Here is a 72,089-nt window from a genome sequence, read left to right as displayed (position 1 = left end):
CGATGTCTAGGTTACTCAAGGATGACCTCGGTATTCTGGAATACCGACACGGAACACTTTCTGACGCAGCGTCTGATGAAACAAAGGAAGCGTAAAAGTGAACGTTTGCCTCAGCAGTATGCGCAAAATCGGCATAGACAGATCTTGTTCACCGATGAGAAGTTGTTCACTATCGATGAGTGTTTCAATTGCCAAAATGATAAGGTGTATGCGTCATCGTCTCAGAAAATCAGACACAAAGTTCCAAAAATCCGAAGAGCCCATCATCCCGCGTCCATCATGGTATGGTGGTGAGTGAGCTATGCTTCCTCACACCACACATCTTCATTTTTGTGAGAAAGGAGTGAAAACTAGTGCCCGGGTCTACCAAAACACTGTGCTGGATCCTATAGTGAAGGACTTGACCACTGCTCTCTTCAGAATACCGACATGGACTTTCCAGCGAGACTCGGTTCCTGCTCATGAGGCAAAATCAATCCAGGGTTGACTGGTGCACAATGTGCCTGACTTCATATCCACTGAAGACTGGCCCTCTAGCAGCCCTGACCTTAATCCCTTAAATTACAGACTGTGGACAGTGCTTGAGAATATTACCTGCAAGAAGCGTTATCCCACAGTTGCCAGTTTGAAAAACTCTTTACTGGCTGAGTGGCATCAATTCCCCTGGAGACAGTGAGTGTTGCCATTGACGAGTAGCCCGTCAGACTCTGAGCCTGTGTGCGTCCTAACGGTAGACATTTTGAAATATGATTGGTGTAAACTGTTGTCAGATCATGCATGCTTCACATACTGTATGCAAATCAAATTCCCTTTTTTCTTATTGCTGATGTTGAGTTTTTTCTTTGTAACAGTATTTATGGCTAGACTAGATAGATACCGCAAGAAGAGACGGCTATCAGCTAGTGGGAAACTAGAGAAGGGTAAAATAGCTGGACAACGAATAATACAATAACCTAAGGTCAGCGGTTCAAATCCTGCCACTATTTTCTTAAGCGAAATCACGGAATAAGAAAAAAAATGAGTTGTCAATATCAACACCCAGCAAATTAAATAATAAAACGTGGACACTGTAACAATAGCTATACCAAGAACGAGAAACACGCTGGGATGAATGAACAAAGTCACGTGATCAAATGTGTGCTGCGCGGTTGAAAACCAGGTAACTCGTCAGAAACAAGCGATTTTAAGAATTATTTCACAATTGGAAAGCGTATTTAATGCAGATGGTGATAAACTAAATTTTATCCCTGTATACGGAAAAGCGAGGGCTACGGGCCCATACTTTGTTTTCTTATTTGAGAAAGCAATCGCAGAAGGTAATCAAACAATTTTTTCCACCGTTGGAAAGCTTATTTATGCAGAAGGTCCCATATTTTGGTGGGTGATCTTGGGTTCCATATTTTTTTTCTTATATTCAAGAAAGCAATGTGAGATATTAGACTAACGCAGTTTAATTTTTGTTAATAATTTAAAGCCATGTGAGCACGTAGAGGGGAGCATGAGTGCAATTACCCTTCCCTGGATTTTCTTAAGAGGTTCGATTCTTCCAAATACATGTCAAGACTCACCCACTACAGTAATGTATTTACTTGAGTAAATAAAGTTGTGCAATGCGCGTCAATATTAACACTTTCAATCCTACTGTAGTTCGGGAACGACAGGCTGTAAACTTATGTTAAATCAGTAGGCTCCGGATTCTTAGGTTCGAACCTATTTTATTCCTGTACAGTGAATGCAAAAAATTCGTGTTTTCTTTGCATTTCAAGTTGCTATAAGTAGAACTATACTAGTTTTATAGGACCTAAAATGTCCTAATCGGGGGGTTAGGACCTAAAAAATCCTAAATTAGCTTTTAGAACCTATAACGTCCTAAATGATTCTTTATAGTTATTTTTAACTTGAAAAATACTTTCAAACACGTAGTCAACCAGTTTTCAACAATGCAATAACAAGGTTTTCTTCACACAGGGAAAAGTTCACAACAGAAAATCTTGCCAAATATTTTGTTATTCAGTGCCATTACAGAGAGTGAAGTGACCACTTTTTGCGCTATAGAAAACATGAAAAGTGCCGGAAAAACAATATTTGAACATTCGTATTTCCTCAGTGTATCGTTAGAAAAGTGAAGTGATATTTGTGGTGGTGTATAAAATTTCAAATATAAGAAAACTGACAAAAAAACTACTACTACTACTACTATAGTACGACAGGCCATACATATGTTAAACTATATTTCAGCTATATATATCAAAAATTTATCAATTAAACTATATATAAAAAAAAAGTCCAAGGTAAGAAGAGTTTTATTATTTTTATTACGCAGAAGACTGGTTAGCACAAAGCTTACTAAATTAAGGTTACCATTTAAGTATGAAATAGCTAACAAAGTGTTTAAAGTGTAGTAATATTCCGTTTTCAATAATATAACGCTAAAAATCCTAAACTTTTTTTTAAAAAACCTATAAAATCCTAAAATGCACTTTTTAAAATCCTAATTTGAATTTTTTGGGACCTAAAAATCCGAAGCTTATAAATCAGAGTGTCGTTCGGGAACGACACGTCCATTTAAAATTTAAAATACTAACCAAAAATGAATTTTGTATGCTTTTTTATTGAGAAAGTAATTTTGAGTGCTTTGTAAATTATCTATTGGCCAACTTGATCCAAGAATATAAAAGAGAACTAAAGAAGGTATATCATTATCATTCATAAACTTTAGTATTATTACTTTGCAATAAACAAAGTTATTGTTTGCAATGATTTTTCAAATAGCTCTTGTTCCGAAACTGGGATATTCTAGTAGATTGGTACTTTATCTTTTATTTCTGAAAGTTTCAACTATTTAGGGCGGGGAGATTTGCTTAGTGGTTATTAAATCCCCCGGGTTTTCTCATTTAGGTTTTTAAAGTTGGAGAGATTTGGCTTGTGTATGTCAAGAAAATCCGAGGTTTTTGCCCCCTTGGTTTTGGTAAAAAACACCAGCAAAACACCAGTGGTTTTTCGTCTGGAAAGTTAAATGTCTCTGGGTTTTTAAAAATGGAGATATTTGGTCTACAGTGAAAAAACTCAAGGTTTAAATACCTAGCACTTTAACGGGAGAAATTTATCCTACTGGTAGGAGTGTTTTTTCAGACGGATTAATTTCCTGTAATCAACCTGGACGAAATAGACCACATCGATTACGTGGGTGATGTTATTGAGAACCAGCCACACCAAAGAAATTATACAATACATGACAGAGTAGATCCTTTAGCAGTCTACAGTAATGAAGAATTTGGAGATCGTTTTGGCTATACCAAAGAAACTTTCCGAGCATTAATGCATTTGATTGAAGAAGATCTACACAAACCAGTACGTAAGCATGACTGCTCCGCAGATTTACAGGTATTGATTACATTACACATTCTCCGCACAGGCACTTTTCAACGAGTTGGTGGTGATTTGGTAAATGTGCATCGCACAACTGCAGGAAAAAATATTTCACAGTGTAGTTGGAATTATAGCTAGAAGAAGACCCCAGTTCATAAAAATGCCTGCAGTGAAACTGAAGTTCTATGAGGGCTCACAATTCCCTGGTGCAATTGGAGCAATTGATTGCACGCATATTCCAGTTCTGTCACCCTCTGGTTCCACTGCAGAGTTGTACAGAAACAGGAAAGGGGTACATTGTATCAATACACAACTAATTTGTGATTCTAATATAAAAATATTAAACATCGTTGCACATTGACCTGGCTCCACCCATGATTCAACAGTTTGGAGGAAATGTTCCCTGAGAGTCATAGCCGAAAAAAGAAACCTTCCTGAATTATTGATAGCTGACGGTGGTTATGCTTGTACAAGCTACATGTTAACGCCTATTCCAAATCCTCAAAACGCTGCAGAAGAAAGATATAACCATGCTCACAGGAAAGCAAGAAATGTTCGCTGGGTTCTATTCGATTAGACAGACAGGGAAAATAATACTTTTCAGTCACATGTACAGCAAGTCGGTGGATTTCAAGAAAAACCCTGGGTATTTCACCCCACGGTTGATAATGAGCAAATCTCTTCACTGAAAAACCCCGGGTTTTCGCAAAAATACCTCGGGGGCAAATACCTAGTGTTTTACTAAAAACCAGAGGTTATTTTCCCCACAGCAAATCTCCCCGCCCTTAGAGTAAAAATTTAAGAAGATATGATTTTTAAAAGTAACCCTTATTTTCTCCAGGATACAGGACTTTGCCAATTTATATAATCCTAGGATTGAAAGTGTTAATTGTTTTACATGAATTGTGAGTATCAAGGTATGTGTCGTGACTTCGCTTGTGTGTCGGACACGCACTAAGTGGACTTACACAAACACTGTGTGTATGTAAGTTTCTCGCAGTTCTGTTTCCTTCACCATTCTTCATACCATTTCATTTTTCTTTCTTTCCATCATTTTTTGCTCTCATCATCGCTGTCTCCCTTAGCCTACACGGTATAGCTGTGGGGTGTAAAACTGAACTATTTCATTTTATTCATTTTTGTGTGTTAGTCTTTTGCCCACAACCTTAGGAAAAATTCTACGGGAATTTATGTTGAAAAGATAATATAATGCATAAAGTGATAGGTTATATTTTAACCAAGAATACTAGGTCGGAAGCGCCCAAGTCGCCATTTTTTCATACATGGAAAAGGTAACCTGAGGAAGTTGTGGATCGATTTTTAAAATTCTTCGGCAGTTAGAGTGCTGATTTAAGGCATGGTGATCGGATGTGTTTTTCCTGGAATGTGGACAGGGAACGTCTGGGGTGCCTATTATTTTAATTTAATGAATAATCTGCTATGCAAGTTTCATGATAATTTTATTGGTCATATATAGACATCGGATATTTATCCAAATGCATATTTAGTTTGCTTATATTCAGCTCTGTTAAACTTGTTAGGGGTTTCTAACAACAATAATACAGCTCGAATTCGAAGTTTTATAGTGCATATGAATGCATATTTCACAGGTTCATGCATATATTAGTACTTAAGAGCATATTCAACATATTCTGTAAGTTTTATTTCAGACATATGCTTATATCATACAATAAATCCAGTTTTGGTTTGTATTTTCAGTGCATTTAAATGTCTATGCAGTAGGATGGCTTTTTACCTGCGAAGATGGAAGAATGCCTAGTCAATGGAGGGCCAATTTTATTAGCAATCGATCAGCAGAGCAAAGACAGTTACAATAACCAAGACGTAACACAAATCTGGTGATAAAGACTCATTTTAATGTCCTTTCGACATTAAATTCAGAAACAAGAGGCGCGAGGAACGCTGCTCAGTGAAAACTTTGCTCTAGTTTATGAAGTTTAGCACAAGCTCCAATCAATTCCAGGCAAATTCGGGCACGCTGTGGAAGAGAAATTGACAAATGTTCTTGCCAGAAACTCCGACTACAAGACCATTGATGCAATGATGCAAGGGTTAGATTTTAACTTGTCAGAAAATATAGATACTACCCTGGCTTCTGTCTATAAATATTGTCCAGTAACACCTGTTGATGTTGAGAGGTCATTTTCTGGCTACAAACGTCACGAACTGACACTTAAAAAATATAGAAAAGCATCTCGTGATATACTGTAAGACTAATTATGGGAAGGAGTTAATCCTTAAAAACTTTTTTGTATAGTGAAAACATAGAAAAGTGAGGTTCGTATTATTTCGTGTAAAGGAAATACTCTAAAATACAATTGTGAAGAAACCCCGGAGACTGTGTTCTCGTGTCGTTGTATTCATTTTAATCTCATAATTTGTGTGTTTTAAAAAAGATAGAAGTATATAATCTGTAAATACTATAAAAAATTCTGAAGAGAAGTCCCTGAAAGGTAAAGTATAATGAAACTATTACCATCGATTCCGCTGAAAAGTGGCAAATTTAGACAGGTGACCAACTTACAGAAAATAAGTGTGATCGGTAATTTTTAGAGTAGGATTTCTAGTATTACTTGATTGTAAAATTTTAATAAGCAATGGGACGATAGCTACTTTTAAATAATGTATATAGAGTAATCATAACAATATACAATAGTAGAAAAGAGAACGCACAAATCCTTTGTTAGCTCATCACGCTAATACGGCTGAACCAATTTCTTTTATTTTTGGGGGGTTATTAGGATTTGGACCCTAGATGGTTTTTATCATATCACTTTAATTTTTAATTACCAGTGTCTTGAGATAATTGACCATTCAAGTGTCCATTCCTTTGTTAGTTCATCATAGGTAAAAATAAACGTATTTATATGCAACCCGCATGACCGTGTCACTCGGCGGGTTAACATAAATGACAGGCGATATAATGTTAACATTTACTGCAATTTGAAAGCGAAAAAGTAAAAATTATCTAAGTAACAAAGTTTATTGCGTTCCGGGGTGACCGCAGCGAAGCGGGGTGAACGCTGCTAGTATACAATAGTAGATAAATTACTACCATATGTTTAGTATATATACACATACTTTTCTCTTCCTGAAAATTAGTCTGATACACTGAATTTTTCGGATTGAAAAACAATAACACAAACAACCATAAAATAGAAACATATGTATTTAAATATAATGATACTGTATAACATTTTGAACTATGTTCTGTTTTGTTTAGTACTAGAGCCTGTTTCCAACAAAAAATATTTATTTTAAATAGTATAGTTACGAGAGATTTTACCGCCTCAAAAAACTTGCCACCCCCTGCAAATGCACGTGTTGCATATATGGTAGAGCCGGTCATGTGTACGGCGATCCTGCAATGAGTCGAGGTGTTTTGAGTAGCATGCGGCGCTTCGAGAGTGGAAATATATCACTGGAAGACGATGAGAGATCAGGACGACCTTCAACGAGCACAACACCCGAAAATTTTGAAACGATTCGGCATCTTGTGCAAGAGGATCGTCGGAGAACAATCTACAACATTGCTACCATTGTCGGTGTGTCATATAGAACAATGCAGGCAATCCTCACGTGTGATTTGAATACGCGCCTTGTTGCTGCCAAGTTCGTTCCCAGGCTGCTAACCTAGGTGCAAAAGAAACCGCGTCGAAGTCTGCAACTACTCTGTCAGAGTGCCGTGGATGTCCCGTCCTTCATGTAGAGGATCATTATCGGCGACGAAACTTAGATGTACGGGTACGACCCTGAGACAAAGCAACAGCCTTCAGAGTGGAAGAGCCCATTATTTCAACTACCGAAAAAGACAAAACAGGTCTGCAACTCTACCAAGTGCATGATCATCGTCGTTTACGACATTCGCGGCATTGTGCATCACGAATTCGTCCTCAGTGGCTAGACTGTCAATAACGAGTTCTATTCCCAGGCTTTAAGACGTCTGAGGAAGGACATTCGGCAAAAGTGAGCGGATCTGTGATGCACGAAAAGTGGCTCTCCATGACGACAATTCAGTCCGTCACCGTGCTCTCTTACAGATGAGTTTCTAACCAGAAACAAGATGATCGCATTTCCGCACCAACCCTTTCACGCCAGATTTGGTTCTTGGACACTTCGCCATCTTCCTGAAGGTGAAGATCCAGCTCAGAGGTCGTCGTTTGGACACCTTTGTAGAGATTCAGTGCTAATCGCAGAAGATGATTGACACGCTTAAAAAAAAAAAAAAAAAAAAGACTTCCAGAACACATTCCAGCAGTGACGGAAATGCTGAGAGCGCTGTAATGCTGTACAAGGTAACTATTTTGAAGGTGATAGTGTATAAACAAACAAAAATAAGGTATTTTCTTATAAATAGAATATCTCGAAACATTTTGATAACACCTGGTATATGTATATATGTATATATATATATATATATATATATATATATATATATATATATATATATATATATATATATATATATATATATACGAGTCAACAACTCATTTCCTACGTTAAAACAGGAAAAAGTACTAAAATACTTGGTTAGTCAGTCACTTTTTATTATTACTGAAGCGCTCTCTGATATTGGTCATTTTTTGATCATATATATATACCCTTCCTTCCACGAAGTTGTGGGGCTGAATTTGGATTTAAACAACATTGGAAATGTTACTGTTCATCTCAGCAACCCTGAAATCTATGGATTCGACATTAATATTGGTCATTATCAATTATTTTTTAAATGTCCCCCTCCCCTAAGTTAAACTGTCAAAGTGATATGATAAAAACCATCCCAGGTTCGAACCTCATTTATGTTGAAAATTTAGTCGAGATCGGTCGGGTGGTTGAAGATCAATTTTACAATATAGATTATATTACATAGCTATGATATGTTTATAAATTTATTGTATTCAATCATAAATGCTCCTTGTCAATAAAACGCAAATTCTTTATTTGCAAAATAATAATAATAATAAATAAAAAATGCGTGGACAAGATTCGAAGCTATGTTAAAATATAGATCGATTTACAAGTTTTTACGTTGTCCACTAGGCCAAAACCCGCGTGTATTAGCACCTTCCGTTTGATCTGTTGACGATTCACTTTCCGCGGGCTTTAATCTCGTACCATGTAGTATGCCGGTTTTTCACTTTGCCGTATTCTATGATTATTTTCTACATGCCATTTGAATATTTACTTGGAGGCAATGCCCAGATATATTATTTTTATTAGAGAATACACATGTCACTCTGAACAGGATGGAGGGAAAATAGATTTCTTTTAAGGAGATCCGAGGGACATAAGGATCTAGATTCAACTTTTTGGAGTTAAATCCTGGAAATCTGTCTAGATTTTTGTGACCTGTATACACATTATTTACCATCTGGAAAAAATTACTGTGGAATAAGACACTCCCAGCACTTTCTGGATAGGGTCGGAAGCAAATGACACTTAAAACGACCTATATTAATGTTGAGTTCATAGTTCGCGGAATTGCTATGATTAATACTGCAATGGTTTTATAGGTTAGAGACTAAATGACGGTCCGGGCTAGTTTTTCCCCTTCACCAATTTAGTATTAAAATTGCTAATTACAAATGTCTTTGATCTGAGTTGTAAAAGCTGACAGCGTATTTTCCTTGCTCTCAGCTGGTAGCTGTGGCTTGTGTGGACGTTTAAAGAAAGAAATTATTTCTTGTTTAAGTCGATGGTAAAATGCGAACGTTGGAGAAAGTCAACTCCTATAATTACTGGCATTGTCCTGTTGATTACTCGAAAGTAATGAGTAAATGTTGTTTGACCAATTTTAAATTTTATCAATGCTATTTGATTTAAATAAATGTTGTTTCCTGAAATTCCTTTTACTATCGTCTGAAATGGAGTTAGACGTGTCCTAGGGGGCAATGAATCGGACGACCAGACAGATATCGTACTGCCCGTACCAATTATTACATTCTGAGGTCCTGATTTAGTTCTAATTGTTAAATGTGACCGTTTGTTTTCGTCTTCTAGAGTGACGTTTTCTCTTTCTGCCAATTATCCCGATTGCTGTTTTATCACAGGAATTTCGTAAGTTATGTCATTGTGCTTGCTAGTTTCTCTTTGGTCTTCATATTTCGAATGCTGATGGCTGTCGTCCCCTTGCCAATGGGCGGCCTTACACGTTTTTTGACGCTTATAACAAACGGACGCACCGTGTCCCCACTTCCGGCATATCGCACATACAAAAATTTGATCCTCCGTGGGTGTGGCCTGCTGATTGTTCTGGACTTGGCCCTGTTTTTTTTTCTTTCCGTTATTATTGTTATTCCTCTTTCTGTATCCCTGATTTCGATTCCTCGGTTGGTTTTTATAACTTGTCTGTGCTATCACGAGTGACAATTCTGCCATTTTATTGGCCAAAGTAGATAGGTCGATGATTTTGATGATTGTGGATGATTTTGTTCGTGGTGGGGAACGGTCTTTGGTTCTTGAGTCGTGTTCTGATGTTCTTGAGGATTAAGTTGAGTAGTCGTTATAGAAGGATTAAATTGTTGTTGAAATGTAGGTAGGCCTACATAACTGTGTATTGGTTGTATGGCAGATTGCGTTTGTACAGGATATGCATGGTAGTATGACTGTTGTATAGGATACATTATCTTTGGTTCAGTTGGCAATCCATAGGATATATTCTGCGGGTTAAGTATAGGATTTTGGCCGTAGAGCATGTGCAGTTTCTGTGATAGCTCTGCATGCTCTCTTTTTCTTAAAAGGTCATTGGCGGCTTCCAATGTGTTTAGTTTAGTCTGTAGGACGTCTACTGTTGCAGACCTTTCTAACGCTATCTCGTTAAGGAAATCCCTTTGCAATCCCAAGGATAAATGATGGATCTTTTGTTCTTCTGTCGCTTCCGGTAGTAACTGCCTGATTGCTCGGAGTTTACGTAAAACTTATTGTAATGCCTTTAGGTAGAGTCAATAATGGACCGAAATGTTATCCTTTCACCAATTTTATTGTAAAATTAAGTCTTTTGTGTTTACAAAAGTTCTAACAACAAAGTGTCTCTATAATGACCAAGGTTTACAGGGTATAACGTTCTGTACGGGTAACCCGTTGGCTTCATAGCAACCTCCAGGGTTCTCAAGGATTCGGTTCTAGGAAACCTCATAGCAGCCCTCACGAGGCATGGTATTTAAGGTGATCCCCTTAGCTTCATAGCAGCCTCCAGAGTTTAAGATAGGTTAGGATCAGTTGGTCGACTGATGAAGGGTCCCTCGGTGGTCGGGCTTTTATCTGTCATTTTCGTGTCCTTCCGTGAGGTCCGTCTTCTTTCGGCGTTCCTCGGTGTCTTTCGTGTCGGCTTTTCGTCTGCTACGCTGTTTAAAATCAATAACACGTGTTGTGTTGACATATGCTTTTGTCGTGATGTGGGGATCCTTAAAATATGAATCTATGGACTCTTCTCTTCCTTGTTGGACTTCAAATAACTACTGTTCCGCTTTATACGATGGACCTTCGGCCTACCTAATGCTACTAATTTAGATTTTAAAGCTTCATACCCTAACAGCACAACCACATAGCAGGCATATGCCTATCATGTTCCCTCAGGTACATGGGTATGTGTGCACTAAGTGCCTTATGTACCTCTGAGAGAGATATCACATGGATGGAAAGTGATAGTCACAGTCTATGTCCGCCCCTAAGTACATGCCTGACATGTACCTGGGGAACGTGCCTAGTATGTTCTAAGTGTTTCCCATGCCGTAAGCGTCAATGAACCACAAATGTGTTTACATTCAGGTGTCTAAAAAACGTAAAAAAACAAGTACCAGGGGTGGGCGCGAACCACCAACCACCAATGGAAGCCATGAAGACAGTGTCGCTCGTAGAGGGATAAATTGTTGAGGTCTTTTGAATTTGGCTAATCATAGTGCTCCTTTAACCGCATATATTCGACGATAACTGCTTGGGATCAGATAAAATCTACTCGCCATATAATTTTATAACAAAATGACGAGTGTCTATTTACTTTATTTCATGGTTCTTCCATATTCACTTTCAAATGATCGGCGACAGTTGCCATCTAATAAATTTGATGCGTTTGTTGCTTCTAGTACACAATTGCTTAGAAAAAGAAGCTCAAATGCATCAAATGTGGGAGATGAATTTAGAACACCTAAATGTAGAATGCCTAGCACATCTTGTGCTGTTAGAATATCTGAAACAGTATATTCCTAAAGGACGTACCTAGAACATGGCACATATATGTCCCAAGTAACGACATAAAAACAAATGACTGTTACAGTGCGAACTATTTGTAGTACATAATTGCAAATACCAATTAAGTGTAACAAGTACCTAAAACTGTAGGTAGCTGAAGTACATACTTAGCACATGAATATCATATGTGCCAAGTATCGGGTACATAAAAAGTAGAGGGACACCTAAACGGCACATGCCTAGAACATTGTGCTGTTAGGGTAGGACGTCGTTTCGAATTGGTTTTGGTTTTTAAGCTGCAACACGAGATCTAGCGCGATGTCCTGTAAATATATCGGTAAAATTTCCTTCTTTTTAGTCAGTGACCATGATTGCATGGTTGCCATTTGATCAAACAGCATGAAGAATCTGTCCGGGTCCTCATGCATATGTCCCGAATACTTCGTCAAATGTAAAATGTTAAAGGATATATTAGATGCACCCTCTGTCATATTTGTATTATTCCCTCCTGACCTATATGTTTGTTTACTTGATCTAGTTTCTGGCATAAATCACACTCGGGAAAGGAAAAAAAGAAAGAAAGTGATCGTGAGACTTAGCTGGGTTTTGATACTGACTTATCAGTGCCTGCTAAAAGTTAATTAAAGAGCGCCCCGTACAAAACTCCGGTGCCTACACCATGCAATGGTTTTATAAGTAGAGACTAAATGATGGTCCGGGGTAGTTTTTCCCCTTCACCAATTTAGTATAAAAATTGCTAATTACAAATGTCTTTGATTACAAAGAGTAAAATAGTGTCTATCTTGTTATTGATCAGATGAGAAGAAATAGGTGTTTTGCACGGTGCCCCTTCTCTCAAAGCAGTCTCCAAGGCAGATTCCCGAGGATCCCTAGTCCAATGCGACCTCGGGTTAAGGAAAGGTGTACCCCTAGTCCAATGCGACCTCAGGGCAGGTGTTGGTTAATTGATCAGTTGGTCGACTGATGCCAGGTCCCTCGGTTGTTGGGCTTTTATTTGTCCTCTTCGGATCCTTTTGTGAAGTTCGTCTTCTTTCGGTGTTTTTCGTGTCGCTTTCTCGTCTGCTTCACTGTTTACAATCAATAACACGTGTTGTATTAACATGTGCTTCTGTTATGATGTAAGGATCCTTACAATACTAACTCCTGATGCGGTTTAATTTCACGTTCAGCTTTCATTGACATCGTCAGCGAGAATAATGTCGAATCCATAGGTTTCGGAATTGAGAAAACGGTTAACCCGCTTGAAATAACTTTTGAAATATCGTATCTACTTCAAAGTAGGTTTTTATAATGTCACTTTAATTAACGTTCGTTTTCTATGGAAGTAGGATGTTTTAAATTTATGTCAAAAGTCGAATATCTTATGGATTAATATCATTACAGTTTCGTTGAAATGCGCATCCTAAGCGGATTCTTGTATTTCCCACACCCTTTAAGCAGAGTTGTCAACTTTACCATTGTTTGTCATATCTCTAGAGCCATTTGAGATATAGAAATGCTGTAAACGGCATTATGATAACGTCTATTGTAAACCATCTATAAAATTGAATGAGGTACTTATCTACTGTGTGTTTCAGATGTAAAACATCACGGGCAGTGGCCAATGGAGCACGATATTCCGCGCGGTGTTGCCGGATTTCGGACTCCCCTTTCCCTTCTCGCTCTTCCTCCAGTTGAGATTATGACACATACATTGGAAACATTATTAACAATGTAAATGTACTATTCCAGCAAACTCAAGAATTTTGACTGTGCATCCTAGAAGTATATATAGCAACTCATTCTTCCTGTGAGAAGAGTAATTACGTCAGCTAGTAAGAAATAAACAAACAATTTTGAGGTGTTCCTAGATGCGTGTCATTGTTTAGAATAAATTTCCCTCTGTTTTAGAAATCGAGCTGGTTCGGAGCGAGAGAGTTTCGCAGCTCCTCAAAGTGATATGTAATTTTAGGGGAAACTATTTTTAAAAGGACCTTTATAACAGTCATTTCCACCTGAAGCAGTGTCACGTCACAGTTTCCAGCCTCACTAAATAAGACAGAGAACAAGGAGCAATTAGGAAACCTAGTGCTGACAAAAATCAATAGCGACGTACAAACAAGGCGAGATACACTAGTTGTCGATTCATAATTAAGCATACACTGCCAACACTTGTTTTATTCGATTCCTCTATCTCGTCCTTACTTCTCGTTTGTCCATCCTGTTCTTTCTGTCCTATCTCTGATAGTAAAAGAGTGATAAACTGAAAATTACATTTTATTTTGCGTAAACTTAAGAATTTAAGAGTAGAAAATTCTGACCTTCCTTATCACGAATCTCAGTTCAAAATTGTCCTTGTTCGATTCTTATCGTCTTTGTATAGCCAAAGAACTAGATATTCGCACAACGTTGTAGAATTCTTTTATATCGCTAGAGTGAGAGCATTTATGTTTACTAACATCTTCATTGAATCAAATACTTTTCCATAGCCAACGGTCGCAGAACACGAGGGTAATTCATATACATTTGACTTTTGTATCAGTTATTCCATTGTCAGAATGAGATCTGTGATATATCGTGCTTCCCTGGGTGTGACGTCTCTTTTTTATGTGCTACATACTTTCGTAAATATTCTGAAAACTCCTAGTAGAATGCTTATTGTGAGGACACACACACTCTCTTTTCATTTTTATTTTTGCACTGGTCTCATAATATCACTTTTTCACTTCCCGAGAACTACTTATTACATTTAAAAGCGATTTTTTTCTTATATTATGTGGAAAATCGGATTCCCACTGTTCAAAGCCGGAGATGCATTTTGTTGACCTGGTTTAAAAGTTGACTATCATTAGTACTAAGAAGCAATTCACGAGGACTCACACAAATTCTTTAACACCCTGCAACCAGTGGAGTTTCACCAGTGCTTCCAACAATAGGAAAATCGCTGGAGTTTGCATACAAGCCAATGGATACATACTATCTTGAAAGTAAGATTGAAATTTGGATTCAGGTAAATTTTCTTATTTTCACGAGGAAAAATTTTCGACTCTCATCTGTTAGCTGGTAGAGTTCATCGAAACTTCTATCAAAGCTGGATTGTCTATAAACAATGTCCACACATTTACACGTTTATGAATGAAATGTGTTATCTTTTTTGGTTCACACCCTACGCTTCTACCCTTTAGGCTAACGCAGGCGATGAGAAATGAATTGTTCTACTGAAATGAATGGTGAAATGACAATGACAATGACATAAAAACCATGCCCTGAACGGATTTCCAAACAGTAACAGATAGATCTTGCGATCGCTACCCTAATGCCTTGGACTGCTTAATCATGCTAGCAGCTGTGAACTATATTTCCATTCATACTAGTATTGTTGATACAAAAACAATTAGAACTCCTTTTCTTCTTTATTGTCTATGATACAAGACAAGTACATATGAATGAAGTTAAAAGATAACATTAAATTTTAACTTAAGATGAGCTATTTGACGAAGTATTTGAGAAAAGAAATAGCATAAATTGTCGCCGAAACATTAGCCATGTTAAAAAAAAAAGGAAGAAAAAATGCTGAAACCTCTATAAACTATATATTATCAAGATTTTCTCTACCACTGTAGGATTACAAAATACATCTTTAGTTCAAAATATTAACTTGTTATAAATCTCTTTATAAAAATACGAAAACTTCATAGAAATATAGAATTCCGTTAATATGTTTTAAGACAAGCACCCAAGTAAAATTTCAACAACTCTAAACTGTTAACAACTCTAAACACCCGAAGATAATGAGAAATACAATAAAGGATTTAGAATAAGTATAATATACTGCTTTCCTTCTACACAGCCACAAACCATGGAACATATTAGTGATGCTCATTATTCAAGATAAAATGTAATAAATGTTAAAAAGCATGAGCAAGATAAAGTTAAATTCACTATGTTGAAAATATTCTGTGATGTAATCAATGAAATAGGAAGCGAGTCATTGTTGAGACCACTTATGTATAAGCAATTGATTTGAATAGAATACGCTTACATTTTTCCAATATTGACGTAATTTTACCAACAAAAACATTACATAATGTGTATGTGTATGAATTCAAGATTTCTTGTTACTTGAAGTTTATTAGGAAGCTGAATCCGTTAAGTTAGATTCTTGTTACCAATCCATCGAATTACTTAATTTGGTTTTCCCTTAGTTATCATCAAGTCTAAATTGGAGACAATTTCTGTAAATTTTATTAATGTTATTTATGAGCATTAATAACCTGTTAACAAATTATATTTATCATGTATAATTCATTGAAAAAACGTGACATATATATCAAAAGAAACTAATACCACAAAAAGAAGTAGCACTTCAAATCTTCTGCAAAGTGCAACTCGCATTTCCACAATATTGTACAATTTCAAGTTTTACCTACATTTATGTTGATTTAAAAAAAAAATACCATCTAGTAAAAAAAATAGTGATATAATCAGTGGCGAAGCGTGCTATCAGGCTCTGAGGCCGGGCCTACCCCGTTTTCTACCGTATATTTTCTTTATTTTTGATTTCTTAAATAAAGTGAATAGTTCAACATTTTGGTCTTTTCGGTTAAAAAAAAAAAAAATAGTAGGTTGGAAACTTCCGTCTGAGCCCCACTAGCTCGCTAGACAGGCTTACCGGCTATGCTACTCAGGGAGCGAAGCTATTATCGCTGGGGATTGCACACATTGTTGGGAAGGTGCGAAGGCTCGCCTCTGGGAGTTTATTAGCGTTGAAGGCATCTTTCAATGCTAATTTGCTATAGAATGATTTTCTTAACACAGAGTAAGAAGTTTCTGTGTAGAACTATGTATTTCTATTAGTAATAACTTGTTTAATTTAGGTATATACTCTCAGGAGTTATTCAGAGTAGCTGTTTTTTCTTTCTACAAGGGACCTAGTCCATAATAGCTTTTAGAATTTAAGTCTGATACGTTATTCATATGTATAAATTTACCAAATGCTACAGTACAGAATAAAATAATAATATTTATATGTAACTTTAGTTTTTTCCATTTCATAGAATCAGTGGGGTATTTACGATTTTGTTTCGAGGGGCTTTACTTGTTTCGGGAGGGGCTTTGCTAACTTTGTTCCTGGAAATATGAAAATTCTGCAATATACCAGTATATAAATCAAAAAAAATTTGTGATATAATTTCGGTGAGTGCTTAGGCCCTAAAGCCACCCCGTTAAATATGCCACTGCATAGAATAAATATTAAATATCTTGTGTTGATTCAAATGAAGTTCCTTCTGAGCATTAACATTTCTTGTGAAGTCATTATCACGTGATGTATTAATTAAATGCAGTATTTTACTTGCTTTAAAGTGGGAGATACACGTAACAAACGCACATCCAAGAAATTTGACAGCTAACAGAATGTACTTTCTTCCTCTCCCTCCATTTTCAAATATACAGGAAGTGAAAACAGCAAGTGAGGAGGAAATTCCCTTCATCCCCCTGCAAATCCCAGACAGAAGAAAACATGAACTGCACTTCAAAATATTTGTAGCTAAATGGGAATATTAGTTTATCGAGCCTACCCTACGTGTGCTATTACGCTTCGCAACTGGATATCATTTTATACAAACTACATCAAGTGCCAACTTGTTTCATTATCATATTTATAGCTCTATACACAAGCCATTAACTACAATTCAGAATATTGATTTTATTTAATAATGCAAGAATTTCGTTTTTTTTTTAATAACTACCTTTAATATAATTTCACCTTAGAAATTTTATGTAACATGACACTTACATAAGTAGACGTAGTTCGATGTTTGAAAGATCTAAAATACCCGAGAAGAAATTGCAGTATAAGAATTAATAACGAAATTTGTTACGTACAAATTATTTTCTGAACTTACAGAGCATACAATGTTGCAAGGATCCATATACTCACATCCACATGTTTCGACTATAAATACATGTTTTTACGATGATAAACAAACAGTGGCAGACGACAGAAGGAAACTACACTTTAAGGAAGAAACGAAGAGAACACGGAAGGCCACGAAGAAATCCGACGACTTCTCCACAGGTCCTTCCTCCAAAAGGACGGTTATAAAAGCAGACGACGGGATTAAGAAGTTAGGAATGCCAGTGCTGATCATTCACCCACAAACCTAACTCCCGAGGCCGCCATGGGCTACGGAGTTATCCTTTAATACCTACTCCTGGGATTGCTATGAGTTACGGAGTATAACCCTTTGAATGCCTGTTCCAGGGATGGTACGAGTTACGGAGTATAACCTATCCCGTCTGAAGCCACTGTGGGCAAAGACAAACATCCTTTCTACCCGAAGACAACATTGTATGCCGAAGGAAAATGTTCATAACCTATACTGAAAGCAATTTATAGTAACCAAAGACTTAATAGAAAATTCCTAAAAGCTTTGTACAACAGTTTATGTAAGATATTTTTTATAATAAGAGGGTGAAGGGTTAAATTCCCGTGCTCATTATTCTGACTCTACCTAAAGAACATTGCAATGTATTGGTTGGTTGATTGGAAATTAACATCCGTTTCAGCACTGAGGTTATATGAACAGGACTTGTTGCTTTTAAAACAAAGTGGGAATCGAACCACCATTAAGGTCTGTAATCGACGCAAATATCCCAAGAGGATACGAATCCGGGATCACGGATGTTAGTTACTTAATCATGAAGGGGCACAACTTACAATATAGAACTAAGTTGTTGCTGAGCACGTTTAGTGAAAATAGCATTCTACAGATACAATCTAACTATAAACCTACAAAGGCACAAAAATACATAATATTCTCTGATTTTAGTGAAGAAGCAAGCTACCTCGGAATTTTCTGCAATATTGTTGACAATTTATTGATATCAATGATACATAGTTTAGGGTGGCTTTTATTATTTCATACGTAGAAATATCCCCTAAATCAAATAAAATATAAACAACTTGTATTTCAAGAAAAAATCTTGTGCGTTTGGAGTAATTTAATTTCATAATTTCTGATCCTTTTTACTGTTGCTTCAAGAAAGAAACAAAAAGAAAGAAACGAAAAAGAAAAAAAATAGAATCCTCGAATTTTTATACAAGGAAAATAAAGTGTATTATAAAAAGACAACAGCTATTTTTACTCGTAAAAAATAATGACAGAAAACAGCTTACTTTTGCGGCAATGAACTGCCAGACAATAGCAATATTGAACGACTTTCGTTTGAAATGTATCAGTACTTGTTTTTCTTCCTTGGATCTTAAATTCACCAAATCCAACAAGAAAGCTAGGGAAGCAAGGATCTATATACTTAGTTTCTAACTTATCACACAACAAAAATTTCGTTTTTTTCTTTGCATTATACAAATCGACTGCTGATCTCAGTCTCGAACTTTGTACTATTATTTCATACGCAAATAGAAATATCTATTTAAAAGCATAACAAGGATTAGAAAACTGCAAGAATAAAAATAAGAATACACCTACAATATAGTTATACGAATATTATGGGGAGGAAAAATATTCTTTAAAAAATGCTTACGAGATACGGAAGATCATAAGCTTTACGTACAACCAAAGGCAGCTGAAACCCATTCCTTCGAAAGGTACGATATAATAAATATAAATGTCGCCACATGGTGGGAAAAGAACTTTAAGTATTTCAGAAAATCAAACTTCTGGAACTTTGTAAACAATCAAATTCAATAACAAAATGGAGACTTTTACAGTTTTTAAGAGTATTTACTTTGTAAAATACTATTTTGCCACGTTGTTTACTGTGGTCTTTTAAAATATTAAAAGGATACTAATTTCGTCTTTAATATTTTAACAACGCAGTGTTAAAATCACAATATCTATACCATACTGGCTCTTATCAACATAAAAATACAAAGTAATTCAAAACGGAAGACACAAAAGATAATCAAGTACAAAAAACGAACACTTCTGAATCTTTGTAGAACTTTTCGCAATTAAAAAAAATAAATATGCAAAAATAAAAATAAAACAATATATTGAGTCAGAAAGATTGGAGAGTAATTGTTATCTTCTCCAAATTAACCTGATTCCCCCCCCCCCCAATATACATTATATTGATTAATGTATTTAAATGTTTCACAGTAACTGAACACAATCATTAATATTGTACAACTTTTCAGGTAACATTTTCCTTAATATGAAATATACCACTCAAAATAGAAGAAAAGAAACCGATCTGAACTCAGATTATGCACAATGCAATAATGAAAACGAAATGAAATAGTCAAAGTTTAACGTCCCACGATTATGCCTTTTAGACTAAAGGAGACGGAAGATTAATGAATGATTCTAAAATTAAATTTTTATTCTCTCCCACCGAGAGTTAAGCCCAGTACCATTGCACCAAAGGCGCAAACTGTAATATACTTACAAATGCAAAAGTGAAACAGAATAACGATACGTCACAACAATAAACAAACTGGCGATGATACTTGAAACACCGCGAAACGATGTCACGGCTTAGTCGAACATTATGACAACTTTATAATGAACTAGAATATCCAATCATGTTTTAAAATCATAAATTATGAAATTACAATGCAGTGGACTTTTCAGTCAAAACCGCCATTGTAATCTACATCGTTCGTTACAATTACAATTTCAACATGTTCGAAGGTTTAATTTTACGTACAAGAAAATTCATCTTAAAACCTTCAACTGAATATATATTCACGTGAGCAAAATAATGCTTAAATTGCAAAATTCATTTAGTGAAGCCACTATAAACTTAATTACACAATATTTTGAAAAGATAACTTATTAAGCATATTAATCCTAGTAATTATTTTCTAGCAGGAAAACTGTAATACATTACAGCACCATTGGTTATATACAAATGTAACAAAATGTCAACTGCAATTTTCAGTTTATTAAGTGCTCCGCACTTTATATATATATATACACTGACTGATTTTAATAGATCTTATTTTCTCTTATATCAAAGAAAACCATATAACAGTAGTAAAAATTTATATATTCATCTGAAATGTATATTAATATAAAGCATCAAAAATATTTATCATAAAAACAACAATCTCATTTCTTTAGAATATGAAAACGACAATTTGTTTTTAGATCAATATATAGCTATTGCTCTGACTAGCAGCGAGTTGTTTGAAATATCTTTGGATATTATTCTTCCTCTTACAGCACAATCAAATCTACTCTCTGTGGATCAGTTTCCAACAGTTTATTCATCATCACCAACTCAAGTCTGAAACATAGAAAGAAAAACAAACAATTATAGTATGATAAAAACTAACGCCTTCTACGTTAAAAACCAATTATGATGTGATTATATATGATAATGTATCTATTATTTTAATTGGTACATTATCTCTAAAGCTACTCAAAACAAAATTCGCAAAACATTTTTACGTGTTCCCAAAGAATTTTATTTTCTGATCTTTTTACTTTTTAAAACAATGTTTTATCTCAAACATAGCCAGGAACTTGTCTTCCCGTTTCCTCTGTGGTATTTCATTATTCCAGTACCACAGATGAGAAAGAAAGATGAAATCTCCGTGAGGATTTACTTTTCTCAGTTACCTACATTCATGTAGGTCTTCTTTTTAACTTTTAGTTACTTTTTCTCTTTTATTCCTTCAGAAATCTGCAAATGAACCATATACGTTTGAAACATAACTCTTGTTTGCAAAAAGACAAGAGTGGTAAGTGTGAGGACAACTTAATTTAAAAAACAAAAGGATAGTTTCGTTTACAAAACAGGACTTACATCATGTTAACATTACAATAAATAGTCAAGTATAATAGTTATGTTATAACCAATCAAATAATAATTATGTTGGAAATCAAGTTGCAGTATTACAGTGTACACCACGTTAAAAAGTTTGGTTTATCACAGTGTACACATCGTGAAAACTGAGGTTCGAATTTTACATTTCCCCTCACTCTACATTCCCTACTTTTTTTGTCGATATCCTGAACATCTAAGCAGCAGAGTGGTTTTAGAAAATGACACGACACGCCCTTCTATCGCCTATCCTCCCCTTTCCTTATTCTGCCCTTCTATTCTAAAAAAGATGTCCCTCTTAAACATACAGTATCGGAAAGAAAACATTCTACGTATAGAAAAGATTGAAAAATATATTTCAAAATAGACACACACAAATCATGGTTAAACTGAACTATGTTTGCTGGCTAAAGAAAAGTATTTGAGGTTAGCTTCTATAGGCGTGAAAGATAACGTTTAACTCAGTTAGTCAATTGTCCAGGAACTTCGCGGTTAATAGTACACAAAAATGATTGAAACTATAAATTTAATGACCTTGAGATATAAGAAATCTCTAAAATTCTGGAAGTGTGGTTACAAACTACTAAACTAATTACTTTTAGCTCCAAAATAAAGTCACAAACAGCATATAGGACTGGCTCCACTATTAGCCAATATAGTAATGAATTACGCTGAATCTTTCATTTTGCAGGAAGAATAGCTAAACTACATAAAATATTATAAATATGCAGACGAATGCATTAATATTTACAAACGAAGGACTAACTACAAATTCTCTTGGTTGAACTTAATAATACTGATCACAAAATATAGTATACAGTTGAATATGACGAAGATTTTTTAAAAAGATTTGACCTTCCATAGGAAAGGCAATAAAATTCAATCTAATATTTATAGAAAAATCAGCAAGCAGTTCTTACATTCACGAAAAATCGGCGACATCCAATCTAATAAAATCCAATGTCTCGAGTAGTTTCTTTTTAGCGCTTATAAATTGGTTTCTACTTCCGATCTAAACAATTAAATAGATTTCGTTTATTTCTTAAGACTAGAAAAATGGCAAATGTATGGCAAGATTTTTAAAAAATTCTGAATATAATGAATTAAATAAAGAATCGAATAGTAAACGAAATTCATTCTCTCTGTGGCCTGGCCTAAAGAAATTGTAAATGAGTACGATTTTAAACAAAGTTTGAAAAAAAATAAAAATAAATAAATAAATAATAATAATGAAAATACACGCTTATTATAACTACAGTACGTCACGTTTCTTGGGAACTTATTGAGCAGACAACTTCTTACGGAGAAAAGGTGTTATCAATTAACACACCAACAAAAATAGAAATATTCTGTAGTTGCATGGTATGTCTATTTTTAATTTTGCATAACATTTTCTACACAAATTAGTGAACCTACGATTCTTGGTATCTGAACAGAAAATAAAGAATGTTTCCTTTCTATCTCGAGCTGTTTTACGTAAAATACGCCCATCATTTAGATTGCTTTCACCGAAACAAAGTTGCGATAAACTTGAAATTGCTGAATTTCCTTTGGAATTACTGACGTGCTCTTTACAGATGTTGTATTCACATGTAACATAAATAAGGTAATACGTTAAGGTTTGCATATTAACACACTTTTCTGTATTGAATAATAAAATAATTATTTAGTTATAATGCGTTGTTTATTTATATCTGCTGTTATATTTGAAATACAGTAAATGTCTACCATCGGTAAGTTTCAACACTAGCTTTATGACAACATTGCAAATTTCAAAAATTGTAAATGAAAGTCTCTTTGCTGATATTTTAGTGGTTTAGTAGTTCTGGCTCTTAAGTTTTCGATATTCTGCCTTCTTAGTTATTCAGTGTGCTACAACCAGATGTTTTGTTTTCACGTAAATCAAAAAGAAAAATGTAGAAAGTACCAGTTTAGTACTATCTGGGTAAAACCTGCCTTAAGATGTTCTTAGAGAGTTGAGAGAACGAAATTTCGCAGCACATATACACGCAAATACTCATTTCATTATTCAATACTAATAAGTTTATTTTTATTAAACTGTTTTCTCACAAAAAAAAAAGTTAGAGGAAATCTCTTTTTTATTCGTCGCAGTACACAAGAATGCATTCAGTTTTCTCTCTCTCTCTCTCTCTCATCCCCCCACCTCACCCCACCCATATATATATATATACAAATATGTGTTATGTCTAGAATTGATAGTTTTTCTTTATATGTCAATGTGGCAATCTACTTTCTCTACAACCCACTCGATCAGTCTGTTTTTAATATCTACTGCACAAGTATCTTTACAATCTTGCAGGTCTAGAAAGAACGGAGAAAGAAATATACTTAATATCAACTTAATACAATTATTATAATTATCACAATACCCGTGACTTAAAGATCAGTTCATCGTATTTCATCTGTTGAACAGGTTCCAGTGGGTAGCTTTTCAATAATTGAGACACTACCAAGAACAGAAGTTCCAAATCCTCTGGATCTGTAAAACGATGCATTTCTTGCTTTCTCACTATTACATCTACATCCTGGCTTTGGAGATGCTCTGCGACTCTTAAGGCTACCGTATAAGGAACAGTCACGTCCTAATGGAAGAAAAGAGAAGCTGGGAAATAATTCTGACTATACGAGTATTTCTCTATTAAAAATAACAAACAAATACTTTTCATAATTCATATGAAAACTCTCATTGTTTTATGTACACTTCTGCAAAATATAATTGTGCGTCTGAATTTTTCAGTTTCTTAAAATTGTCAATCTGGCAACAACAAACTCGAAAGGGAAAGATTCGGAGTAGTGAATCATTCCCAACACACCTTGTTATTTGCTGTTTGAAATATTCAGCTTTTATTTTGTTCAACAGGCCACTGCAGTTCTGTCATAGAGACCAACTTACGTTTTCTGAATTTTCATGCGTCTTGGTGTTAAAGAGTACAAAACTCCTGCAATTTTCCTTGATATGCGTGTAATCAGTGCAATGAAAGAAATAAAGAAAAAAAAAGAGTATTGTATTTTCAAATCCAATATAAAAATACGGACATTTTATCACTTTTTAGGGTGTACGATATAGACATGGACACAACTCTTATGTAAAAACTGCAAATTACAGGCAATATTCGTTACATGTACAGATACAAATAACTTAAACAGGTGATGTACAGGCGCCTATACTTGTGAAATGCATGTTTTTTTAACACTTACACGTGAATTTACCAGAGAGAATATAGATATGACACATACGTGAAACATTTTCAATGTCAAAGGTCCAGAAACATGCAATCATACGTGACTGTACATGTACGAGGGAGTATCGTAAAGTTTTAATTATAAGTTATAAGTTATCAAGATATGATGATGAAATTTTGTCAGTATTACATTTGGTTCTTACGATCACGATGTTAAGGAAATGGGTTCCTAATGATTAATTTTACAGGGTGAGCCAAAAGTGACGAAAGTGAAAAATGAATAACATTGAGGCTCGCAGTGCGATAAAGTTCTGCATTTCAAAGGTAATAATGCCAGACTAATTCCTTTGGTCTCCGGATCATGCTGATATATCCACGTTTCATCCATGGTTACAGGCGCCCTAAAAAAATTCTCTTCATCCTTTTCTAACAGCGTCAACATCTGTTGAGAAAGGTCACGCCGTGCTTGCTTCTGAAAAGGTATCAGCAAACGAGATCCCAGTGCGCACATACCTTAGACATGTGAAGTTCGTCATGGATAATTTACCACACACTATCATAATTGAGACCAGTCTTCTTCATAATCGTTTGGATGGTTACACGTCTATCTTTGAGGATTAAACACTCCACTTTCTTCACAGTGGCCGCATCGTCCATCAGGGATGGTCTTCCAGGTCTTAGATGTTTGTGAGGGATATATGACCAGTTTGGAATTTCCTATTTTACTTTACAATGGTCTCATAAGATGAATAATCATTGTCATACCTAGCCTTCATCTCATCATGAATTTGTCTGGATTATTACAATTTTACCGTATTTGGCCATCCCTATTAATAATAATTGTCGCTACTTTTATTTAAATGTTACTATGAAGAAATCGAAACTTATTGCAAATGCATATTTTATATAATGCATGCTAAGAATATGCGAATTAACATAGCACATGGTTCGAACATGTGCTCGCTCGGGCTACCATTCATAAGCAACCGTCTTTCGTGTGCCTTGGTTTGTTTCGTTCTCGAAAATATAACTATTTCCTTTCGATGAGAGGAATAATTTAATTTTCAAAATGGCAAATTATGTCTTTATAGAGTGGGAGAATAATATGGTCTCCATTGTACACAAGTCGAAGTGTGCCGATAGAGGAGATATTGTTCGCTGGAAAAAGTACACTATCCACTGGCGTGGAACCACTTCTTTCAAGGGAAAGATATTTTATGTAGTATTTTTTTTTTTTTGCTATCTGTGTTATGTCATAATAGTACTTATTACAGTTCATGCAGATAGGGAATATGGGTGCCACCTTATAAAATTATTAACTCTAAATAATATACTAATATGTTCTAAAGTGTTATTTTCTTGGCGCACGAGCAAATAATTGCGTACAGATTAATAGTATGCCGGCGAACTAATATGCCATGAAAATGCTGATGATCGTTTCTGCTGCAAACCACTGTTTTAGAAAGTGTTTCATAAAGGAAGATTACATTGATGGATGCAAACTGACTTTTGGAGGGCTGAGTATAAACAGTGTGTGGACTTAACAATTACAGCGTACAAAACACGACCCAACCTAAAAACACAAACTACCTTATATTACGTGTCCTCTAAAAAGTACGAATGTCAACAAACCGAGTCAGGGCACGAGAGCGCGTGGTGCGCCCATAGGGAGCAGGCGCGTTAGCGACGATCGGTATACGCAGTATAGCTGCATTTATATTTGCGAGTGACATGAATGTTTGGTGCAAGCGCAATGTATGTACATCACACGTCTCGTACATGCCAAGACACATGTTCTTCACCTGTTACTTGCAGGCAACAGAGCTTTTACATATATGCATCATGCATGTAACCAACATCCTGTTTCGCGCATGCGTAATACATGTACCAAAATGTTTTGTAATGTACTGCAAGTGTTCTCCACCTCTTCATTCAAGCAGAAACGTTTTGCATACCTGCTACAAACATGTAACATGTATCCTACATGCATATAAGCTGTATAAACATATACTTCTAATAAACATGTTACATGTACCTGTAACTTATCTGTTGTATGCATAAGTATTATATGTATATGTGGATTACATGCACTTTCAGCACGTGTGTTACCCATAAGTGACACGCTTGTTTTGCACAAATGCAAGACCCCACGTAACATGTCTCCGTTATGCTTACATGCATGTTTACTACCTCTAACATGCAATACAACTGTTCAATTTTTTATTCATAACACAGGAGTCTTCCTTGCCTTTAACATGCATGTTCCTACCTGTACAGCGGCTGCACTTCATACTTTATTCATTGCCAGCCACTGGACATGAGTTTCTATGGAAATCTACTACTAGATCTACCGTTTTAACACATGTCATGCAATACCTGTACATCGACTATACATATATGTACCTACACGCATGTCTCAGGTGGTTAAACTGGGGTCATTTTTAGGCACGTGGAACATGTACCTGTAACACAGGTGTTTTACAGCCTCCTGTGTTACATATGTCTGTTTCTTTCATAAGAGAAATCTTAAAATACAAACTGTCGGTACAAAATATGGACGTTTGGCAACCCTAATCAACAATCAGAGAATAATCCGTGCAGATTTTTTTTTATATCTTGTTTTTTCATTATTAGGAGTGAGTTTCAGAAGAATAAAATTAAATGATTTCAGCAATGTATAAAACAAAATAATTTAAAATTTCACGAATAATCCTCTGAATAATATTCAATAGGGTGGGCCGAAAAAAAACTTTTTTTGGAATTTCGATTGGCCAGGTTGCGGAAAAGTTGCCTCGTGTTAGTGGTAGTCAACACACAAAATTTGGATTTTTTTGGTCAACCCCTTCCTTTGCCTCATGGGATTTGAATATTTTTATAGCCGCAACTGTGCAACCAGCATGACAGTACGAAGAAAATTCCACTGCACAGCTATTTTTGTTTTAATTTTCGATTGGTCGGGTTGCGGAAAAGTTGCCTCATGTTAGTAGTAGTCTCCACAGAAAATTTGGATTTTTTTGGTCATACCCTTCCTTTGCCTCGTGGGCCTTGAATATTTTATAGCTGCAGCTATGCAACCCGCACGACACTACGAAGAAAATTGTGGTGCACAGCTATAACCTTTGGTTCTTTTTCACAATGAAGCATTCTGAGGCTGAATATAAAACGAAAGATAAAAGTGAGATGCGATATTGTCCCTATATGGTTAAAAATTATAATCAATTAGACGAAGAAATTGTATTGATGTTTTCAAAACACATTATGAATATAGGTAATGAAAAACTGTTGATAAACCTTTCATTGTATCTCTCAGCTTTTCTTTGCACATACAATCCGAAACTCCCCAGAACCCACCATGAGGAGTTGGCTGCAAATGGAGTTCCACCTACTTGTTTCCGTTTTTGGCTCGTTTACATTTGATAGTCCTGCTTGGAGTTCATTTTTTGCATTTTTTGTTCGAGACTCTAATTTTGCCATAAGAAAGCATTCTCTTCGATCCGCTCCACACATTAATGCTGACGCTTTTGTAACTAGTTTTATTATCCTCTCCACCGCTTGCGTATAGCACGGAAAACATCTAATTTCCTCAGAAGCTGTAGCCACCGTTCTAATATTTTCTTCTATTTGTCTCGAAGAAAATTCTCTTGTTAATGGTGGCTTGGTGATGTCCGTTGAGAAACAATCGATGATCTCATGATATTTACTTGCGTCTAAGTTTACTTTCGGAACAAATTCACGAAAAACTTGATCTCTATCTTTGTCGATACTTTTTAAAAATTTCTCAATCCTAAAACTTAGATGTTCTGCTTGTGGTCATTGCCAACAACAAGTTTTCCAGATGGGCAAAGTAAGCGCTGCAGTTAATCACAATATACAGGATTCTTAATTCCTCTGGAAGAAATTATGCAAATCGAGCGAGTAGCCACAAGAGTCGGGTCCCGTTGGTGAGAGAGAGAAGAATTTCGCTTTATTTCAAACCAAACTTCTGTAAATACTTTGCTGATATACTGTGCAAGAGACCGAAATGCTTCTTCTTGATCTTCCGTTCAAATATATAATCGGAGAATGCAAGAACCTGTCATCAACCATCGGAACATGACAATTGGTCCAGGCTTTGCCTTCAGAGGATCTGGTGGACACAAACCTTCGGAAACGGCTCGACAAATGTTAAAAGGTATTGCTGATCATTACTCAAATCTTTTAATACTATTTTGTCAGGTCAGGCCAGCGCAGAAACACACAGGCTGCTGGACTGTGTATAAAATTACAATGTTTCCGACTTATTATAAAACAGTGCTTTACGTATTATTATTATTATAGTAGTGTACAATGCTGTAGGTAATATATTTTCTATTACAACACAGCCGATTTCAAAATTACTTGATATCAGATTACTTGTTTAAAATTTTCTTTATAATATAAACAGGTCTTAAAGAAATTGTTCACGATATACGTGAAAAAATCTGCAACGTAAGGTTGAAAACATATTTTTCACGCCATATATGAAGAACATAAATTGAAACATAAAAATACAATTTTTTGTCTACTTGATTATAATTTTTAACCACATAGGAACAATATCGCATCTCACTTTTATCTTCCGTTTTACATTCAGCCTCGGAATGCTTCATTGTGAAAAAGAACCAAAGGTTATAGCTGTGCTCCACAATTTTCTTCGTAGTGTCGTGCGGGTTGCATAGCTGTAGCTATAAAATGTTCAAGTCCCATGAGGCAAAGGAAGGGTATGACCAAAAAAATCCAAATTTTGTGTGTTGACTACCACTAACACGAGGCAACTTTTCCGCAACCCGGGCGATCGAAATTAAAAAAAAATCTTTAGGCCCACCCTAATATTCAAGTTATGGTTGGACAAAGTTAGAATATTCATCTCTCGTATCTGATTAAGTTATTGCGAATATTGTCTGTCCTAACAAAATAAACGAGAAAGGTATAGAAAACGTGCTGCCTCCTATTAGCATAGTCGAAGCTTTACACTCACTTTAAGTATACAAATATCAACTACGCGCTCCAGTGAGTTTCAATTTTCGTGTTTTGATTCCTTATGTATCTTCGAGGTTATGAAGGACGGGACCTACTATTAACCACGACATGAGTTTGAATCTGGTGCAGTGGACGGATGCGCATACATCATGCAAGATTAACCCTAACAATCACTTCTAAGAGAGCTGGATTACAAGACAACGTCATCGTGCGCGTCTGTGCATAACAATGGTAGTTTTCTTCTCAGATATAAATATCTTAAGCTGCCGTGCCGGAAGAGTTTATTTCTGGATTAAGGTCGTAACGAGGTCTTTTTCCAGTTTACCTATTAGGTAAGGAAAACGATGATGATAATAATGAACGGATTGGTAGATTGAAGAAAGTGTGAAAGAACAGAAGAACTCCAAAAATTCCACGCACAGTGTCTGTCCACCACAAATCCTACTTGGCAAGAGCTGGAATCGAACCAGGAACGCAATACACAGAAATAAGCACTCTACTACTGAACCACCGCACCGCAGAAGAGAACTATTGATGTTTCATCGCCAAGGCAGGATCATTTAGTGACATTACGTAGTAATTCTTTCTACGCTCGAGGCTTTTGCTAATAGCCATAGTTAGTGATTCTGTCCTTAATTTCTACTAATACTGTCGTTATTAAGTTTTGCAAAATAACTGTAACTACAGAAAAGAAAGAATACAAGGAGGAGATAGAAAAGAAAATTAGATTGAAACCAGTTGGGATCTTATTAAGCAATTATAAGAGGGTTTAGGAACTTCTTATCCATTACATAAAGACGAAAGGAAGAAAAAGGTAATTAAGTTCTCCTTCTTGCAGAATCCATAAATAAACAATTTTAATATTTAATTTATGCTTATTTAGATTAACATGTATAATAAAATTCCACAAGGACTTACCTGCATTCCACACAATATACGGGTAGGAACTTTGATTGGTATGGATTTACTTAAATCAATCTCATGTTTCTGACTGCGTTCTGCAAAGTCCTTCCTCATAAACATTTCTAAGTATTCACTGGTAAATTTATATACTTTCCCAGCATCTAATCTTGCTTTCCCCTGAAAGAAATGCATAATTGTTATTGTGATATCATAACTAAGTAATATGTTCAAACAAATGGCACTTTTTCAACTACATTTGTGTCATCACTACAAATATTGAAAAAAAAATAAAATCTTTGAGTTTTACGTCCCACGGTTATGCCGGTTAGGCTAAAGGAGACGGTGATTATGAGAAATGAATGAAATGGTGGAATGAAGAAAGTGGGAGGAAACGGGAGAGCCCCGAGAAAACCCACGCACACGGTGTTTGTTCACCACAAAGTTCACTTGGCGGGAGCAGGGTTTGAACCCGAGACCCCATGCACCAGAGGTGAACGCTCTACCACTGAGCCACCGCGGCCCCCACTACAAATATTGGAAAGTATAATTGAGTCGGGAAAAGGAGAATACTCTAAAATAAACGCGATAGCCACTTTCGTATTACTAAACATCCAATTTCATTACGTTGCTAGTATTTTAGAAATTGGAAGCTCGTAGCATATGGTACATATATTTTTGTATATAAGCAACGGTAGTTTCGTAAGCAGTTTTGTTTTTTGTTTTTCAAAAGTAAGATATTGTGGAATGTTCTCTTTTTCCACTCACCGATTCAATTATTAGATGACTCGAATATTCTTATATCGAAGTGCTGATATGTGAGAAAAAAATTACATTTAAATATTCTTTATACAATTAAGGCAGTAACTTAATTCAAACGTTTCCTGACAAGAACTTCATATGAACGCGCATATTCTTAGAGAAGCAAAATAATTATATACATATAACTTTTATATGGCCCTATTTAGTTTCAATATTAACGTTGCAAAAGACCATAGTAGACATATAATACATTTCCGAGCGTTTTAGATTATATAGTACAAACTGATATGAATGGAAGGGTGAAAGAAGTCTGTAAACATCCTTCCTTTGGAAACGCTTCAGCAAGTGTGTAAATGGCGTACATGATAAGGTCTATGAGCACAATGGCGTCAATCTTGAATCTAAATCGAGAATTTAAATGGGACAGCAGTTATATAACACACTGATTAAAGTTAGTTAGCTATGCTATAAAGCTATGCCAAAATTAAAATCATTAGTGTCTTCTATGACACTAATGATTTTAATTTTGGCATAGCTTTATTCGTTAAAATAATTCTGATCTCTGAAAATGTGGCTATTTTATAACATGTGTTTAATGTAATGGTCATTTCGCCAGACACACAAATCAAATCTTTTACCCTATCTTCGTGAAGACAGAGGAGCAGGTCTACCGTACTGCAATGCTGGATTCCTTGCTGAATATTATGAATATTAACATAGATCCTTATGGTGACTCGAAGTCAAGAGGTGTGGGAAATCTGGAGACCGAAGGAAAGGGCGCTTTACGGGTCCTCGCCGGCCGATAAAGCCCAGAAAATTATTCACCCAGCTACTGACAGATATTATCACACAGCATGATAGTGCACTGTCCGGAGTTAGAGACAATGACAACAGTTAGTTATGCAGAATGCGTAACTATTGGGCACCATCCAGTATGACATCAACAAACTGGCATTCAATTTATGTGCCTCAAACTTCAACTGTCATTGCTTCATCCCCGTCAACAGCTTTGGAAGCATCAATCCACAATTGGTTGGGATCAGGCCAGTACTTACGACTTTGTTTCTTAATTTTACTGTGAAAAAAAAAAAAAAAAAAAAGGCTTCATCACTGAACAATATTTATCCTGGGAGCAAGATTGGCAACGATTTGGTCTGAAACCCACTGAACGAATTTAAGCCGCCTGTCTGGATTAGGTTTTGACGTAACTGAATCTTACACAGATGCCACTTGTTACTATAAAGCAACCACAAATTGATTTCACAACCATAATGCACTCAACCATGATTCCAAGATAACCAATGAGTGGTCACCCTTGAAATTTCGATTAATGCAGTTGCACTACTGATGTCACGCAGGTTTTTGCCACTCACTGCGTGCCTTGTCGTTCAACACCTCTGTTTCTCTGAATTTCAGCAAAATATTGCAAACAAAGCTCCATAGAATGTTAGCTCAGCCACAATAAAGAACGTTAAATTCATTTTCAATTACCCTAGTCCTTCAGCCATCACTCATAAGAGCAAGCTAAATTCATTCTTGAAGGGTTACCGCCATTTTAATTTCTGGAATAAGAGAAAGAAAGAGAGGGATGGTTGAGAGAGAGCAAGAGAAAAGGAGAGAGAGAGAGGGAGAAAGAGAGAAAACATCCAATTAAAAGTCAACTAATATCCACTCAAAGATCACTGTGTTTTCAATATAATTCTCTTCACATTTAAAACGATTCATGATGCTCTTATATCTCCACCAAGTAGGCCTCCTCACCCATTATTCCTCCTACCTAACATATGATCTTATTCAGTGCAAGGTGTTTTCCGACTTATATCTCACCTTACATCTCCAATCTGGTTCTTTTCCGATCTTGGTACTTTGTATGTAAAATAGAAAGTAAGAATTTGAGAGTAACTGTATATTTTTAAGACATATTCTCAAATTTAGTTACTGAGTTCCCACAGGTATTTGAATTTCCCTGACATTTCTTTCCGTTCTGCAAGGTGCACGAACCATTAATAAATGTCTTATTTTGTTCATATTATGGAAAAGACACATAACGTTCTCTTGAACATTGCTTCGCCACAATTATACCAGAATATTTGTGCTCCTAATATTTAATGGATAGAACAATACTTACCTCAGGAGAAGCTTGGTTATACGCCAGGACAAAATAATTCCATATAAAATTCAAGGAAGGTGAAATCAAAACCAATCCGTGCATTCGTTTTGGATTCTTTATAGCAGTTATTAATGACAACTGAAATAAAACAAATAAATAAATAAAACTGAGTGACATAATACTGCGAACGAAAGTACTACATATATAATAATGTATCTAAAATATATGAGCATTCGCATGAAATTAGAAATTAAAACTTTTTTTCCCTTCCTTTGTATATATTTGCTTGTTAATTTCCAGCTTTATATTTCCATTTCTAATATTTCGTTTCAAGAACGGAATTACAAGGATAAAAAGGATAAAATTATCCCTTTGAAGCGAATTATATATGTTCTTGACCACATAATACTAAAATGTGTTGGCAACACAAGTTCAGATCTGTATACGTTAATTGACCTCTGCCCTTACATTTAGTCCAATCACTAATAAAGCTGTTTATTTTTATGCTTCTCTTAAATAGCGAATTATTTTTCTTTCTTGTTGACACAATGAAAATATTCAGTGATTCTATAGCCCAAAGAATGGTAGTTACAATATAGAATATTTATTTTTATTTCATAGACTGGTATTCCTAATGGACAGGTTTCTTTCTACGGAAAATCTACAGCTTTTTTGTCTGGGCAAATCCCCGTTAAGAGCCTGACTTACAAAAAATAATAATAAACTTTACCATTTTTCTTTTGCTTGTTTATTCATAAGTGAAAGGAGATAATGAAATGCTACTTACCATAATTATAGATAATGTTATTCTTTAACAGAAAATATGAATCTGAAGAATGTTCAGTGTTGCCATCTACAGAAATGACAGTGTTGACAGAATAACAAAGCCCCTAAAATCTAAGTTATGCAGCGCTTAGAGGAATTACTTCAACCGTCATCACGTATCATGACGTACCGTATCATGCTGTTGTGGTTTCCTGTGAACTACTTATAAGTAACATTATTATTTAGTTTTAATAACTGTATGTTAAAACTATTTTGTTTATTACAAACTAAATACAACTATTATTTAAAAACCAGTTTACATGAAACCAAAACAATATGATACGTAACCAAATGCAGTTCTAGTCTCTGACTTAACTTAAATTTTAGGGGTGTTGTTATTCGGCAACACTGTAATTTCTATGGACGGCACCACTGAACATTCTTCCGTTTCATATTTTCTGTTGTAAAACAACATTATCTATAATTGTCGTAAGTAGTATTTCATTATATCCTTTCACTTATGAAAAACAAGCAAAAGAAAAATGGTAAATTTTGTATTATTTTTAGTAAGGCAGGCTCATAAGGACTGGAAACAAATATTGTGCGTAATTACACTTTTTTTTTTTTTTTTTTGAAGAATACGGTGCCGATATTTTGGTATACTATTATTGTACGCGTTCTGATTGGCTGTTAAGGCAGGAATAAAAATCTAAAAAGGTGGACAAAATTAGCAGGTGCTGCTATCTGTTGATTTATCATCTTATAAATGCATATAATATATTCATGTTACTGTCTTCAAATCTATTTAAATTGAAAAATTCATTTTATAAATACAAAATGCAAAATGGCACGAGAAATCGTATTTTTTTTACGAATTTCTGCAGAGAAACATTGTGTACGGGTTTGTACCGCCAGAAAACAAAAGCACTGCACACATATGTACAATAAATAAATACGAAAAAATATAAGCAATAAGGAAAACAGACGTAGATACTTCATATGTAATCGCAAAATCACTCACCTAGAATGTCATCCTAACAATACTAAGTTTCCACCTCTGATGTGGAATTAATTTCATTAGCCAACTACATTATAATGTATAATATAAGTTTGCTTTATCCGTCCATTTTCTAAATTTCGTAATGCCGGTCAATATTCGTATTATTTCCAGCCAACAATCCACAATTCAGTGCAAAACCGATTTGACATGTATTCGGAATAGTTATTGTTGACCTCGACCCTCATCAGAAAGTTTGCACTCCATTACTTAACAATACGAGGAGCAATTAATAAATATTGGCCGTTGAATGGAAAGTGTTGTGTTATATGCATGAAATTTACGCAAAAAATGTGTCCATGTCTTAAATACTAAATGTTTAATTTTTTATGTTTCTAGGTACAAGAAGCTTGAAGGTATGACGCCCGGAATGAATGAAGTGTTGAACAGTGGAAACTGGATACCGATAAAGTTTCTCCATCCGAAGGAGATGAAAGCTACATAAATTACGATGAAATGAAAACTGTGAGTGGTGATAAATGCCCATCGTTTAGCACCATTAAAATATGAAAGAGACATGTAGATGCATGAGTTTGGACGACAAACCTACAGAAGGCAGACTATATTCAGCGATTGACAACGGCATGTGGTATGACTGGTGATGGATGACAGACGATTAACCATCAAACTATTACGAATGACAGGACAGGCTCTACCATACGTGCAATACGTGTAGTCGGAATATATATAATAGTAATAGTAGGCTTACTGCTAGTTGGCTCAGTGAAGTGTTTAAGTCTAGGGGTATATCTTCTAATAATTCCGATCTACATATTGCTAAATTAAAGTTATATTTAATATGGTAAGTATTTATAGTTCTGCTTAAAGAAAACAAATCTGTACGTAACAGGAAAAGAAACAGTGAGTTTATTCTATAAAAATAATAAGTAGAACTAGTGTTCTTAAAGACGGGAAAAATATTTGAAGAGGTCAGGAGCAACAAGTTAAATATGAGATGCCACCAGGGGAACGAAAAAAAGTGGGAAATTTTAACGATCTCCAATAACTCTTTCTTAACGAAATATCTAGTTTACTATATCTTGGTGTTTTGATAGTTAAATAGTTAAAAATAATGAATTCTGCTAAGACTCCTTCCACCACTCTGGAAGTCACTAATTAAATGTTTAAATATCTGGCTACAGGCTTCAGCCGTCACTTCGACTGTCACTACCTCTTAAAAAAAAAAGAACTATCTTAGCCACCATTCAGGCTTCAGTCGTCACTTCGACTATCACTAACTATTAGAAAAATTCTGGGGAGACAATCATTCTTGTCGATCCCGCAGAATCACCTATCCGGCTATCACTTAAGCCAGCGGAAGGCTAGGAATACTGCTAAGGCAGCTTGAGAGCACCGAAACCAGAGAGTTCAGTTTAAGCTCTGATGAGATGGGGCGACCGCTTCCCTTAAAAAGGGGAGGAAAGCAGAAAGCCGGGTCACGATAGTGTCGCCGCTGCGTGGGAGAAAATTAAGAAAAATATCATCTAGCAGAAAGGGTTGAGCGAACGGCGAGACACCTGGTGACATTTACATAGTATATTTGTCTTTTGTTGCTCCTGTGGACAGAAAAAGAACGAAAGAAGTTACATGTCAGCTATGCTAACTAATCAACATAGATAAATACAAGATAAAAAAAACAACTATATTAAAAGATAATAATAAGTAATTAAATCTTTGGCCAAAGATAATGATGTTCTTTATGCAACTGTTTTTTTGATTTATTTAACAAAAACAGGGTATTGCATAATACTACCCGGTTAAAAAAAAACTGATACTTACAGTAATATGTTATCTACAACCCAGAAGTAATATGAATATATATATATGATATTGATCTGTTTTACACTATTGCAGTTTCTTTTTTCACAGTTTATAGAAAAATTAGCCATTCTTCAGGGCAGTCCGTTTGGTCTGTTTATTATTAATCACCACACAATTATTAACACACTTCAATATTCTCGACGAATCACTACAACACTTTTTTCATTTTTAGTCACTAAACTTTAAACGTTTTTTAGCCCTTAGAAACTGTTGGTATTCATAGTCACTATCGAGGTTTTTTCCAGGCGTCAAAGGAATCTCGTCCGATTCCGTTAAGTCTATTTGTAGAATGTCCTCACTCTGGTCGTTTGAATCCATTCTATTTTGAACCGTTTCTGCCGAGTTAGCTTCCCGCAATTCCTGAAGGGTGAAATAATACTCCGGTTTCTGATGATTTCGATTTTCCTTTGGAGTATTCGGTTTTTTGAAAGTCCATTTTCTTCTTGCCTCTGCAGGCTTTCATCAACTTTTACCCGTAGTTCTTTTACGGGTGCTTAATTTGAAAAGTATTTTCAAAGAAAGCTGTGTCGTCAAAGTGAGATTCTTGGGATGTTTCTCAAGGGTAGAACGGGTCCTGGGACCGGACGACACCCATCTGATTTTAAAACAAAAATAAAAATAAGAATTTTAGCTTTTTCTGGAGAAAGAGAGAGTGAGGGTAGGAGAGAGGTGAGGAAGAGAAAGGAAGAAAACTGACGTCACAGTACCTGTAGCTTCATCTCTGCTGGGCTTCCTCCTGTTGTTCGCCTGGTGTTCAATATGTCGGATACCGAATTATAAACTGTTCGGTTTGTTTTCCAAATTACTCCCGAAGTGCTCGATTGACTGCCGTGCACTCCCCGGACCGACTCCGTTGACTGTCTTTTGATAACTTCGCGACTATAGTCCTCGATGTCCGACTCCAAAGTCTCCAAGCGACTCCAAAGGTTCCGTGTGTCTTTGAAGGCTCTGTGTAACTCTGAAGGCTCCGTGTGACTCCCTGTTTCCGGAATGGAGGGAGTATTTAAAGACCAAGATCTTCTGGTAATCCTGCTGACTCCAGACACGTGTAGATGAGATGTTTTCGTCCCAACAGGTACTCATGACGTCAGAGATGGACAGATAGTTGGGAAAGTAGCTCTCTCAGCTTTATTACATAAAATACACATTGACATAATACATTATATAACATAAACAAACACTTCCACGATTTAGCCACGAAAACACAAAATTACGGAAGAGAAACGTAGACTAAATTCTCAGACATACATGAATTTCATAAACTAAGACATCCAAATAACTAGCGTTCTTCGACACATAAGAGATAGCTTTATGAAATTAGGAAGAAAGGAAAAAAAAATAATCTCACAACACCGAAGATAAGTCTTAAAGAATAAATGGTTTTGTGGGAGATCAACGAAAGTCAATAAATATTAGTCTCTTCACACTCCCACCGCTAAACTTAGACATGCGGTTTTAAAGAAAACACGCATCGTCGTAACCACTATTTTGAAAATTGACTGTACATATTGTTTTGATTAACGTCACTATACGATAAATAAAAAATACATGAAGTACACTGTAGCAACAAACAAAAACAAGGAAAAAAAATGACTGAATATCAGTTTTTCAGTATCTCATTTAAAAAAAAAAAAAAAGAAGGAAAATAAATCTCACACAAAAGAAATCGACGATAATCAATAAATCGTTAACCAAACACTGCACATAAACACATAAAGCACTGAATAACATTCTATGTTTCGAATGTAGCTAATGACACTTGATGTCAACAAAACATATGGAAAAGCACGTGTAGATGTTGAGTGAACTTGAGTAACACCTTGGTCAGCAGAATTGAACATCTTCACTGGGTCAGTGTTCTGAAGATAAGACAATTCTTGGAATGTACGTGGCCTTGTAGTTTAAGAAGAATCACTGGCAAGGTGGCCACAAGTTGGCAGCACTAATCAAACTTCTTGACATCCGTTGTCTGAGAGGGAGGGGGGAAAAGATGACGCTAGCAGCCATCTTGACGGAAAGTGTATCTGCTTAGAATGGAGGAACAATGATATTTTCGTTTACTTTTGCTTTGGTGTTTGTGAGTTGGAGAAAAAAAATAAAAATAAAATAAGGAATATAAGCATTGTTATGGAGCTGACGTATTGGCTGATAAATCAGGTGAGAAAACTGAAGATTATAGTTAAAAATGGTGGGCGGGTCTGATGCTAAGTGTTGTCATATTGAGAAGTTCTTGGTTCGGGTCCATCCAAATTGCAGTATGGAGAAGAATTGGTGTCCTCTTCTTCTCTTCATAAAGTTGTGGAATCTTCTTGGCTTCAAACAAGCTGCGTACTGTGAGGGTTGAAGGGGTATAATTGTTAAGAATAAGGAGGTTATGGATGTGAGTAGGACCATGAGGGGGGTGGAAATTTGAAATGTTAAGATTTAAAATTAGGGTTCATTTGGTACAGGGTGATTGAAATATAACGAGGAAGAGTTATCAAAATATACAGCAGAAGTGTGGTGGGTAAAAAGAGAGAAAAACATGAAAATATAATGGTGGGGAAAAAATGAAAAGAAAAATTTCTAAGATGGCGGCTAAGCGTTGATGCCAGTAAACGCAAGGTATTATGGGCTTAAAGATGGCGACGACCATGAAAGTGCAAGGGTAAATACAAGAACCGGTAAACTAATGTAGGTAGGATATAGGAAGGGGGGGGAGTAGAAAAAGAAGAGAAAAACTCGAGCAGATATAAATACACATAAGTAAAACGATAAACGTAGTGCCCAAACTCTTGAATCATACAACTATTTATAATAATGACAAAACTCTAATTTCGGGGGGGGGGGGCTCATTATTTCCAACATAAACCTAACCCATTTCCTGATTAGGTTGGGAACTTAAGGTAACTAGAGGTTGGATTGGGTTTTATCGCCCAATACTCGATTGTGTTAGTAAAATTATGTTGGAAATAAAAGTTGGGGGGGGGGAAGGGCAGAAGGTCTCTAAATACATAAAATAGGTATGTGCGGTAATGATTCTCAATTTTATATGGTCGTGCGTATATACGTTCTAATATGTTCTTCTAGATGCTGTTTCACAAAATGCGTGAATTGCTCTACATCTCAGTTTCCGTATCCACTTTTAAGAATACACTATATAGTTGGAAATGTACGAAGATTTTACGTTAGAATTCGTTAATTCCAAGACGGTAGAAGGCGGCACTATGATCTCTGAACCAAAACTTCCGTCACTAACTATCAATTCTTCCGGAGGAGGAGGTAAACTTAAATCTGACACTGAATGTGTATCCTCATTTCTGTTCGAAGTAGTGAACTTTTCTGGGGTCACTTCAGGTTCTTGATCTCTTTCTTCAGACCTCTCGTTACATTTATTTTCAAAACTCTTCGTCTGCAGTGGCGTATCATCACCAATTTTTTTTATTAAACTTTTCATTACTCTATAGAGCAAAATCAGACTTACAATTGCAATAACGGTTTGCACAATGTCTAAAAAGTAGCTCAATTCTTGCAAAGAAAATTCCGTAGACGCACTACATTTTCTACAAAACCATATAAAATTGAAAATCCCATGTTCCCTTAGCAAATAAATAAGTAGAAGAGTGATGATGATATTCCAAATAATAATAATTCCTGGTATAAAATACTCATGTTTATAGATAGGCATCTTAATGGGCGTCTGGTCAATTATCGTAAATGCTGATATATTCATATGTCGGATCGAAGAACTCCAAACATCGTTAAGTAAAGATGAAACATTAAAAAAATTCATTCCCTTTATACGTAGATCGTAATAGCATCAGATCATTAGAGACTAGATGTAAAAAGATGTAAAAATACAGGTTCTGTAAGATCATTGTCGAGACACGGAAAATCCGATCTGACGAAAAGATTTCTCTCCACAATTAATTTAGTATTGCATGGTATTCGAATTTTAAGGGCTCCGTATAATCTGGCTTCTTCTGGAACTCGAATAGTTGACAAATTTTCTCTAGTCTTCAAAGTTAGAAATTCTGGCGGGTGTGTTAAAACAAACTCATGCGATCCAATGTCTATAATCTGTGCCTCTTTCGAATCATAGCACGTATGGTCACAATTGTGTAATATTTCCCTGACTGTACTGGCAACGAAAGCTGCGTGAGCACAATTTATTAAACGAGATCGTGTCACAGTGTGTGTAGGTATCTTACATAACTTTGATTGGCTATAATGACAAGCAAGTAGGCTTGTTCCTGTTATTGGTATAAGATCTTTTTTATCTTGAACTACCATAACTAAAGGTTGGATATCAACGGTACAAGTTTGGTTGTATACAGCAAACGGAAGTGGCTGCACATCATATAACTCAAACGAAGGCTGTATTTCAACGATCGGAATTTTCATCTGTAGGTAAATGTACGTGTCGGTGATTGAACAAGTCAAAACATTAATTGAATAATACATCTCCAATAACGACTTATCTATGGCTAACTTATATCCATTTTTCAAAATGATATTTTCAAATTCAGATAAATGTGCGTGCAACACTTTATAAGGAATAATATTAGGGTTCAGCCTAGCATCTGTACACATCTGAATTGTCAGATCATATTTAAAAATTTGTAGAAACTGTACAAACTGCGTTGAAATCGAATAAAACTCTTGAATGAACAAAATGACCTCTTTATGGACTCGATTTGCAAGCTTATTAAGATGATCTCCCAGATCATGTTCTTGATCCAATATTTTTGCCGAAAAGTTTCTAATTTTATGAAAATTATCCTGTATCTGATCTTGAAAACTTAAAAATTCTGAAGTTGTGTTCTGAATATATAAATTGTTTTTCAACAATTGTTTTTGTAAACCCAGTACTGTCTGTTCCAAATGAAATTCCTTCTTGTTTATCGAATCAATAGATGAACTGTCAGCTACGTCACAACACCAATTCAATGCTTTCCCAATGAACCCTAGCAGTGCACGCGGCGATCTGGTTGATAATCGATGAAATCGTGGATTTGGAGGCTTTAAAAAATAATCGTTAATATGGACTTGCAGATTATGTAGGTCTTTCGCAGCTTCGCAGACATCTGGAGCTAGAGAGTCATTTTTGTTGCAAAGCAGAGATTCAAAAAGAGAAGAAACCTTAACATCATGCGGAAAGGAAAATGTCAAATTAAAAGATATCGGTAAAGAGTGTTGGTACAAAATAACATTAGGGAGTTTACGGAAAAATAAACCAGATGTTATTTGGAACTCGGTGTTATTAGACGTCACATGTGGGAAAGAGAAAGATAGGATAATGCAGCTTAAAACAAAATAGGTTATCTGAAACACAAATTAAATATAATGAGAAATTTAGAATTTTCACATGTTCTATTGATTATTATCTCTGCTAGCCTAAGTATATATGTTATTGTTAAATTGCGTTACTTATTTCAATGTTTCTTTTTTTTTCTTTTTCTAGGTAAGTGGAGAATCTGAAATTCCCAAAAAAATGATAATAGGAGACGGATATGATGACGAGAGCAAAAGAAAACTGCATAGCACTGATGATGAATAACTATATCCTTTCCCATATTCTATATATATTGCTAGCGTTAAGATAGCTTTAAGTCAATTAACCAGTAACATACTAATACTTTTTTCTTTCAGCTATTTTATATAGGAAAATAGAGGTGCATAAGTTGTTCATAGATTTTTTGATTCTCTTTGTCATACTGCACGAACACTATTCTTTCGATAGAGTCAAGATGTTCTTCCAGGAAAAGACGTACTGTCTGTAAAGCAACGCGACAAGCATCTTCTTTAGGAAAACCAAAAACTCCTGTAGAGATGTTGGGGAACGCAATGGATGTTATATCGTTGTCTACTGCTAATAGCAACGTTTTTTCGTAACACATTTTTAACTTCTTAGGATTTCGATCATCAGGTGCGCTAACATGAATCACAAAATCCACGGGTAGATTGTAACCCTGTGTAATGCATACGTTACCCTGGGAAAGGTGGGATATTTTACGACACTCGTCTTGCATTTCTTCTCCTGCAAGACTTTGAATTGCTTTGTCCACGCCTCCTCGTGGCTCTAGAAAGGAATTGGACGAGTTTACTATACAATCACCAGCTAATGTCGTGATTGAACCGTAATAAAGCGCAACTTTCTTATTAATGTCGTGGTTGACGGCAAACTTAGGTCTCTCCAAACCTTCCACTGAACTTGTTTTCGGACCCACCTGATCCCAAGATGGTAGATCGGACATGAAAACAACTTTCCTTATAAACAACGATTCTAATTGCGTTTCGTTATCTGGATCTTGGAATTCCATCAAGAAGGAATTTACCTTATCCACTTCTTGGAGATTTTTATCCGGTACTCCCTCTCCTACTACATCAATCTCAGATGTTTCTAATTTACGTAAATTTTTAGGCAGTCCTTCTGGAGGAGGATAATACTTTTTTAACCTGTCGATCGCTATAGAATCAATCTTTATTTGACCTCGGGGAGTTCGGTATTTTACATAGTAACTATTATCATGCTCCAAAATATTTTCCAGAGAATGCACTACAGTCACCTTTCCTTTTCGTCGCATCGTAGATCCACACAAGTTGACCCTTGTTAAATGTCTGCTGCTCCCTCTTCTTATTATGTGACTTTACAGAAGTCAGATGTCTATTGTACAAGTTTTCCTGGGCCTTGTCCCTTATGTACTGAAGTTGCTTAAATCTGTCTTGATTCTCAGAAAACTGACATTGCGTGGCTAATATAGCAGAGTGTAATAGCCGTGGGGAATATCCATGAAGGGCTTCGAAAGGACTAAAACCCATACTCAAGTTACAAGTCACGTTGTACGAGAACGTAACCTGTGGAAGTAATTCTATCCAATTCGACTGATCATATTTGTCCAAAGCTAACTTCAATTGCTGTTCTATATGCCGGATTACGACTTCAACTGTTCCGATACCGTAATGCCCTTGTACATCTGCAAAGTGTATCTGTGTTCCTAGGATGTGACAAAGCTCTTTAAACACAGCACTAGTGAAAGCTGCTCCGCGGTCACATGCGATCTCTGTTACTAGTCCATATTTCAGAATAACGTTCTCGTATAGAAAAGAACTAACGGAAGCCGCTGAAGCATCTGGTAAAGATCCAGTGATACAGAATCGTATCCCTTCATCCACGACAACAATGAGAAACTTGTGTCGTAAGATATTATTACAGGGGTACACCCCTCCTAAGTCAACATAAACTCTATAGAAGGGTGGAACACAAGGGTGTGTCTGCAGACTTCCGTAAGGTTTACCACTACGCTTTTTCAATACTTGACAGCTAATGCATTGTTTGCATTTTTCATAAACGAATTTCTTCATGTTTACAAAATAAACAGATTTCACTAGGAGGTTATACGTCTTACTGAAACCAGCGTGATTGGCACCTAATTTCTCTGAATGGGCCTTCTCGAATACTACATCCCTTAGCTTGGTGGGCACTGCTAATAGAAAAACTTTTCCCAATGGCGTCTTGTTAACTTTATACAGGATGTTGTTACGCAGGGCAAAATGCGATGCTCTCCTCTCATACTCCGGGTCTTTGTCGGGTCTATCCTCCAAATACGCAATGATTTTACTCAGAAATCCGTCATTCCTCTGCTCCTTCTTAAGGTCAATGCTATCCAAGTCCTCGATCATGAAGATCCTTGGGTCTGAGGCACTCGCTTCTTCGTCCTTCTCGTCTCTTCGATGTTTTACAAAGCGGCTGATGGCGTCTGCTTCTAAATTCTCGGAACCAGCAACATGAGAAATCGTAAAGTCATGAGAATCAATCTCTGACAACCAACGAGCGAGTTTCCTAGTCAAGTTCTTACTATGGCGAAGGAATGTGATAGCCTTCGAATCAGTGTGAAGATGAAAATGACGTCCGAGGATAAAGTAACGAAAGGAGCGTAAAGCGTAGAGAAGGGCTAAAAGTTCCAAATGATAGACGGACAAATTCTTCTCCGATGGAGCAACTGCTCTGCTCGCATACGCAATTGGCACCAATTCAGCATCCGGCTCATCTGTAGCTGGTTGTTTGGCTACACAGGCCAAACCTTTCTTGCAAGCATCTGTAAAAATGTGCAGCTCTCTTTCAGGCTTGTAGGCCATTAAAGTTGGACTCTCCAAAATCGCATTTTTTAATGCTTCGAAGGATTGCTGCTGTTCGGAACCCCAAGTAAATTCTTCGTCACGCCTCATCAATTTCTGTAAAGGGTGCGCTATCTGGGCAAAGTCCTTGACATACCTTCTCAGGAAAGAACAAACGCCGAGAAAACTCTTCAAGTTCTTCTTTGTCCTTGGGCGTTGGTAGTCCTTGATCGTGTCCAGCATCCGGTCAGAGATCTGTAAACCATATTTCGAAAGTTTATGGCCTAAAACCACCATAGAGTGATGTGCTATTTTCGTCTTCTCGGGTGACAATTTCAACCCACGTTCTCGAAGTTTTTGGAAGAGGATGGTGCACCAGTCAAATTAAAAGATATCGGTCTCCACAGTAGAGGCCACTACATAAAAATCGTCAATGTAATACATTATATTCGGACTCGGGACGCCTGCGAGAGTCAATTTCACTAATCTATTCAAAGCAGCTGCCGAGGACACATGGCCCATAGGCAGAACTTGGTAAACATAACTCGAAGCACCTGGTACGGAGAATCCTGTACACTCCTGACTCTCTTTTGTGATTGGAATTTGGAAGAATCCCTGTTTCATGTCACTAGAAGTGTAAAGAAGACGTCCCGCCATGCGAGCAAGCAAGTCATCAATCGATGGCGTCGCAAAGTTCGAGGGGAGAGATTGCCCATTGAGATGGCGCAAATCTGACACAAATCTGAACTGTCCATTGCGTTTTTTCACTAAAAGAATAGGGTGGTTCCATGGAGACGTCTGCTCGCGAATCGTTCCTTGTCTTAGCATAGTATCCAGCTGTTGTTTGAGGACTTCACGTAGGTGGTAAGGTACTAAATAAGGTGTTTTGTTTACTGGTGTGGGGTTGGAAAGTCGTATCTCATGCTCAAAATCACGGGCGAGTCCCACATCGTCTTCCGACCAACTCCAAACATCGGCAAACTGATAAATTAGGTCGTAAAAACGCTCCCGGTCTTTTGGAGACAAATCTGGGTTGACATCTACTCTTTGCGGGTCACACATCTTTCTAGACTGTTCCAACTTCTCTGGAGACGGTAAAGATTCTTCTGACGCTATCAATGTCCTTTTTTCTGGATCATCGGGTACTTCCTCGAACTCCTCTGGATCGCCTATCTTCGTTCCTTGGCGCAACTTCACGTTGTTGACGGTGGGATTCGTTACAAACACCACTGGGAACTCACAATCTACTATTACCCTCGGGATAAAAATTCCCAACATTTCCTCTATACGATGAGATGGTAACAGTAACGCCTTTTCCCCCGTAATGTCCCAACAGGAACGTAACTTCACTAAAGTGTGCGAACGAGGTGGTAAAACAGTATTCTCTAAGACTCTAAAAATAGCTCTAGATTCCCGAGCGATTCTCGCTGTTAATATTTCAGATAAGTTGACCTCTAAATTCCTAGGTGGTAACTTCCTGGACGGAGGACGTCCAAAACGATACAAAGTCAAATTTTGCTTATCATAACTTAAGATGGCTCTATGTTTTTCTAAGAAGTCCGCACCAACCAAAGGACCATAATCAAAATTCGGGATTATCCTAAAAACGTGAGTAAAACACCTGTTGCCAAGGAAAAATTTCAACAAGGCAATTTCGGATACTTGAATGCTTTTTCCCGTAACTCCCTTCAATCTGGTGTTAAGACGAAAACGTCTTGCGTTCTTCGGAACGAGATTCTCCCCGAGACAACTTATTTGGCTACCAGAATCTATCATGATCTTAACTTGCTGACCATCTAAAAGAGCCGAAACATGTGGTAAGTCGTTAGAAGATACAATGGGGACTATAACGCACCTCCGAGCAGATTCGTCCCTGTCATCTACTCTGTTTTTGAGTTTAAAGACGCCCTACAGTACCGTGCAATATGGTTAGGCATGTTACATTTATAACAGACAATAGGACCCTTACTAGGAGTCGAACTCTGGGTCTGTGAAGAAGATTGCGTGGAAGAACCTGAATTGTTTTTATTATTGTTGTTATTATTGTTTCTACGGTTTTGACGATTATCACTTCTCTCGTTATTACCCTGACCTACATTCCTTTGCTGACTTTTCTTATTTTGTGCATAATCGCTACCTTGATTGTCATCATTTGAGGTTAACGCGGATATCTGAAGAGTCATTTTAGCTAATTGCTGTTGCAAGTCATTCATTTGATCACTAATTGCCTTAGTCTGTTCTTTCTGAGCTGTAGCTGACTGAACAAAATTCTCTTGCCTGTACAGCGGACTTTGAACTGCTGACTCCGCACTTCTACATAACTGACTATCAACTTGGCTTGGCGGAAGCACTGACGAATGCAAGACCGCAGAATTCTTTTTAAAGAATTTTTCCAACTCTTCTCTTGAGTAATAGCCGAGTCTTTTCTTCCACTACTAAATCACCCAATAACACAGCTACCGTATTATATTCTTTACGAATGACGACCTTGAAAAAGTCGGGCAAAACCCTTCTATGATCAGTTGTATTTGTTTTCTCTCAGGCGCGTTAGGATCTGCTCTCAGAATGAGATCCTGTTTTGCATATACATAATCAACGACTGACTCATCATCGCCCTGTTCCCGTCCTCGCATTTGGGCCTCTGTCAACTGAGGAACCAAATTATCCTTGAACGCTGTTATTAACGCCTGCTTAAATTGCTCATAAGACAGCTGAGCAAAATCCGGCTTTCTCTCTATAGATGTAAACCATGATTCAGCTGGACCCCTAAGCAAATTCCCAAGTAAAAGCTTCCGTCTCATCCCATCCCAACCATTGATGTCAGCAATAGATTCATATTTACGCACAAAACGTTCCATGTCTTCCCCTAACCTAGCGTAGAAAGGCTCTGGCCTTACTATGGTATTAAAAATAGGCAACGGTTGGTTATCGCCTCCTGACGCCATGTCTAAACTGGGCTTCTCAACGGTAACTTCTAAAGAATCGGGTGTAATATCGGATAAGACCTCAGAAAATTCTAACTTTTTCCGAAGCTGGTCTAAATAATTTCTGGTAAACTTAGCCGATACAGGGGACGAACAAGCCGCGGGATCGAAATAAATCGTGTCACTAAGATTTAAGAAGTCATCATCCGGTACTAAAAATTCGTCAACAAGACGTCGCAACATATACACAAAAATGAACTAAAATGGACACTAGTTTAACGAAATACACTGTGTACATATATAACTACTTAAGTCTAAATTACACATGCAAAAACTTAGAGGGAGGAAGAGAGATAACAGAATGTCTTAAAGCACAAAAGGTATTTGGGGTTTCTCCACCACTCTTCAAAGGATTGAAGAGAAAAGAAAAAAAAAACTTGCGAATAAGAAAAAAATAAACTAATAGCTTTGAGAAGCGTAATACAGAGAGGGTGGGGGAGGGGTAGCGGTGTTGAAAATGATTAGAAAAAAAACTTAATTGAAAAGTTGTAAAGAAGAGACCAATATATCCACCATTTTACGGGGGGAATAAAGAAACAATTACTGATAAAAGATCAGCATCTCCGCCATTTTACGGGGGGGGGGGGGATAAAATAGGAATTACTAAGAAAGAACCAGCATCTCTACCATTTTACGGGTGCTTAATTTGAAAAGTATTTTCAAAGAAAGCTGTGTCGTCAAAGTGAGATTCTTGGGATGTTTCTCAAGGGTAGAACGGGTCCTGGGACCGGACGACACCCGTCTGATTTTAAAAGAAATAAAAATAAGAATTTTAGCTTTTTCTGGAGAAGGAGAGAGTGAGGGTAGGAGAGAGGTGAGGAAGAGAAAGGAAGAAAACTGACGTCACAGTACCTGTAGCTTCATCTCTGCTGGGCTTCCTCCTGTTGTTCGCCTGGTGTTCAATATGTCGGATACCGAATTATAAACTGTTCGGTTTGTTTTCCAAATTACTCCCGAAGTGCTCGATTGACTGCCGTGCACTCCCCGGACCGACTCCGTTGACTGTCTTTTGATAACTTCGCGACTATAGTCCTCGATGTCCGACTCCAAAGTCTCCAAGCGACTCCAAAGGTTCCGTGTGTCTTTGAAGGCTCCGTGTAACTCTGAAGGCTCCGTGTGACTCCCTGTTTCCGGAATGGAGGGAGTATTTAAAGACCAAGATCTTCTGGTAATCCTGCTGACTCCAGACACGTGTAGATGAGATGTTTTCGTCCCAACAGGTACTCATGACGTCAGAGATGGACAGATAGTTGGGAAAGTAGCTCTCTCAGCTTTATTACATAAAATACACATTGACATAATACATTATATAACATAAACAAACACTTCCACGATTTAGCCACGAAAACACAAAATTACGGAAGAGAAACGTAGACTAAATTCTCAGACATACATGAATTTCATAAACTAAGACATCCAAATAACTAGCGTTCTTCGACACATAAGAGATAGCTTTATGAAATTAGGAAGAAAAGAAAAAAAATAATCTCACAACACCGAAGATAAGTCTTAAAGAATAAATGGTTTTGTGGGAGATCAACGAAAGTCAATAAATATTAGTCTCTTCACAGTTCTAACTCACTGGGATTTTCACTTTTTGGTCTGCACGAGACATAAAGAGATCGTGTTCTAGGCCTCGACATCTTTGTTCCTTCTGCTAACTGCAACATGTGGTCTCCCAAGCTCATACTCCGGGCTGGAATGCAGCCTCCAGGCTAAACTCTCCTGCTGCTGTGGAAGGTGGGAGGCGAAATCTGGGGGTGAGAAAAAAGGCTTGAATTTATCTGCATTGGCGCGAGTCTGCTTTCCATCTTTGCAGTGTTGCAATATATATGTGTTCTTAGCTATTCTCTGGGTTAAAAGGTATGGACCAACGTATTTTGGTAAGAGAGAGGAGGAGATCTTTTTGGGAAGACAAGAAAGACGTTTTTGCCTTAAGCCAGACCTTTTCTCCTACTTTAAATCTATTTCTTTTCTACCTTTATTGTAATTGTTAACTTTTCTTTCATGTTGTTTGATTTGAGTGATATTAGCCTTTGTTAGTATCTCTTGAAAGTTATCCCTAATTCTTTCAGCGTACTGAGAGTAAGACTTTTCTGAAGACCTGGGTTCTTCAATTGAATAACCTGAATTTACAAATGGGGATTTTAATTTCCTTCCGAAATGAAGAACTGATGGTTCAAAACCAGTAGATGCGCATTTTCAGTTATTTAGGGCATACTGAATGAAGTTGAGATTTTCTGACCAATTATCATGACTATCAGTATACATAGTCAATAATTTCTTTGCTTGTTTCACATAGCATTCGCTTTGTTTCCTTTCGGACGGTATTTGCTAATATAAATTTGTTGGATTGAGAGTACCCTTAGATCCTTCCATAATTTGCTAGTAAACACAGCGTGATTGTCAGAAGCCAAATGAGAATAGAACCCACAGTTACAGAAAAATTCCAGAAGACACTCTGCTATTTTTTGTGAAGTGATTACTCTTAAAGGATAGAGTTTCGTAAATCGACTAAACCCATCAACAAGAACGAGAACAAAAGAATAACCCCCTTTTTTAGATCTCAAAAGCGGACCAAAGGTGTCCAAATAGAGGTGACCACTCTCTTTAACCAAGGAGCTGGCCAAATTACCAATTTTTGAATTTTGAGCATCTTTGTAAAGGGCACAAACCACACATGATCGACAAAATTGAGATACATCTTTCTTTCACCCTTCCCAATAGTATAAAACCTTAATTTTGTCAATTGTTTCTGCTATACTAGGGTGGCCAGACAGTTTGTTGCAATGAAGATCATCAAGCACAGAGGCTCTTGCAGATTTAGGGGGCCATATTACCCAATGGTCCCCCTCAAAAATCCTAAGCTTCCTAAGTAATATTCCCTCATTATTTAAGCGAGTGACTTTCTCTAACTGTTGAACTTTTCGTTTCATTTTTCCGGCGAGTTTTCGGTTTTCCCTTATGCCTGTTAATCAGGTTGTTTAAAAGGATTTCTTTTTCTTGCTCTCTCACCAGATTTTCTTTGCTGAGATCTATTCTGCTCTCGGCACGATCTTCTTTTCCTCTTCTACCACACCAGAAAAAGGTAGTTCAAGAAAACCTTTAACTTTCTCTTTTTTTGTCCATTTATTCACCATGGTGGTAGTAACTCTATAATTTTTCTTTTTCTTCTCATCTCTTTCTTCATGTTCTTTACAGCCTTGCTGTTGAACAACTCAGCCAAGTTTACTTCTTCATACTCTAGGTCACTAACGTTTCGAAGTTTTCCATCTTCTCCTATTTTGAGATACCCTTCGTCATTTTCTGTCTCTAGAGGATAGAATTCATTGCTGACCAAGTTTTCTTCAAAATTCACGTCTTCTGTGTAGACTTGACTAATCCTAGACAGATAATCAATGTAGTGGGTTACTCCTTTACGATATCTAATAACAACAGGAAACCTAGAGATACGAGCCAACCACCTCGTGATTAAAGCAGAAACTTTGGATGCCTTGAAGAGGTGAGTTATCGCTTTATGGTCGGTAAAAACCGTTATTCTCGGGGTTTGGACAAAATACAATTGATATCGTTCAAAAGCTAGTACAATACCAAGCAGCTCTTTCTAAGATGCTCCGTATGCTTGCTGTGACGGGGATAGTTTCTTCGAGCCAAAAGTTACTACCCGCATCTTGTTATTTTCATCTTTTTGTGTTACTAGGTAGCCGCTCGCTATACTGGAAGAATCGACGAAAAGAAAGAATTCTTCATTTAGCCTGGGGAGAAGTAACTTGGGATTTTACACTATAATGGATTTTAATTTATCCAGCGCTTCCTGCTCAGTCTGCCCCCATCTGAACTCTTCTGACTGCTTTAGAAACGAAGTCAATGGTCAGTGATCTCGGCCATTCTAGGAATGTGGTTCCTGAGATAGCCAAAAAATCCAATTAAAGATTGCAGCTCTTTTTTAGATTTAGGTCGCTGAATCTGATTGGCCATATTTATACTCTCCTCAGAACAGGATAGAATTCCGTTTCATACTGAAAAACCTAAAAATTCTATTTTTTCACAAAAGAAAAACGATTCTGAAGGACTTAAGGTCAACCCTTCATTTTTCAGCCTAGAGAAGGTGTCATCCAGCACATTCATCATATCTAGCTCCGTATCTGTTGCCCACAGGAGGTCATCGTAAAAGCAGATAACTTTCGTATAATATAATTCACCTAGAGTCAATTGCATAAGCTTGCAAAGAGTGTTAGGCATAGACATGAGGCCGTACGCTCCCCGAACGTATCTAAAAATCCCCCACGGAGTTATGAAAGCTGTATAAGAGCGGGATTTTTCTTCTATCATGCACTGTACGTACGAGAAACTCAAATAGCTTTTTGAGAATAATCTCATTCCCAAGATATGCTAGAGACTCCTCAAGGCTTGCAATAATTGAAATTTGAGGCTTCGTAAGGTGATTAACACCACGCGCGTCGAGCACCAGTTTGTAATTTCCCGACTTCTTCTTGTGAATAATAACATTACTCACATAGTCAGAATAACAGGGTTCAATAAGATCCTGAGCTTGCATTTCCTCTAACAGGTCTTTAAGAATTTTTTCTTTTCATTTGACATAGGTCTTAATTTGGAAAAAATGTTTTTCTTCAGATAACTCAATAGTATGCTTTACACTTCTAGATAACCCTGGTTTTTCAGAGAATAAATCTTTATGCTTCCAGACCAATTCTTCAAATTTGGCCTTATTGACCGGATCTAGATTTACCCTATTTATCATGCGCCGAATTTCTTCTTCATCGTCTTTTCTTCTATTGAGTTTACTGCGCAATTTTCTTTTTTCAAACTAGAACTCTCTGTGTCAAAAGGACAAATGAACTCCTGTTCTGTACCTAGAGTCTATCCTTGGTTTCTAATATCCAAAACTATGCCGGTGGATTTAAGCATCTCTCCCATCTAGGGCCTCCTTAATCAGACCTGGTATTAAATAAAATTTCCGTCTAACTTTTATATCATAAATTTCTATCGACGTGATGACATATTCATTAATAACGATGGATCTACTTGCTAAGGCTACCGCTTAGTTACATTTATGAACTTTGATTCCTTTTTCCTTCAACTCATTGGCTAGTTTTTCATTTATGGTCGACAGGCTACTACCACTGTCCAAGAAAACGAATACCGGAATACCAGATAGGTTTCCTTTCACTAACGGAGGTTTTATCTTCTCCCCCTGTATCTTTTACTAAGCATCGCTTCCCGTTTTTTGTTGGAGGAACATAATGGTCAGGTGCATCTCTAGAAACAGATATTTGTTTCTTCTTTCCTCTAGCTGGAACACCTGCATTTTGTTCTTCAGCAGCATTCGTCTTCCTATTGTGTTCTGTTCGAAAACACCTTCTGAGCGTCTGGGGCGGTGCTCTTTCCGTTAGAAAGGCTCTAGCCACTGGAAAATGGATTCCTTCTTCTTCTTTTTTTCTCAGGTGCTACAAATCTTGTTCGATTTTTATCATGCTTCAGCTTCCAAGTTCCTTCCTGGGAGTAAATTTCCATTCCAACCTTATTTTATCAAGTCTAGTCCCATTATAGGATCCGTATTAAGACCGGGAAGAACGTAGAAATGATGTTTAAAAACACGTCCTTTCAGCAAAAATTTGGCTTTTAAGACTCCTGTTGCCGTAGCTTCGCCTGTAGCTAATAATAGTTTCTCTTTACAAGGACTAACTACTGCACCATTTTTCTTCAATTCCAGTGCAAGTTTCTCATTGGCCAGACTTATTACAGAACCTGTATCCGTGTAGAGGAATTTCTTTTTTCCAAACATTGCATATATATATGGACCTGATTCCCGTTACTTTTTCCTTGGAAAACTGCTGCAGACACTTTTTTTATCACGCGCCTTGAAGCACTGTGATGTCTAATGATTTTTCATTTTACAATGATTGCAGAACTTCTGTTTGTAATTTTCCGATTCTAACGCTTGTCTGAGTCGTCTTCTTTCTTCGGGAGCCTGCTGGGTTTAATGCTCTGACATCCAGTCGAGGGATTTCTTCAGCCCCCTTATCTCCCGTAAGCTGCGCCACTGCTAATGACTTCTTTTTACTTGACTCCGATTTATTCGAAACTGCAACAACGTAATCGTGTTCTTTAAGAAGGAGAGATTGTATTTCAAGAAATGCTAGCTCTAGCTTGTTGATGCTCTCGAAATTCTTTCCATATAGAAAGCTTCTAAATCTCGGATGAGATTTATTTATTATTTCTTTAATAATCACGTCTTCTTCCAATGGCGTCTCTAATCTCTGATACATGCAATATATGTCTCTTATAAATTCTGAAAAGATTCATCTACTATCTGGTATCTTTCGTTTATATTCTCTTGAATCTCACGATTGTATTCAAAAGAATAAAATTCTAGGAGAATCGAATGTCTAAAATTAGAGAACGAATCGAATTTCTTCTTGAAAACCATCCATTTCTTCGCTCTACCTATAAGAACCTTAGGTATGATTTTTTCTAATACATCCTCTTTCGACAGATTCTTCTGTTCTGCGTAAATGTCAAGTTCCTCTAGAAATTCGTAGACCGAGCTTTCCGGTTCCCCGTCGAATTTGGGTGGAAGAATTTGAAATTCTAATTCCTTATCTTTCTTGCAATCGCATGTTGTTCCATTTTGTTGATTATTTCTGTCTTGCCGCGAATCAAAGGTTTCCTTTTACTAACGGCCTCCAGTATTCTTTCTGTGGTTAGCTGATCCCCTTCTTAGATGTAAAGCCTCTCTCAATTGGTTAATATCTAAACTAGGCTCCATTCTTGTTATTTTTCCTGTACGTAATAACATATAAGTCAAAACTAAAGGGCAAATCCGGACGGGCCCCCGATTCTGTAGTCGAATATATATATATATATATATATATATTATATATATATATATATATATATATAATAGTAATAGTAGGCTTACTGCTAGTTGGCTCAGTGAAGTGTTTAAGTCTAGGGGTATATCTTCTAATAATTCCGATCTACATATTGCTAAAATAAAGTTATATTTAATATGTAAGTATTTATAGTTCTGCTTAAAGAAAACAAATCTGTACGTAACAGGAAAAGAAACAGTGAGTTTATTCTATTAAAAATAATAAGTAGAACTAGTGTTCTTAAAGACGGGAAAAATATTTGAAAGGTCAGAAGCAACAAGTTAAATATGAGATGCCACCAGGGGAACGAAAAAAAGTGGGAATTTTAACGATCTCCAATAACTCTTTCTTAACGAAATATCTGGTTTACTATATCTTGGTGTTTTGATAGTTAAATAGTTAAAAATAATGAATTCTGCTAAGACTCCTTCACCACTCTGGAAGTCACTAATTAAATGTTTAAATATCTGGCTACAGGCTTCAGCCGTCACTTCGACTGTCACTACCTCTTAAAAAAAAGAACTATCTTAGCCACCATTCAGGCTTCAGTCGTCACTTCGACTATCACTAACTATTAGAAAAATTCTGGGAGACAATCATTCTTGTCGATCCGCAGAATCACCTATCCGGCTATCACTTAAGCCAGCGGAAGGCTAGGAATACTGCTAAGGCAGCTTGAGAGCACCGAAACCAGAGAGTTCAGTTTAAGCTCTGATGAGATGGGGCGACCGCTTCCCTTAAAAAGGGGAGGAAAGCAGAAAGCCGGGTCACGATAGTGTCGCCGCTGCGTGGGAGAAAATTAAGAAAAATATCATCTAGCAGAAAGGGTTGAGCGAACGGCGAGACACCTGGTGACATTTACATAGTATATTTGTCTTTTGTTGCTCCTGTGGACAGAAAAAGAACGAAAGAAGTTACATGTTAGCTATGCTAACTAATCAACATAGATAAATACAAGATTAAAAAAAAACAACTATATTAAAAGATAATAATAATTAAATCTTTGGCCAAAGATAATGATGTTCTTTATGCAACTGTTTTCTTCCATTCATTTAACAAAAACAGGGTATTGCACACGTGAATTTGCACGGGGCGGTAAAATATATCATAACTCTATTATTTAAAATAAATATTTCTTGCTGGAAATAAAACTTCATGATGGTGGTAGTTAAATTTACTAAGCTGACCTTCTATTTGAATACATTCGTAAATCATGTTTAGTCACATTAGTCACATAGAAAGTACTAAAGCAAATACTCAAACAAATCCCAGCATGAATTGTCTGATTGTTGTCAAATACTCAATTGTCGAACAGTAGCGAACTTCTGTTCCATTTAGTTAGTTATCACAGTTTTAATATGGAAACTAGTCTTGTCTTTATCACAAAGAAGTTCCTTACCATTGAAGGTGGAAACAAGTTTTTAATTTTTTAATAGATGTAGAAGGAAAATCAAGAAATAAAAATAAAAGAGCTAGTTGCACTGAGATTGCAAACTGATATATTGAGATTAAAGCTCGATATTGAAATCTATAAAATCGATTATCATCTTTCCTCTGCAGGTGTTTTTCTTTAACTTTCACTAACATAATAGACTGTTATTTAAAGAAGAAAATCCAGAAACAATGAGATTGTGTTTATAGTGTTTAGCCCTTTCTGAGTGCGAGTGCCCTTTCCTTCCTCTTCATTGCTCCTGATGGGGTAGGATCCTTAAAATCGTGTCTGGAGAAAGGGAGGGGACGGCAAATGGTACCATTGCACGGAGCGTCAAATTGCTCCTGACGAATGAACTGAATATATTTTACAGGACTTCTATATTCTCCACCTTGCATAACCACATAACCACCTGGACCTATGCAGTCTCAACACGGTGGATTCAGAGATAGTTCACCTCATTTTACAAACAGCGAGTTGATTGTGTATCCAAGATGCTGTAGCGCCCTGTGTACTCAATGAGACTGGTTTACCTGGTGACAGTGGACGAATGATGGGTATATCATCTAGTAAGACTAAAATAATAACTAAACAGTGAAAACATTCCCACCACCCAAAAAGGCCCTTGTGTGTCAATCCTCGATATGTATCTCGTTTTGTCACAACAATTTTCATATTTTAATTTGATTATTTATATTTTTCAGTTGGCATAAAAGTGACGTCACCAGAGTAGGTTAAACGCAGAGGAATATGAATAGCTTCAATGTGTTTGATAAATATAATTTCATGTCAGGATGATTTATTTATTTTAAAGAATGCAAGGATTATTATTACTTTTCTTAAGTTAGAAAGTCCATTTTTATAAAAATAACGTTTGGCTTAAGATAATTATAGAAACTTGAGGACTAAAATTAGTCTAAATTATTTTCTCGAACTTGTCAGATCTTGCTTTCATACAAAATTACATATATTAAATATAGGTGTGTTCGTGCCGATACGATTGTAAGCCCCTATTATAAATTCTAAATTACTATTTAAAAACGGCTTTTGATTCATCTCAATTTCTATCCCTCTGTTACACCTTACCTGACTCCAAAATCTAACAGTAATGTCCTACACTGAAGAAATATTGAAAAGCATCATTGGAACTTACTTGAATATACCTACAAATATGGCTCAGACCTGAAAGAAATATTGTTACATGCTACTTCTTTTAAAATGCAAATAAAAGCATTGCATAAAACAGCAAAACTTACAACAATAATGGATTTCAAATCCGAAGGTACAAATAACGCTGCAGAACCAAAAAGTCGACCACTGGAGTTTCTACTGTTATACAGTAATATTTTCAAGTTTGCGCTATTTAAGTCTAAAAAGCTATTCTTTGACTTTTACATCATATTTTCAGATTTTTCACAATAATGTAAACAACAACTACCGATTACGAAATTAAGAGCTTACCGTATTGCATCATTGTCCTTATTAGGAGTAATAAGATAAAGGTGTCAGCTTTGTAATTTAGTTGCATGCTCCGTCCGTCAAGAAACCTTTCACCGTCCAGCAGCACGTCCTCACAATTAGCTTACGGACATATCTCTACGCATTGACGAACTCGTTTAAAACACTGGTTGTGTTAGACTATAAATAGACTGAAATGTTACGTTACATGATTTTAAACAATACAGCCTTTTTGAATTTTTTTGAAAAACACGAAAATCAGTTATAAAATACAATGAAACATCCTTAAAGGAGGTCGTGGAGGCTCAGTGGTATAATGATCACCTATGGCGTGAGGTTGCTAGTTCGATCCCAGATCTCTCCAAGTGGTTTTGTGGTAGACAAACACCGTATGCACGGGTTTTGACTCCCCATCACCTTCCACTTCCATCCCATCATTACTGTTTCCCTCAGGGTCAGTGCATAGTTGTGGGAAGTGGAAAAAAAACAGCCTTTTACTCACGAAAAGAAAATCTACAATATTGTTTCTTCTTTAAAAAGCATGCAACTAATGGTTTTCGTATTTGGACAGAGTGATGCATGAATCCGACGGTACGCGACACCAACTGGATGTATTTGTTATATATATATTTATATGAAACTGTTTAACTACAACCAATAACCGACCACAACCATTAAAATAAGACTTATCATGAAGGATTTTTTTTTTTTTTTTTTTTTTTTTTTTTGCTGCAACATCTGATTTTCGCAATCAGCAATAATATAGGCGCAAGTGATAAACAGAATCACGTAGCTTGGTTTTTTAGATGGCTCAAAGCGTCCAGAAGGCTTACTTTTCTATGCTAAATACTAGTCTTTTTTTTCTACATTTTCCATTTTCTACAAGCCAGAAGGAACTTCTTAATGTTAAATGTCCAATATTAAATAGATAGGTGGTGTTTGTTTTTTCACACGCATGAAGGGTAAAGACAGTGGATCACCAAAACCGTAGGCAATTTATCATTGTTTGAAAAGCGCTTAAAGGGGTGTCTTTTCTAGCATTTAATATGCATCCGATATTATCTTTATGCAATTTATTTTGAAAAATCTTCTGCATCTATTTATTCTTGTGAGTTTCTTAATAATGCATATATCAATGAAACATATGCTGCATTTTACACTTAAGAATTGACATGAAATGTTTATCGAAGTAAATGTACATATTAACATCACATAACTATATTCACAAATTATAAATAGACAACAAAAAATTTCAAAGCATAATAGCGAACAACAGATCCAGAATATAATGCTTCAAATTGTTCTTTTTACTTGACTAACTAAACTTCGATTGAAAAGAAAACGCAAGGGGGAGATTCATTTATGTACCATTCTTGTTAGCGGATTATTATACGAACATAATGTAGGCAACTTCCCCTTTTATACCAAATTTTGTAAGACTGTCTCAGAACAATTCCTGGGATCCTTGGCGCAAGGTTAAGTGGTAGGAATTTCTTGCTGCTTGTATACAGAATTTACACGCTTTTATTAGACCACAAAAATGCAAATTTAATCGAACTGCATGTTTAAATATATTCTAATTATCAAACTGACTTTGTTATGCGTGTATATTTATGGTGTGAAAATTTTCAAGAACTCTTTTTTTTTTCCTTCATCGGTCATGATGTGCAGAGAAAATGCTAATGCGGGACTAGAAGTCACAGTGCTACTACTCAAAATTATACGCAGACTTTATTACTTCGACATTCGAAACCAAAAGCTGATCACTGGCCAGAAGGCACTCACATAACTAATTTATCAGAAACTGGATAACATAAAATGATACTAATATAACTGAAAAAACAACAACGATGAGCACTTACTGTAGATTGTGAACCGAACAAAAGAGTTCCTGAAAATTTTCACAGGATAATAAAGTCAGTTTTATTATACAGGAAAATATTGAAATGTTGAATGTACAGCGTGGTCCCGAAGTGCGCGTACCTCTAATTGGTGTTTCTGACGGTTTTAGGTTTTACCCACATTTGTTTAGTAACATTGCTTGGCATTGTCTGGTAACATTGCTATCCATGTTCATTTGTTTTCTGCTGTTTTCTGTTTGGTAACAGTTATTTGCAGTGAAGTTAGAGTAATCAACAATGTGTGATCAAAGTCCATGTAGCATTGAAGAAAGATTAGTTGTTGTGGTTTGGCTTTACGAAAGGCGTTACACAAGTGACATCATGGAAAGTGTTAAAGTGAAATTTACAGACCGCTTTGGTATTAATCCACCAAGAAAAGCAACAATTTTGGGGTGTGAAAGACATGCATTTGCTACGGGCAGTGTGAAAGACCTTCCCCGAGGCGGTCGACCGAAAAAACGGAGGGAAGTGGAAGCATCAGTGCAGCAGTCCCCTTAAAAATCAACACATAAAAGGTCTTCGGAGCTTGGTATTCCTCGGACCACCATGATGAGGCACATGATAGACGATCTAAAATTGAAGGTTTACCGTCCAATGTATGTGAATGAACTGAGTGACGCCGACATAGATGCGCGGAAAGAGGCATGTAGAACTCTCCTTAAGCCATTCCCTTCCAAACGGTCCCGTGGTGATGGTGTGGGCTGGGCAACACACATTTTTGGGCCTTACTTCTTCGAAGACAATGTTAATGGACATTCTCACCTGGAGATGCTTAACAAGTGGTTGGTGCCTCAACTGGACGAAAATGGTATCAAATACACTGTTGTGGTACAGCAGGATGGAGCACCAGCGCACTTCGCGATTCACATGCGCAATTACCTGAATCAGACGTTTCCTGGCCGTTTGATTGGAAGAGGTTGTGCATCTTCACCAGCTCCCTTTGCCTGGTGAAGATGCAGGAATTACGAGCAGCTGTGGAATACGCCTTCATCCGTGACTCTGGCGAATCTCCACAAAAACATCTGCGAGAATTCGGCGCAGAATTCAGCTTTGTTACAACATGGATGGAGATCATTTCGAAGTTTATGACTCTTAAGACCTCAAGGTAACTGTGTACAGACATTCTACCATAACTAACACTATACTGTTGAAACTAAAGGGGTCGTACGCCCACTTCCGGGCCATCCTGTATTACGTTAAAAAAATATATATTAGAAAATATAACGATATAGAGGGAAGAAACCACTTACCCACCCACCCATGCTATAGCCGACTAGTAATACTGGTCCTTCAACTAGTCGGTTTAACACATGCTGACAATCCTCTAGCCAATGGTCCATTTGCACAGTTTGAGTATTTCCTGGTGATCGGCCCAGGCATTCCAGATCAAACCTAGAAATACGACAAAACTATATAGTAGGAAGTTTTTTCTCCTCTTCTCTCGTCTACAAAAAATATGAGAAGAAAGAAAATAAATTTCATGTACTTCATCTTTCCCTCTCTACGACATTTACAGGTATTTAGAATTCATGCTCTCTAACTAGTTAAAAATAAATAATCCGTGAATGCATTGTTTGTTAATTTAGTCCTAAGCAGTTTCAGTAGTAACACCGGTCTTCCTCCCTACGTTAAAACTTCTTGGTAAACTGTTCTCACATTCCAAATAAGTATTAACAACATGTTAAGTAACTGGAGGTTCAAAACTGTTGTACATTAGGAAACAGTAATCTTTGAAAGTATCTAAGACTATTCTTCAAATGTTTTAATATAAGATGTGGCTTCCTATCTCATTCATATAAATGGTTGGTGTCTTCACATTTATAATATTAACTAATTAATTGTGATGAAAGCCTTGTTAGGATTACCAAGAAATCTAACTGCCTGTGAAATGAAATGAACTCTTTAGTTTTACGTCCTACGTTTATGCCGGTTAGGCTAAAGGAGACGGCGATGATGAGAAATGAATGAAATGGTGGAATGAAGAAAGTGGGAGGAAACGGGAGTACCCCGAAAAAACCTACGCACACGGTGTTTGTCCACCACAAAGTTCACTTGGCGTTTAGCTGCCTGTGTAGTGTAGCGTTAACGCATCAGCACGGTAAGCCAGACACCCGTGTTCGATTCTCAATCCAATTATGCATTTTTTTTCAGTTTTTGAATGTCAATTCTAAGTTCTGTTATTTTTAATTGGGTAATATATTTGAGAACTGAGAACTTAGTAAGTTCTGACGTATCGAGGATGGTACGAGTTACCATTAAAACTGTTCAAGACTAAGTTCCAAGGCGAAGAATTCAGGGGAAGATAGTTTACTTATATACAGTATGCGCATTTCTCTAACTCATCCTATTTCCTCATACAATTTATAATTGCAATTCTCATTCTAAAGATTATACAATATTTACTGCAAAGTTATTACATATGATTTGTTATTAAATTGATGACTTTCTGTGTGTATATAAACTAATACTGTAACAGGAAACTATATATCCTGTTGGAAACTTCGAAAGAAGCAAAACACTTTTAATGAACATTCGAAAGTGAAAATGTGCCCTTTCGAAGTTATAGGCCGCCGAAAAGGATGGAAAGTGAACTTTACAGCTCCATAGTTTCAAAAGTATGAGGCATATCTTAGTCGGGTCAAGAAATCACATACGAACTAATAGGTACTCTAGCCAAATATTCATGTTTCAGGATCATGAAGTGGTCTTGCAACAATTTTTATAAAGCGTTGGAGAGCCAGGTTCATTTCCAGCGGGACCTCATAGTTCGGATCACACGCTAAGTTCAGGTACACGTCTGATATAGCTTCGGTACTGAATGGGACGCTGTTGTGATGTCAATCGTGAACTCAATCTGCTACGAACTCCGTCCTTGCATGTACAAGTTGCTATTAATAATAATAATAAAAAGACAAACTACATTGACAAGCATTTGCTACGGACATTAAGATAGATTTCGAACTTCCTATAGGAATAAATAAACGTTTCATGATGGTTTTAAGAGCCCCATATGTGGCAATAGAACAGAAACAAGTTAAGGCTAAGGTTAACATTTTATGTCGCATAATAATAGTCTGGTGGATTTTTTTTCCTTTTGTTTTCGCTAAACCAACAGGCATTACATACCAGCATGCCAAAGAACAATTTATAATTCCACAAATTCAGATACTCTTACATAATTTTTCAGAGCAGCTCATCTCCCACTTGGGTAATAATAAATTTCTTCTCATTAAGACTTTTTCAAATGTATTTCTCTTTCGTCGTAAGTGATGCAGTTTTTCTGTAACTTTTTAAAACCCATGCTGAGATTATAACTAGCACAATTGTTAAGTTTAGTATGTACCATCTCACACGTGTAAAGTGAAAGTAGATGAAAATCGTGTGCTTTGATTTAGAAATTGCTGCTTACTTCCATTTGTATTACTACAATTAAACAAATTATAAACCAGAGTGCGGTATAGCTCAGTTGAAGAATTTGCGCCATATTACAAGAATAGATGTAAGTATACTGAGTTTAACATGAAACAGACTCCGAATTGCTTAAATACAGTTATTTTATTAATATTTGCACTTTTTCGACGAAAGTAACACAATTAAAAAAAAAAAAGTTCCAAACTTTAATCTCTTACGAGAAAAGTGACATAACGCTAAACTTGACATTTTTGTTTTAATACACTGATTTTGGGATAATTTTCAAGCTATATTTACAACACTTTTGCACATAAAACAACAAACCATTGTCATTATAAAATAACTTTAAAACAAATTACGAGTTGTCATTTTTCTTGCGAGAAATATGAGCTTGGAACTTTTTTTTTTTTTTTTTTTGTATTTATATCACTTTTGTCGAAAAGGTGGGAAAAGTACGTGCGCTTGCACGACGGTTTATTCCGTAGTCAACTGAGAAAACTGGAATAGCGAAGCTAAGCTCAGGGTGCTTGCACAACGGCGGTGCTATTTGAAATCACTGTGACTTATTATACTATCCTGAATTGATCAGAACACAGCTATTTCGCTTATACAATACCAGTAATGGCTATTGTGTTACAGAAGGAAGCCACTTGTATAGAATGTTAAATTTTTACTTTTTACCTACGAATTAAAAGCAAGTAGAGGTGTGTTAGGATAGGGTACGGTAGAATAGAGTATAGTATTTGTTAAGTTAGGTTCTTATCTTTCTTGCCCCCTTCCGTGTATATAAAAGACATGATAAAGTGAAGTGCTATGTGAAGAGAGTATACAAAGTGATCATAGAAGTGCCCCCAAAGCTGTGCTACACACAAGATATGTGTTTTTATGCCATATAAGGTGCGTTTCCAGTATCCTCGTTTATGCGTATACCCATCGTTGATGATGCGCCTGCTCTCTACGGACGAACCTCCTTGCTGCTCTAAGCCCTGAATTGAGTAAATAGTTTTATTGTTTTTTAGTCACTGCCTAGCATAACTTGGTTTGAGTTTTAAGTTGATTCGTGTTTTATGCACTGTAGATTTTGTGGCATATGTTCACACACTGTATTCATACTCAACCTTCCTAAAATCAATTTGCATCCATTAATTCAACTCCTTCCTTAAGGAACACCTTCTAAAGCAGTGAAAGCGCATTTCCTGCTCTGAAGCAGACAAAGCGGGTTAACTACCGCACATGGCGGTCCCGAAATACGAAATGAACAGAATCAGACGAAGTGTCAGCATGAGAGTACCGAAAAATGAATTGAAGGTCAGTGTAGGGTGCTTAATTAGGAAGAAAAATAAGGTTAAATTCTGGACTATATAACTATATTAGGTAAACAGATCATAATATGGCAATGCTTCAAACTATTGTCTTATTAACTAAACTAAAATGTGTATGCTGCGGGAATGGAGGGAAATACGAAAATGTAGAAAGAAAACTAATAAGAGGAAAATTATTCGGACCAAATGTGCTGAAATGGGGAAAATGTTGGCCGTTATTCCATTTTAAAGAGGCACAAATTCGTAAAATTCACTAAAGAAATATGTTACTTCATTTTCACGATAGAATGGTACAGATTGATCACAAAGTCCCATTACTGCTTTGTATTACACAGATGTTAATGAATTGTTGTTTCTTATTGTTGCAGGTGCTGATATACATCTATGTATTACATAGATGTATATCCTATGTATTACTAGATGTTAAAGAATAAGAATTGTTTCTTATTGTTGATTAACATCAAAATCATGGCTACTGTGTCCACTTACACCATAGTGGAACGGACCCTAATGAGCACGTGGGCTCATGAACCACCCCATACAGGACAATCAATGAAATATTCAGTGTGATTTCATTGTAAGGTTTGAGAAACCTTCCCCTCCAAAACCAACAATTTTACGGTGGCAGAAAAAGCTCTCTGCAACTGGTTGCATAAAAGGTGTCCCGCTCAGAACGATCACCAACACGACTGGAAATGTGTGTGGAGGCTGCATCGTCTGTCGAACTTCGCCACAAAAGTCCATTCGTAATCGGTCACAGGAACTGGGTGTTCCAAACTCGACTTATAGAAACACATGAAGAAGGATTTGCAGTTAAAGGCATTTAAACCTTCGTTTGTAAACGAATTGAGTGATAGTGACATCCAAAAACGTCAGCAGGCTTGTCGGCGAATGCTCGATGTCTGTACAATTCTTCCTTCAAGAGTGAAGACGTTTTTCTCGGACGAGTGTGCAACATATCTCAGTCCAAAAGCCCGAAATGTTTATTTCTGGAGTAAAGAAAATCCACGTTCTTATGAAGAACTTGAACACAACCCACCATATGGCATGATCTGGCCTGTAATGTCTGCAACCCACTTGATAGGTCTACATTTCTTTGACGGTACTGTGAATCACATTGGGTATCTCACCATCTTACGTGATTGGTTTATTCCATATCTGCAAGATCGGGGACTGCTCGGTCATGTATGATTCCAGCGGGATGGAACAAGAGTCCATTATGCTCTTTGCCGTAAGAGAATATATGAACGAAGTATTTCCTGATAAATGGATTGGACGTGGTTCTGTTAATTTGCCTGCACTTTTGAAGTGGCCTCCTCGAAGTGCTGATCTGTCATCTTGTGACGATGCATTATAGGGGTTTATAAAATAAAAGATTGCTGCCACACGTTACGAGACAGTTGAGGAACTTAAGGGTGCTGTTTGACGTGCATTTACTGCTATCACGCCAGCAATGTTGACGAGACTTTCACTTCGTACATGAAGAAGAATCATATTCTGTTATTAAAACGATGGTGTACACACAAACACTCTGGAATAAATAGTAAATAGTCACCTACCTCAAAGTTGTTCTTGCCATAATCCCACATTTATACAAAGTGAACATCTATGAATATGTGGACACAGATAAGGGGTAACGGGACTTCGTGATCACTTTGTACAAGTAATCAAAATATACTGAGATCTTACCTCTTACATGTATAATAAGGTAGAAATGCGAAATGGAATATGTACTCCATAAGAAAGACATGATGAAGTGTATTCCAACAAGAAGGGAATGTACAAAGCAGGGTGGAAAAAATCATTTTTTTTTAAAATAATTCTTGATGATTTTTTTTATTTAAATCGATTTTTTTGATTTAAATCAAATCTTTCTCCTCGTATAATACAAGTCGCTAACTGAAGGAAAAGCATTACGAATTAGTATTAAATGCCAATTATGCCATTTAAGTGAAAGTATCGGGGTTGAATTTTGAATTAATCCCTAATCGTTAACCTATATCAATCCCAAACAATGTTTCTTAACAATTTTAAATTATGTTTTTTTTTTTTTGGTAAATTATAGACTTTCAGTCAAGCATCATCCTTATTATCCTAGGATTATGGTTCATACCTCATTCTCTTCAGAATAGAACAGCCTTTAAAACGGTAACATTCACATTTTCCCTATCATGTTACTGAAGCGGAAAATTTTGAGAGAAGTCGGGATTTTTTCTGATTTCTTTTTCAAATTTTGATCCCCCCTGGACTCCCCTGTGTTAACGCACAGATCTCAAAATCAACTGGGAATTACTAAGGGTGTACTAAATGTGTGTACAAAATTTCAAGCTTCTATCTTGAATAGTAAGGGCGGGAAAAATATTTAACAATGAGCTAACATCATCCCCACAATACCCCAGATGACCCGGTTGTAATATAAAATTTTCCTCAGACATCCCTATTTATCCTAGAATCATGATTTGTACATTATTCTCTTCAGAATAAAACAGAGTTTCAAACGGTACCATTCAAATGTCTCCATCGTGTAGGCTATCTGGGGCTGGAAAATAACGAAAAAAGGGATTTTCTGTTAAGAAATATCCCCTTTTTTTACTTTTTATCCCTCTGTACCGCCTCTGTTTAAAGGCAAAGATCTGAAACAAATCTGAAAAATACTAAGGGGTGCAGTGAATGAGTGTCTAAAATTTCAAACTTCTAGATGCAAAAGTAAGCCCGCGAAAAATAATATCCCCAAATACTCCAGATTCCCGTCCTAAGACATCCCTATTTATCCTAAGATCATGGTTCGTACATCATTCTCTTCAGAATAGAAGAGCCTTTCAGGTGGTACTATTTGTATGTCTCCATCTTAGGCGGGAAAATCACGAAAAAAGCTATTTTTTGTTAACAATATCCTTTTTTTTTTAATATTTTTGCCCCTCTGGACCCCCCTGTTTTCACGCAGAGATCTGAAATCATCTGAAAAATACTCAGGGTGCACTGAACGAGTATGCAGAATTTCAGTCTTCTGAATGCAAAATGTAGGCGCGCCAAAAAATAATAAAAATAGGCACAACAAAAAATATCTTTTTTTAAATTTATGGCGTCATCACATCCTATGTCTCGACGCAGAGAGGCGCGAAAGCATATGTAACGTGCTCTACAACGCCTTCGGTCCTGAAAAAACGAAGTAAAAAGCTTTATTGGTACTTTTTAAATCGAATAATGAAGATTTTATCCTATCACCTAAAAATAGGTGATATAATTTAAAAGATTAAGCGTTACGGAAAAAGTACAGCAACGCTTATCAAAGTGACACTTTTTTTCCACAAAAGTCACTGATATCTGGCAGGGGCATATTTTTAAGGAAATTGTAACTAGCTTGCGGCACGAAATACATAAATTTTGCCTAAAGTTGTAAAATCTAAAAAAATTTCGGAGAGGGGATAGGACACTTCTAAATACGCCCTATTATCTGGGAACAAATATATTGACGCGCACACAAAAAAATCTTCGTCTCAAATGTCGATGGTGATTTCCCCGTTGGAATAGTTAACGATTTACAATATAAACCCTATGTTACGAAGAGAAGAAAACAGGATTGCCCTGTTACCCGTTCATAACGGGATTTTCCCTAATCATCCTCTGCATGACACTTGTTTTCATACTATACTGTACATTTGAGTCTCATTGTATTATGTTAAAATAACACAACAGAAACGGGACTTTACTTATTTTCACTTAAAATTATTTCGGAATTTGATTTAAATCAACTATTTTTATTAAAAAAATTAAGTGATTTTAATCTGGATTTAAATCGTAATCCACCCTGGTACAATCCGCGGCAAAAAACCTGCAACATGAGGATGTAAGTTTATTGTGAAACTACGCCTAATAGCACAGGCAATGAACATAACGTCTAAGTGGAACGAATCACGCCAGGATAAACCTCGGCCTCCTCCCGTGCACACTTATTTTGGAGCAAAAGACTTCATCATTTCACAATAAACTTATATGCTCATGTTGCAGGTTTTTTGCCGCGGATTGTACAAAGTGATCATAGGAGTGTCCCAAACTGTTCTATACACAAGTCACGTGTTTTATACCACATAAATTGTTTTCCACTATACCAAACGTCGACGACGCGCCTGTTCCCTTCCAGCTCATCCGCTCGGACACGCTAGTGCATTTTAGTGGCCATACTGCACAATTTGGTTCGCGCTTTAATGCGTTAAGTTAATTCGTGTTTTATGCACTGTATTTTCTGTACCACATGCTATAATTAAACTCAGTTCTTCTAAAGACAATTTGTACCATTAATGCAACACCTCCTTTAGAAACACTGGGTTAATTGCCGCAGATGGCGGCCCCGAAATACAAAATTTACGGGGAAATGAATGGAATCAGACTAAATGTGATAATGACAGTAACAAACGTTAGAAAGGCCATTACTGTAGGGTGATAAATAAAGGAGAAAACGTAAGTTAAATTGTGGACTGTATGTATTCGCGGATTGATGCGATATGAGGTGAGTTGGCAGTATAGCGTAATCTGACAGTGTTTCAAATTCACTGTGTTATTAACTAACTTAAAATATGTGTGCTGGTATATTATCATGGGATCAAGGTAGAACAAAACGAGCCCTACCGGGTTTCTAACTCCCTTCGCTCTCTGACGCTCGCTTAGCTATGTTTCGTAACGTAAGTAAATCATACTTTTATCAATAAAGTTGTATGTGCAAAGAGGACTAAATACTACGTGACATTACGTCACGCACGTGACGCAACTTCGACGTAAATTTAACCTCACCCTTTGATAAGAAATGACATTTTATCAGCAGCATTTTTTTAGTCATTAATGAGCATTGTGTAGTTTACAACAGTTCCAAGGTACTCATTTTGCGAAGTAATACTATACTGATGTATACGGATGTAGGAAAGAACAAAACAGGCATGAAAATAAGAAATATTTGTGATTAATAGTGAAGGTCAGAAATGAAACCGGGGCAATTGTAGGTTAGATATATGAAAATAAAAATAGGTAAATTATAATACAACGTCGAAAATAGATGCATGTGGATTTTATCCGGGGCCGCCATCTGCTGCAGTTTAGCCGAAACACTTTCTAAGACAGTAAGTGTGAATTTAATGCTAAGAGAAGTTTATGTATTATGAATGTATCACCTGGTGCGACAATTTAGTATAGGAAAAAGATATTTTCGCGTACATTTTGTAGGTTTTTGATGCCCCCGGAAGATGTAGTTAAATGGGGGCTACGCTCCCAACCCTTTTCTGAAAGTCGATTTACATAATACTGTAGATTGCTACTAAATGATGGTTATAATGCTGGTTGGAAACATTTGAAGGTATGAATTCATTGCTTTCGTTATTTCTGAATAGTTAGTACGCAGTTTTGCGCAGTAATACAATAGATAAATACATACCTAATGAAGAGCAAGGAAAGCATTAAAATAAGAAATATTTGTGATTAACAGCTAGAAGTGAACAACGAAAATGATGGAAAGTGCTGGTGTTGTTTTGGCACACCAAATTTTGGAAGATTTACATGTAAAATTGAATACTTTGCAGGAAAAGACATCTTTATAAGGAACAAATTTCTTCAGGCGGCAGAATTAAATGCAAAGTAATACTGTTGTACTTTAGGTTTAAAAGTGTAAAGTTACTAATGTAAAATCATTACTAGTGCTTTGCAACGGATAAAGTAAGGAGTGCATATGAAATATAACTATTAGATGCTATTTTCCACTGGCGATGTATATCTGCACAGCGCACACGCTGTATTTTGTTTACAAATGGTGCATTACTAGTATGAAACTACGACAAGTGCTATTGCAATTCGTATTACCAAAATCCAATTATTCTCACTACGTTTGCTTAAGCGTATACTCACAATCATTGATCTTCTGTTCCCTTCGAACGCATCCCGGTGCTTTCGCAAAAACCTACCAGCTACGCCCTGCCTTGACCTCTGGATAGCATTCGGTTCTTTTTTTTTTTTTTTAAGTGGTCACTTCGCACAGGTCAGTGTGTTTCTTGCACTGTCGCTTTTATGTGATACATTCGAAAACCATATTTATACGTAAATCGTAAAAGAATTGTAATCTTTCAACAATTACTTCAGGTGGCCTCCTTGAATTTTATCTATGTCACGTGAGATATTTTCATGTTGCCCAGCGCAAATCTTTTAGGGGACAATAAGAAGGAAATTAATCGAGAAATTATATGTTATGAACAATTATTTCGAATGGTGTGCGAACAGGAGATATGCATGTGAAAGGGAAGTAATTTCGTGTAAGGAATATTAAAATAACAGTACATAAATAGTAATACAGCATTGAAAACAGGTTCTTGTAGCTCATCCGGGGCAATTATCTGCGGAGGATTATCCAAGAAGTCATTATTTCATTAATGCAAATATGGCCCCTAAAATAAACTAACCTAAGCCTTAGCATCTTGGACTTACTCTGCTACACAAGAGGATGCATTCGGTTGGTAAGGTTTAAAGATACAGTAGCATAACTTCAACTGTTATTCTTACTCTTTGTATGGTGAATCTGATCTACACAAGCAAAATTACTTTCAATTACCTTATATAGGTGTGATCATGTTCCCGACAAAATCTCTCTAATCCAATTGCTTTCGTACCTTCCATACTGGACATAAAGCCAGGTACAAAAACTATAGTTGGCCTTTTCGAACCTTCAACTTTGCGATAAACAATTCTTCTTCCATTTGTTATCTCCAAATATTGTAACGAACCATGAAACTTCGAAGAAAAAGCAATATTACGAAACTGAAAATGTCTTCTGACACAAAATCCCATAGATTTACAACAAAATCCTCGAGAGAACATTTTCATTCACAACCCCTCCAGATCTGGAACTTTTTAAAAAATGAATTTGCAGCACGCAAAATAGTAATTAATATTATCTCTAAACAAAACTTTTGTTAAAGAATCGAAATACCGAAAATACAAAATAAAGCTTTCTTTTCCTTGTGCTACATTGTTAATACTTCTCTGAAATATACATGTAAAATGTAATCTTTATTTTTTTAATATCTCGTAAGAAAATAAAGCAGACGAAACTTTTCCACAACAGCTGCACGCTTGCGTCACAATCATTTGTTTCATGTAGTCACGTACACCACTACCAAAATCTCGATTCTACAACTATTTTGTTCACTTCATCAATATGCTTTGGTAGAAGTCATCGCAACAATTGCAAAGCGTAACGCAACACAAAACATGCGATATAACTAAATATTCCTATAATATGAAACTAAAACGCAGTGTTTGCGTTGGATTGATGAAAACAGAAACAGAACAGCAAATTGTACGATGTGGCCAGGGGGCATTTTCGCCGATCCCAAGTCCATCCAATACATGGCTGAACTAGCACTCTTATTGGCCACTTACGGATGACGTCACGAAGATTCAAGTTCAACCTGCTACTATGCTTGTTGCTTTCGTATGTCTGTTTTGTGTGCGTGCGTGTTTAAAAACAGAGGTGATTATCAATATTATTACTTCTGAAATACATTGCATTATAATGCTTGATTTATGTACACTTCTTACGCGGTACAAATAAATTATCCTT

The 72,089-nt window shown here is 36.5% G+C and overlaps 1 protein-coding gene across 1 annotated transcript; it reads right to left on the bottom strand.

Moving 5' to 3' along the window:
- Positions 1–14,977: 14,977 nt before the first annotated feature.
- LOC145675496 (palmitoyl-protein thioesterase ABHD10, mitochondrial-like) lies at positions 14,978–71,783 on the bottom strand. Its single transcript, XM_081745950.1, has 6 exons — positions 71,079–71,783; positions 61,010–61,151; positions 33,367–33,486; positions 30,495–30,656; positions 23,766–23,978; positions 14,978–20,835 (listed from the first exon to the last, which is right to left on the bottom strand). The coding sequence occupies exons 1-6, from the start codon at positions 71,348–71,350 to the stop codon at positions 20,830–20,832; spliced, it is 915 nt and encodes a 304-aa protein (XP_081602076.1). The 5' UTR covers positions 71,351–71,783; the 3' UTR covers positions 14,978–20,829.
- Positions 71,784–72,089: the final 306 nt, after the last annotated feature.

Source organism: Thermobia domestica, chromosome 2, assembly GCF_964235325.1.
Source record: "Thermobia domestica chromosome 2, izTheDome1.hap1.1, whole genome shotgun sequence".
NCBI lineage: Eukaryota > Metazoa > Arthropoda > Insecta > Zygentoma > Lepismatidae > Thermobia > Thermobia domestica.
Note: the sequence above shows the minus strand (reverse complement) of the source record. Positions and strands in the feature narration are given on the sequence as shown.

Coding starts and splice junctions, on each gene's coding strand:
- LOC145675496 (XM_081745950.1), bottom strand. CDS start 71,350: ATGAAAATGTTCTCTCGAGGATTTTGTTGTAAATCTATGGGATTTTGT. Junction 33,487..61,009: donor GCTATAGCATGGGTGGGTGG/GTAAGTGGTTTC, acceptor GTTTTATTTCAG/TTGTCATTAATAACTGCTAT. Junction 23,979..30,494: donor GTATATTGTGTGGAATGCAG/GTAAGTCCTTGT, acceptor TTCTTCCATTAG/GACGTGACTGTTCCTTATAC.